At 42.9% G+C, this 69,725-nt stretch overlaps 2 protein-coding genes across 2 annotated transcripts; both read left to right on the top strand.

Moving 5' to 3' along the window:
- The first annotated feature begins 16,712 nt into the window (after positions 1 to 16,712).
- Positions 16,713 to 32,987, top strand: LOC131200896 (fetuin-B-like). Its single transcript, XM_058188279.1, has 7 exons — positions 16,713 to 16,970; positions 17,965 to 18,075; positions 20,110 to 20,197; positions 26,545 to 26,711; positions 27,603 to 27,716; positions 30,983 to 31,072; positions 32,704 to 32,987. Exons 1-7 carry the CDS (start codon positions 16,764 to 16,766, stop codon positions 32,854 to 32,856), a joined length of 930 nt encoding a protein of 309 aa, XP_058044262.1. The 5' UTR covers positions 16,713 to 16,763; the 3' UTR covers positions 32,857 to 32,987.
- Positions 32,988 to 37,495: 4,508 nt separating this feature from the next.
- LOC131201334 (uncharacterized) lies at positions 37,496 to 68,530 on the top strand. The gene is made up of 14 exons (XM_058189154.1): positions 37,496 to 37,742; positions 39,882 to 39,989; positions 44,275 to 44,362; positions 46,157 to 46,311; positions 46,788 to 46,901; positions 50,136 to 50,225; positions 51,076 to 51,403; positions 58,237 to 58,484; positions 59,340 to 59,450; positions 61,101 to 61,188; positions 63,759 to 63,913; positions 64,944 to 65,057; positions 66,347 to 66,436; positions 68,088 to 68,530. The coding sequence occupies exons 1-14, from the start codon at positions 37,536 to 37,538 to the stop codon at positions 68,388 to 68,390; spliced, it is 2,199 nt and encodes a 732-aa protein (XP_058045137.1). The 5' UTR covers positions 37,496 to 37,535; the 3' UTR covers positions 68,391 to 68,530.
- Positions 68,531 to 69,725: the final 1,195 nt, after the last annotated feature.

The following is a 69,725-nucleotide window of genomic DNA, read 5'->3' as shown; positions in this document are numbered from 1 at the left end:
CTGTTCCGAACCAATAGCGAAGGTAAATGGAACCAAGTACTGGTATAAATGACAGCCAAATTATTTATTTATTTATTTATTTATTTATTTATTTATTTTATTATTTATTTATTTATTTATTTTGTCACAAAAATATATGTAGGTATCATACAAAAAGATTATATAGTAAATAAACATATATATATATGGGTAAATATAAAGAGGTATAAGCATATATATAGGAAGGAGAAAAGAAAAAACAATAGGACAGGAATGGTAGGCACGTTTGTGCACTTATGCACGCCCCTTATGGTCTTCTTAGGAATGGAGTGAGGTCAATAGTAGAAAGTTTTTGGATAAAACTTTTAGGATTATGGGAAGAGACCACAGAGTCAGGTAAAGTATTCCAAGCACTGATGATTCTGTTACAGAAGTCATATTTTCTGCAATCTAGATTAAAGCGGTTGACATTAAGTTTAAATCTATTAGTTGCTCTAGTATTATTGCAATTAAAGCTGAAGTAGTCTTTAACAGGAAGGACATTACAATAGATGATTCTGTGAGTTAAGCTTAGGTCTTGTCGAAGGCGACGGAGTTCCAAGTTTTCTAAGCCTAGGATTTCAAGTCTGGTGGGATAGGGTATTTTATTGTTTTCAGAGGAATGGAGAACTCTTCTTGTAAAATATTTCTGGACACGTTCAATTGTATTGATGTCAGAGATGTGGTGAGGGTTCCAAACTGGCGAGCTGTATTCTAGAATTGGTCTTGCAAATGTTTTATATGCTCTGGTTAGTAGTGTGGTGTTTTCGGAAAAGAAGCTATGCAAAATTAGGTTTACAACTCTTAGAGTTTTTTTTGCTATGTAGTTGCAGTGGGCTTTGGCACTTAGATCATTTGACATGAAAATTCCAAGGTCTTTGACTTCATTCATTCATTCTCCCATATTTCTGTAATTATGGAATTGGACGAGAGAGAGACAGAGAGAGAGAGGGAGGGAGGGAGGGGGAGAGAGAGAGAGAGAGAGGGTTCAGAATCAGTATTTCTTTTTGAAACAGAACTCACATTAAAACTGGAATTGTTCCTGAAAACCTGTTACCCTGTTGCATTTTCCAGAGCAAAGTTCTTCATTTTTCCATGGAAGAAGTGGCATGATGAAAGAGATTGAGTGGCAGCAAACATTGCAATTGGCATAACTGATAGACTTTTCAAATATTCCTGCAAAACATTCAAACCCCTCTTGTGACATTGTGTGTATTTAAAAGGGATCACGTGTAAAATTCAACAAATTCTGTTGCATTTATAGATCTTTATTCCAGTGGTGGGTTGTTACCGGTTCGCCCCGGGTCAGGAGAACCAGTAGCGGCGGCAGCAGGAGGCTTCGCCCACCTGCCCGGACATCTCTGCACATGCGCAGCAGTGGTGGGTTTCAAAATTTTGTACTACCAGTTCTGTGGGTGTGGCTTGGTGGGTGTGGCAGGGGAAAGATACTGTAAAATCTTCATTCCCACCCCACTCCAGGGGAAGGTTACTGCAAAATCCCCATTTCCTCCCGATCAGCTGGGACTTGGGAGGCAGAGAATAGATGGGGGAGGGGCCAGTCAGAATTTTTACTATCGGTTCTCTGAACTACTCAAAATTTCCACTACCGGTTCTCCAGAACTGGTCAGAACCTGCTGAAACCTACCTCAGATGCGCAGATGCTCCTGTGCATGCACAGAAGCATCACATGAGCGCGTGAGCACCCACTAGCAAACCGCAAGCAATGGGATTTGAAACCCAATGACTACTTCAGCTTCAACCACAACAATACACGAGCACACAATAGATTCAAACTTAAAGTGAACTGCACCAAACTTGATTGCAGAAAATATGACTTCAGCAACAGAGTGGTCAATGCAGGGGTGGGTTCTACATTTTTTTACTACCGGTTCTGTGGGCGTGGCTTATTTTGTGGGCGTGGCTTGATGGTCATATGACTGGGCAGGCGTGGCCAACTCAATGTCTCTCATGTCAAGGGGTACCTCGCCTGGCCCCTCCCCTCCCAGCCATTCCTTGTCACACCCAGCCTCAACGTATCTATAGTTCTGCAAAAATGTTGTTCACCTTTTTGCAACTTTATCATCTACATACTATAGATCAGGGGTCTCCAAACTTGGCCACTTTAAGACTTATGGACTTCAACTCCCAGAATTCCTCAGCCAGCTTTGCTGTCTTAAGTCTTAAAGTGGCCAAGGTTAGAGACCTCTGCTATAGATGCTCTTTCATGGACCACTGAAAGGAGGAAATGGCTCACATGCTTTGCCTAAGAGTGTGATAGGCAACAGTCTTTTAAGGGGCTGCTAGAAAGAAGGGGGGGGAAGTATTTTCCAAAGCACCAGAAGGCAAAACAAGAAGCAATGGATGGAAACTCAACAAAGAGAGAAGCAACCTAAAACTAAAACTAACTAAAGCGAGCTGATCAGTTGGGAGGCTTCTTGGCTTCTCAATTTAAAGGGACGGTGTCTTGTTGTTGTTGTTTTCTCTTCTACGACAAGTGAGTCTTGATTTTTTCCTTCTAGCTGATCAGCTGGGAGCCGGGAGGCAGCAAGAGATTGGGGGCGGGGCCAGGCAGAATTTTTACTACCGGTTCTCCGAACTACTCAAAATGTTTACTACCAGTTCTTGCGAACTGGGGAGAACCGGTAGTAACCCACTACTGGGTCAATGCCTGGAATGCACTACTTGACTCTGTGGTTTCATCCCAAAATCTACAAAATTTTAACCTTAGACCTGCTACTTCATAAGAGCACCAGCATGCCTACCGTCCCTGTCCTAATGTTCCCTTTAATTGTATTAATTTTATGTATTCAATTCATGCTTATACTTATATATATTAACTAATACATACTCGACAAATAAATAAATAAAAATAAGTAGAGTTGGAAATGGGGGAAATCTCCATTCCCTCCCCACTCCTGGGGGAAGGATACTGCAAAATCTCCATTCCCACCCCACTCTGGGGCCAGCCAGAGGTGGTATTTGCCGGTTTTCTGAACTACTCAAAATTTCCGCTACCGGTTCTCCAGAACTTGTCAGAACCAGTGATGGGATTCAGCCAGTTCGCACCACTTCGGGAGAACCAGTTGTTAACTTCCTGAGCAGTTTGATGAACTGGTTGTTGGAAGAAATAACTAGAGCAGAGAACCAGTTGTTAAATTATTTGAATCCCACCACTGGTCAGAACCTACTGGATTTTACCCCTGAGCTGCTTTCTAAACTTCTTTCTCTCCCTGATATACCTCTGAAAGGCTCCTCCCTTTTTATCTGATTGTTCCTTAGGCAGCATCTCTTCCCTTCAACTCCTAAGGTAATTGCCACATAACATGACATCTATTTTTCGGGCCATCTCTCCCTTGCAAGGTATTCCCACAGCATGGTTTGCACGGTGTCGTGTCCCACTCCTCCGCTGACGGCTGGGTCCGGGAAATCCGAATCAGGCGTGCCTCTGCAGCTCTGCCCAAAGTCCTAGCAAAGTCCTCAGAGCAGGCAGGAGACCAGTAAGTGACTTCAGCAAGATAAGTTTGACTTTTGCCTGACTCAGAGACTGCCAGAAAGTAGATCCTTTATATAGGCCATGGGGTGTGGCTCCATGACTCAGCACTCATTAAGGCCTGCCCCTCCCTTCCCTCTGTAGCCTCCGCCTCTCCAATCTTCTGATGCGAGGGTCACACCAATCAGCTGTTGGTAATAAACCCTCCTCAGGCTCACCTGCTGTGGAGGAGGGGGAGGGGTCTAGCTGCTCCGTTTGCCTGGGCATGGAGTCAGGGCTGGGGCAGGGAGATTCTCCTTCTGCAGTTTGTGTGGGCATGGAGCCAGGACTGGGACCGGGAGGCATACATTCCTCAGTGTGCGGGAGCAGGTAAGAAGGCCCCGGCTGCTCTGAGGGCGGGCAAGACACAACACATGGTGCAGACTTCGCTTCTCCTCTGAAGTTCCAGCTTTCCTGGCATTGGCTTCTCCTCCAGGGTGGCACCACCCAAGCCAGCACTACAGAAGAGCAACCGTGCCAGTTCTGTGCCATCTCGCCCTACAAAGCATCGTCTCGTCTCACAGAGCCTTAGTAAGACCACACTTGGAATACTGTGTCCAGTTCTGGTCACCACAATATAAAAAAAGATATTGAGACTCAAGAAAGAGTGCAGAAAAGGGCAACACAGATGATTAGGGGGCTGGAGGATAAAACATACAAAGAGCAATTACGGGAATTGGGTTGTCAAAGGCCTTCTGAGGGTCTAGAAACGTCAAGGCCATTTGTTCCTCTGGACGCACTTCATACTATTCCAGGATAGGATTGGAGCAAAATTGGTTGCCTCCCCATTTTATTCTTCAGCAAAACCCACTTTATCTGATCCTCTGTGTCAATGCGGGATGGATCACAAGACTAGGGGGGAAAAAACTACTCGGCAGGGAAATGACTGTAGATGAAAATTTCCCTGCCAAGTTATACATTTCTAATCATTGCCTCACAGGTTGAAGTTTGAAGGTGAGGGCTGCCGTGCACTAGAAGAATAAATATCAGCTGTTGGTTTCAAAGTACATATAGATCGACAAAGCTCTATCAGAACCCGGCTCTCTCAGCATAGCTTGCTATCTTCTCTGATTCTGAAAACATTTCCAAAATGATCCTTTTAATTTCATTCTTAATAGGGATACAGACGGTTTGGCTGCCTCTCCACCTCTCCGGGTTTTTTGCCCGTCATGACCTCTATTAACATTGGAGGCATTGTTTTATATCAGCTTCGATGCTGCGTTTATATTCCACCCTTTCACAGAGACACCCCCAAAGGAGAAGGAAAACAGTGGGACAGGTGAGCGCTGATCATCCTTTGTGCAAACATGCCTTTTTGGATGTTCAGGAGCCTGAGCAGGAAGCCAATCCTCACTCAGCCAAGTCATATGCTCTTGAGAATAGAGTAGAATAGAATAGAATAGAATAGAATTCTTTATTGGCCAAGTGTGATTGGACACACAAGGAATTTGTCTTTGGTGCATACGCTCTCAGTGTACATAAAAGAAAAAAATATGTTCATCAAGAATCATAAGGTACAAGACTTAATGATAGTCATAGGGTACAAATAAGCGATCAGGAAACAATTAATATCAGTATAAATCATAAGGATACAAACAACAAAGTTACAGTCATACAGTCATAGTGGAAGGAGATGGGTGGTGGGAACAATGAGGAGATTAACAGTTGGGCACACTTAGTAAATAGTTTCAGTGTTCAGAATTAGCTCAAGCAATGTGCAGTACACATCAAAGGCCTTCAACAGCCTTTGGAAAGAAGGAAGAAGGGAGCTGTTTGCAAAGGAGGGCTGCTTCCCATGTCGTTAAACAAATGCTTTGTGTTTGTAAACTTCTACTGACTTCCTCCTCAAAACAAACAGTGATATTTCAGATTGTTCCATACTATAATAAAGTATTCCCTAGATTACTTTATGGTTACTTAAGGTGTTTCCTTTGGACCATAAGAAAGGCTGAGCGCCAAAGAATTGAGGCCTTTGAACTATGGTGCTGGAGAAGACTCTTGCGAGTCCCTTGGACTGCAAGGCAATCCAACCGGTCAGTCCTAGAGGAGATCGACCCTGACTGCTCTTTAGAAGGCCAGATCCTGAAGATGAAACTCAAATACTTTGGCCACCTAATGAGAAGGAAGGACTCACTGGAGAAGAGCCTAATGCTGGGAAAGATTGAGGGCAAAAGAAGAAAGAGACAGCAGAGAATGAGGTGGCTGGATGGAGTCACTGAAGCAGTCGGTGTGAGCTTAAATGGACTCCAGAGGATGGTAGAGGATAGGAAGGCCTGGAGGAACATTGTCCATGGGGTCACGATGGGTCGGACACGACTTCGCAACTAACAACAACAACAAAGGTGTTCCTTAGATAAGTTGGACTTTGATTCCCAGAACTCTTTTTTTTTTTATTCAAAAAGTTTTACAGAAAAATTTTTCCCCCTTTCCGCCCCCCTCCCCTCCTTCACAACCCCTCCCCGACTTCCCGGAACGAGCACAAGGTATAGTTAAAAATAAAACAAACATATGCTAAAAATTTCGTCCCAACTTAATTATACCCTACAATCATCAATTCCTAACTTCCCCCGAAAACAATCAAAAATAATACATCATAATCATTCAAAAACAGTCTGATAACTCTTAGTCTGATATCTACGTTGAATATAGTCAATCCATTTTTTCCATTCCTTTAAGTATCTTTCTTGCGTATTGTCTTTCAAAAAGGCTGATATCTTCGCCATCTCAGCCAAATTGGCAACTTTCAATATCCATTCTTCTATTGTAGGTACTTCTTTTTTCTTCCAGTATTGTCCTATTAGTAATCTTGCTGCTGTTATTAAATTTAAAATCAATTTAGTCTCAATTACTGTAGAGTCCGTAATAATTCCCAACAGAAAAAATTGCGGCAGGAACATTATCTTCTTTTTCAAAACATTTTGTAAAATCCACCAAATTTTTATCCAAAAGGCCTTTATATCCTTACAAGTCCATCAAATGTGAAAATATGTAGCGTCATCACAATTACATCTCCAACATTTTGCTTGCATATCTGGATACATTCACGATAATTTTTTAGGATCTAAATGCCATCTATAAAACATTTTATAAAAGTTTTCCCTCAGATTCTGTGCCTGCGTGAATTTAACATTTCTAACCCAAATTTTTTCCCAAGTTTCCAATAATATTGGCTCCTGAAAATTTTGTGCCCACTTTATCATACAATCCTTTACCAAATCCCTTTCAGAATCTATTTCAAGTAACACATTATACAATCTCTTTATATGCTCCTGAGACTGATTTCTAATTTGCTTTACCAAATTTCCCTCGTTCTGCTCTATACCAATTTTCTGATCTTCCTTCCATCTAGCACGTAGTTGCTCATATTCATTCCCAGAACTCTTAGCTGGGTTGACAGGAATAAAAATGTAAATAGTTGATAAAATTAAACATATATTTGCATGTTAGTATTAATAAAAAATGCAGCAACATGTTATCAATATGTTGCTGTATTGATATGATACAAAGTGCATTGAAGGGTTAACATACACAGATTAGTATGGGGCCCCTATGCGCGTGGGTCCATGGGCAAGTGCCCATCAAGCCCATGCGTTAAGACAGCCTTGGTTGAAAGCCATTCAAATCAATCACATCATCATGATTTGTGGTTGGGAATCCAGAGAGTGAATTCCGCACTGTTACACGAGCCAAAAGCCTGTGATTTCCATAAGGTTTAACTTTTAGTTCAAACAATTGACAAAGCAGCTTTAACCAACTATCTACTATTGACCTCACCCCATTCCTAAGAGGTCTGTCAGGGGTGTGCATAAGAGCACCAATGTGCCTACCGTACCTGTCCTAACGTTCCCTTTGATAGTATCCAATTTCATATAGTTATTACATACTTATGAATATATATATGCTTTATATAGTATAGTTTTTCATGCTTATGCTTATATATACTGTTGTGACAAATAAAATATATAAAGAAAGAAAGAAAGAAAGAAAGAAAGAAAGAAAGAAAGAAAGAAAGAAAGAAAGAAAGAAAGAAAGAAATCTTGAAGAACATTCCCAGATGTTTTTTTGGTCCCAGATACTGTACATATTCAGTATCTTCACCACAAGGTGGAGTTGTGTGATTAACCTACATCTCCAATATTTAACACAATTCTACGGTGCTTAAAAGACTTTAATATTAGACTTCTTCAGATTTCTACAAAACTCCCCTCCCCCCCCAAAAAAATCCATGAATCTGACCTTTTGTTTTCATTCACCAATGATTCTATAGGTAGCTGCTGCACCATATTTGATTGTCTTTTTAGTTTACTGATGCTATCTTAACCAATAGTGCTGTCCCAATTACAGCTAAAGGTTCCCCTCGCACATACGTGCTAGTTGTTCCCGACTCTAGTAAGTAAGCTTCAAATAAAGACAGGAGGTTCTTTACTCCAGATGGTTTGTTATGTGTGGCAAAACATTAATTTTAATCCTAGCAAGGGTGAATATCTATTATCATGAAATCTGATCTCAAATGATTATCTTAGAATGTTTTGGACCGATATTACACTGTCCCATTTAAAAAAGGGGGATGGGAATGACCAGTGATAACAAGATCTCCCACTAAATAGGTAAATAGGTAAAGGTTCCCCTCGCACATATGTCCTAGTTGTTCCCGACTCAAGGGGGCGGTGCTCATCTCCGTTTCAAAGTTGAAGAGCCAGCGCTGTCCAAAGACATCTCCGTGGTCATGTGGCCGGCATGACTCAACACCAAAGGCTCATGGAACACTGTTACATTTCCACCAAAGGTGGTCCCTATTTTTCTACTTGCATTTTTTACGTGCTTTCGAACTGCTAGGTTGGCAGAAGCTGGGACAAGTAACGGGAGCTTACCCCGTTACGCGGCACTACGGATTCGAACTGCTGAACTGCCAACCTTTCGATCGACAAGCTCAGTGTCTTATCCATTAAGCCACTGTGTCCCTTGATTATAGGTAGTCCTTGATTTTACGACTGTAACTGAGCCTGCAATTACAGTTGTCATTCATGACAATCATCACATGACTGTGCCTGATTTTATGACCTTCTTGTTCACTGAAATCCTACGATGTCACCAAGCTGGGTAATGAAACATCGGTAATGAAACATCTGTAAGAACATCTGTAAGAAGCCAAGCTCAGAGCGCGCTACAAATTCTACAGGTGAATCCCAAGCTACAAATATTCTCTCCTTTTTAAACAAAAACGAAAACCCAGGTTTGGTCAGTCTCCTTTATCTAACCTTCCAGATTTCAGTCTCACTATGTCTTACTGTTTGCAGTTTTAGTTCTCTGCTCCCTACTGCATAAGGATTTTTTCTCAGTTCTGCCATGTTTCAAAGTCCCATTACATTCAAATGGCATGTAAGGCTCAAATTAATTCACTCCAAAATTTTGGAGTCCCAGGTAAGTTTTTCAAAAAAGCATGCATTTTTCTCAGAACTTCGCCCCCTTGCTGCAACCTTTCAGGATATTTTTTTTCTTTTTTTAAAAAATAATATTTATTGAATTTCCAAAATGTAAAATACACAATAAACAAAAAAACCACAATACACACACACAAAAAACGCACAAAGACAAAGGCATCAAAATTACATTACTCATAACAGCTTTTCCTACATCTCTTATCCTATTTAACCCCTATATACAGATTCTACTTCTAAGTATCTCTATAAACCAACATTCTTATTTACATTATGTTAACCTCTATTCAGAATTCAGTCTCATGACAAAAATCTCCCTTAAGTTTTATGCTTACTCTCCAGCCAGGAATACCATCTATTCCATATTCGATAGTACTCAGTATCTTCCCTCTCCTTCATTTCCATCGATAATCTATCCATTTCTCCACATTCATATATATATATTTATTATAATTTGATCCGGTGGGATATTTGGATGTTTCCAATTCTGTGCTATCACAATTCTACATGCCGTCAACATGTGTAATGTGATATATTGTATATTTTTTTCCATTTTCCCTTCCAGAATGCCCAATAGGAATAGTTCTGGTTTTTTCCCCTATTTTCTGCCCTGTTATTTCATCCAGCCAGTTTTTTAATCTTCCCCCAAAATTTCTTAATCCTAGGGCAGGTCCACCACATGTGGATATTATGGGATCCTCAAGAAGGTTGTTGAGTAACTGCACAGAATGCCTTCTCTCCAAAAACAATAAAACAGTTGAAAACATCTTGCTGTATGTCCCCTTCCTTCCTTCCTTCCTTCCTTCCTTCCTTCCTTCCTTCCTTCCTTCCTTCCTTCCTTCCTTCCTTCCTTCCTTCCACATGGCTGACATTCAGACCTTTTGGTTATGTTAAGTTCTGCTTCGTTATTAAATCAGTTAGTCCTCCACTTATTGCTAGTCATTGTGATCTTTTGAAGTTAGGCTGGATCTACCAGGGGGGTAACTTATGACCAGATTCAAAGTTCCAATGGTCATTTCCCCTCCCCCAGGTCATGTGACTAAACTTTTGGCACTTGTCAACCAGGCCACTTTTACGGCCATTTGCCGCACCCTATGGTCAGGCAACCATGTTTTACAATGATTTTTCCAAAAACAAAGAGACATTTATCAGTACTTCCAGTTTTCAGCCAAACCACACTGATAGGATACCAATGGTTCACTCGGGGACCTAATAATAATAATAATATCAGAGTTGGAAGGGACCTTGGAGGTCTTCTAGTCCAACCCCCTGCCGAGGCAGGAAACCCTACACCATTTCAGACAAATGGCTATCCAACATTTTCTTAAAAATTTCCAGTGTTGGAGCATTTACAACTTCTGCAGGCAAGTTGTTCCACTGATTGATTGTCAGGAAATTTCTCCTTAGTTCTAAGTTGCTTCTCTCCTTGATTAGTTTCCACCCATTGCTTCTTGTTCTACCCTCAGGTGCTTAGGAGAATAGCTTGACTCCCTCTTCTTTGTGGTAACCCCTGAGATATTGGAACACTGCTATCACGTCTCCCCAGTCCTTCTTTTCATTAAACTAGACATACCCAATTCCTGCAACCGTTCTTCATGTGTTTTAGCCTCCAGTCCCCTAATCACCTTTGTTGCTCTGATTCTGATTCCTCAAACATTTTGAAAATGTTTGCAAGCCAGCATTAAGAGGGGAAAAAATTAAAAATTATATACAGGCAATAGCCCATCTTCCTGTCAACGAAACTACATGGATGTGTCCATGAAATGGCCAACAGTTGAATTTGAGTTTGCCTCCAAAAAGATAAGATTCATAGCCACATTTTCCTGATTTTAAGAATACTCCCATCTGAAGTATCAATGTTTTACCTCCCAATGTTTCACCTTTAAGCCCCTGTGGGTAAATATTAAGACTTATTGTCTAACGTTTTGTTAATTATTTGAGGTTAGGAGTTTAACATTTAAACAAATGCTTTGCATTTGTACTCTTCTACTAACACCCTCCCTAAAGCAAACACGGATATTTCAATCTGGGCACATATAACAATTAAGTATTCCCTAGAAGCGGTTCTCTACAATACCTGATGGTTACTTAAGGTGTTCTCTTAATTAATTGGACTTTGATTCCCAGAACTCTTAGCCGGGTTGACTAAGGGTCACATCCTGCAGGGAATAACATCTTCTGTAACTCAGCTATGACTTTTTCACAGTGGATTGTTGGTCTTTTCAACTTTGTCTCTATCAAAGAGACCCCTTCTCCCAAAATCCAGGTGATGTCTGCCATCAATAAGTGTCTTCTGCTCCAATATTGCATTGAGTATTCAGGCATCTTATAACAAGTATGTCATTGAAGTCAAGTACATTTTTCTCCAGAATCAACTAAAATGGAATTGAATAGTTTGGGAGAAGCCAGCTCTTATCTTATTGTTATGTAAACCAAGCCATCACCTTATGCCACAATAAAGCACAATAGTTTGGAGTATATAAGTGTAGGAACTGGTCTTTGTTAGTCTAGGTTTAGGATTTGACACGTTGTAGGAACCAAGCCATTTTAAATGACGGACAGCTACTTTATATTACTAATATAGCTCTAATAAATCTTTTTTGAAAAGAAATGAAAGGAACAGAAATAATTCCACAATGAATCAGCAGAAGTGGTTAAATCTAAAATTACTTTCTGAACAGGCAAACTACATAGCATTTTTTAAATTATTATTATTATTTTTCATTTATATCCCGCCCTTCTCCGAAGACTCAGGGCGGCTTACACTATGTTAGCAATAGTCTTCATCCATTGGTATATTATATACAAAGTCAACTTATTGCCCCCAACAATCTGGGTCCTCATTTTACCTACCTTATAAAGGATGGAAGGCTGAGTCAACCTTGGGCCTGGTGGGACTTGAACCTGCAGTAATTGCAAGCAGCTGTGTTAATAACAGACTGTCTTAGCAGTCTGAGCCACCAGAGGCCCTAAGCAATTGCACTTAGACTTATATACCGCTTCACAGTGCTTGTACTGTGAACTCTCTAAGCAGTTTACCGATTCATCATATTTGCCCCCAACAATCTGGATCCTCATTTTACCGTAAGAGCCGTGGTGGCACACAGTCATTAGAAATGCTGTACTGCAGGCTACTTCTGCTGATTGCCAGCTGTCAGCAGTTCGGCAGTTCGAGTCTCACCGGCTCAAGGTTGACTCGGCCTTCCATCCTTCCAAGGTCAGTAAAAAACACCTTTGGGACAACCATTGCCTGGATGGCTGAGAATCTCTACAGACTTTCAGATTGTTGGGGGCAAGATGCTGACTCTGTAAACCACTTAGAGAGGGCTGTAAAGCGCTATAAAGCGGTATATAAGTCTAAGTGCTACAGAGGTGGGTTTCAGCAGGATCTGACCAGTTCTGGAGAACCGGTAGAGACTTTTTGAGTAGTTTGGAGAACCGGTGGTAAAAATTCTGACTGGCCCCGCCCCCATCTATTCTCTGCTTCCTGAATCCCAGCTGATCAGGAGGAAATGGGGATTTTGCAATAACCTTCCCCTGGATTGGGGAGGGAATGGAGATTTTGCAGTATTCTTCCCCTGGAATGAGGTGGGAATGGAGATTTTACAGTATCCTTCCCATGCCACGTCCACCGAGCCACACCCACCAAGCTATGCCACGCCCACCAAGCCACACCCACAGAACCGGTAGTAAAAAAATTTGAAACCCACCACTGAAGTGCTATTGCTACCAACCTCAGAAGGATGGAAGGCTGAGTCAGCCTTGAGCTGGTGAGAATCAAACTGCTGGCAGTCAGCAAAATTAGCCTGCAATATTGTCTTCTAACCACTGCACTATCACTGCTCCTGATGGTAGTGTCTATATCGCCATCTTGTAGAAGTGGACAGGAACCATACAGATATACGGTTGGAACCCTCTGCACAGGAATTCTCACATCATCCAAGAAGCCTAGTGCTCCAACCTTTGCTTGAGAACCTCCAATGGTGCAATTCACATAACTCCAGAATTCAGGCTGTTCCAGTTGAATAAAAACCTATACAGTATAATTTAGCATTTTCTAGGCCAACCTATGAATCCTAATGTTAATTATAATTTTCCAAAATTTCACAGTGCATGTCCTCATGAATCAAAATTATATACCAATAGGAATACATTAATTAACATAATATGTTGACCTCTGGGACACTGAAAATACCTCCTTCTTCCAGGAAACTATTCACCCACCTCTAGAACAGCTGCATCAGTGCAGCCTGAAAGAGAAAAACAATCGTTGGTGCTCTGAAGGAGAGCTGTTAGAAATTAACATCAATTTCTTTCGTTTTTATACAGTAGATGCAGGGGTGAGATACTGGGGGTTCAGCAGGGTTTAGGCGATCCTCTGGCCAAGGATCGCCAGGGTTCAGCGAACCCCCAAATGCCACCCCTAGCTGGCAATGCCCATCCCTCCCCTCCAGGGGTGAAATGCTCCCAGTTCGCACCGGCTCCCCCAATTAGGTAGCAATGGCAGCTGCTGGTTCGGAGGACCGGTAGCAAAAATTCCTGGCCCCGCCCCCCCTGCCTCTGCTGAGCCGCACCATCAGCAGAGTTTTTTCTTTACTTTTAAAAGTTTTTCTTCAGCCGAAACATGCCTTTAAAAGTAAAAAAACAAAACCTCTGATGATCGTGGGGCTGAGCAGAGATCATCAAAACCCTTTAAAAAAATTTTTTTAAAAACCCTCTTCAGCCGAAGGGAAAAAAAACAAGAAAAAAACCGAGGTTTTAAAAGCTTCCTCTGGCAATCCCAGAGGAGTTTCCTGATCCTCACAGGCTTTTAAACTCACTTTTTAACAGCCCCCACTTACAAGAGCCCCCACCCATGCCCAGCCAATTCCTCCTCCTCCCTTACCTATAATTACTGCTCTTTCAGGCTGGTAACACCATGCTTTCTTCAGCTACTGAAGAAAAAAAAAAGCTTGCTTTGACTTCCTGCTTTGCTGGCTGAGGAACTCTGGGATTTGAAGTCCACAATAAAATAAAATAAAATAAAATAATAAAATAAAATATTTGTGCAGCTGAGATTTGGTGTGTTTCTGTAGTGTTTCACTCTAACTACACAAACACACAAAATCTCAGAAAGCTGTATGTGGCATTTGTGTGTGTGTGTGTGTGTGTGAGTTGTGTATGTGTAAAGTGTGAAAGTTGGTTTTTGAGCTTTTTATGGCTGTGTGAAGTGTGAAGTGCAGCTGCTTTTACATTGTGTGTGAGTCAGTTGTGTTGTGTTGTGTTGTGTTGTGTGTGTGTAAAGTGTGAAAGTTGGTTTTTGATACCTCCTATTGTTGTTTTTTTTTTTTGTTTTGTTTTTTTTTACATTTATACCCCGCCCTTCTCCGAAGACTCAGGGCGGCTTACAATGTATAGGGCAATAGTCTCATTCTATTTGTATATATTTACAAAGTCAACTTATTGCCCCCCCAACAATCTGGGTCCTCATTTTACCTACCTTATAAAGGATGGAAGGCTGAGTCAACCTTGGGCCGGGCTCGAACCTGCAGTAATTGCAGGCTTTGTGTTCTTAATAACAGGCCTTACCAGGCAGAGCTAAACCGGCCCTTACCTCCTATTGTTTTTTATACTTTGTTTATTATTTTTATTATTTATTGTTATTGGCCACGCCCACCCAGTCATCTGACCACCAAGCCACACCCACCAATTAAGCCACACCCACAGAACCGGTAGGGAAAATTTTTAGATTTCACCCCTGCTCCGCTCCCATCCCAGGAGTCTTGATGTGGCCCATTCATCATTCCAGGTAAGTGCAGGGGCCACACGAAGGGTCTGGGAGGGCAAAAAATAGGCCTGTTTCCAACCTCCGGAGAGCCTCCGGACCCCAGGGGAAGCTGTTTTCTCCCTCACAAAGGTTCGAGGAAAGCCTCTGGAGCCTGGGGAAGGTGAAAAATGGGCCTCCCAGAAGTCTGGAAACAGGCCTGTTTCCGGCCTCCGGAGGGCCTCCAGTCTCCAGGGGGAGCAGTTTTCACCCTCCCGTATTCTTGAGGAAAGCCTCCAGAGCCTGGGGAGGGTGAAAAATGCACCTCCTGGAAGTTCTGTTAGTCCAAAAACGGGCCTGTTTCTGGCCTCCAGAGGGCCTCCAGACCCCAGGGGAAGCAATTTTCACCCTCCCGGAGGCTCAAGGAAAGCCTCCAGAGCCTGGGGAGGGCAAAAAACAGGGGCAGCTAACCCGTTGCTAAAGGATCTGAAGCCCCACCCACAAATAGATACCAATGTGGTTGTCTCCAAATGATAATTTTTAAAATCTGGTAAAGGAGAACTTTCCACGGTGTCCTAGAAGGATTAAGTAATCCAAGAATGACCCAGATGGAAGTTGATCTTAGTAACCATTCAAAATTACGATGGTTTCCGACAAAAAAAAAATGCATAGGAGGTATAATGGCGTCACTTAAAGACCACAGCATTTGCTTAATGACTGGTTGCAAAAAAAAAAAGGTTGCAAAATCAGACCTGATCACATGGTGTCCCCCTTAATAACTACAGTAACTTATGAAAGTAATTTCAGGCTCCATTACGGTTGTAAGTCAAGGACTCTTTAACGTTGTAAGCATTGTTTTTCTGCAACCTTTATATTACATTCATATCCCACCCTTTCCCTATCACTGTCATTAAGACCCCTCCACCTGAATTTTCACCCTAAATTTAAACAACAACCTGTGATATAAACTGAGTTGAGAAATAATGACAGGCCCCAAGTCATCCACAGCCTCTCAGCAATTCAGTACCACAAACTGTTCAGTACCACAAACTGGATGCTACTAATTTATAATGAGCTAGTAATCAGGGAAAATAGACAACATTAGGGGGAGAGGAAGGGGGAGAGAGAGAGAAAGACACATTCCCAGTTAGTCTACACATCAATGCATGTCTGGATGGGGAGGAACAGGCTCCAGCTCAACCCCTCCAAGACAGAGTGGCTGTGGGTACTGGCGTCCCTGTACAGTCAGCTTACGCCATCACTGACTGTTGGGGGTGAATTATTGGCCCCCAGGGGGAGGGTGCGCAACTTGGGCGTTCTCCTGGACAATTGGCTGTCCTTAGAGGAACATCTGATGGCCGTCGCCAGGGGAGCATTTTATCAGGTTCGCCTGATTCGCCAGTTGCGTCCCTTCCTAGACCGGGACTCCTTACGCACGGTCACTCATGCCCTCGTCACTTCCCGTCTGGACTATTACAATGCTCTCTACATGGGGCTCCCCTTGAAGAGCACCAGGAGGCTCCAGCTAGTCCAGAATGCGGCTGCGCGGGTAATTGTGGGAGCATCACGTTGCTCCCATATAACACCTATCCTGCGCAGCCTGCACTGGCTGCCGGTAGCCTTCCGGGTGCAATTCAAGGTGCTGGTCATCACCTTTAAAGCGCTCCATGGCTTAGGACTGGGCTATTTATGAGACCGCCTTCTGCCACCGATAGCCTCCCATCGACCTGTGCACTCCCATCGACCTGTGCCCTCCCACTTTTCCAAGGAAAGAATGAAGGGTTCTTCCTGCAGTGAAACTGGTTTGAATCCAGTAATATGACCGCAGATGAAAATTCCCCTGCCAAGATATACTCACTGAGTCACAGGATGAAGGTGTGGTCCACCATATCTTTATAGTAGAAGAACAAATATTAGCTATTGATTAATATTGAAGTATATATATAGAGAGAGATGGACAAGTCTCTTTTAGAACCTGGCTCTTCTCAGCATAGTTCCAGTTTCTGATTTCTCCGATTCTGCACAAATTTCCAAAATGGTTCTTCTTATTTCATTCTTAATTGGGATACAGATAGTTCATACATTGGCTGCCTCGACGGCTCCTTCCTTTGTTTACCCGTCATGCAATTCTTTGGTGGTAAAGGATGCTGCAGAAGTGGCCCTCAACAAAGTCAATTCCAATCGGAAACAAGGCTATGTTCTTGGCCTCCAGCGTATTTTTGATGTCCATGAACTACCCCAGGTAAGATGATGATGATGATAATAATAACAACAACAACAACAACAGAGTTGGAAGGGACCTTGGAGGTCTTCTAGTCCAACCCCCTGCCCAGGCAGGAAACCCTACACCATTTCAGACAAATGGTTATCCAACATTTTCTTTAAAATTTCCAGTGTTGGAGCATTCACAACTTCTGCAGGCAAGTTTTTCCACTGATTAATTGTTCTAACTGTCAGGAAATTTCTCCTCAGTTCTAAGTTGCTTCTCTCCTTGATTAGTTTCCACCCATTGCTTATTGTTCTACCCTCAGGTGCTTTGGAGAATAATTTGACTCCCTCTTCTTTGTGGCAACCCCTGAGACATTGGAACACTGCTATCATGTCTCCCCTAGTACTTCTTTTCATTAAATTAGACATAGCCAATTCCTGCAACCGTTCTTCGTATGTTTTAGCCTCCAGTCCCCTAATCCTCTTTGTTGCTCTTCTCTGCACTCTTTCTAGAGTCTCAACATCTTTTTTAGATTGTGGCGACCAAAACTGAATGCAGTATTCCAAGTGTGGCCTTACCAAGGCATTATAAAGTGGTATTAACACTTCATGTGATCTTGATTCTATCCCTCTGTTTATGCAGCCCAGAACTGTGTTGGCTTTTTTGGCAGCTGCTGCACACTGCTGGCTCCTATTTAAATGGTTGTCCATTAGGACTCCAAGATCCCTCTCACAGTTACTACTATTGAACAAGGTACCAAATATCCGGTACCTGTGCATTTTGAAAGGAAAAACTCAGCAGAAGATCTCCACCTTCTGCTGAGTTTTTCCTTTCCTTCCATTCAACACCAGCTATTCTGCTGTCAAATTATGGAAGCAAGAGAGATCAGAAGAAGGATGGATAGAGAACGGGGAGGGAGGGAGGGAGGGAGGAAAAGGGAGGAAAGAAGACAGGACAGGACATTGTGCTTAAGGTGACTGACATTCTGATTCGCCTTTTCAGGGAGTTTTTCTTTGTCTGTCCATAGAAAAATGGTAATTCTCTTTTCTACCTCACCTTGGACGTGTTAGAAACCGAATGCCCTATCCAGAGTGGGAAAAAGTGGAAAGAATGCAAGTTTAGAAGTGAACAGGGAACAGTAAGTAATCGGTATATTATTTTACTTAATATATTAATTTACTTAAAGAACTACCGACGGGGTTTGGAAGGAAGTCGAATCTGGATTTTGAACCGGTTTACAAAAGAGGCGGAAGGAGTCACTCTACTCACTTGCCCTGTTGCAACAAATCTCTCTCTTCAGAATATCCCTCACCACTTCTCCCATCTTGCCACCGGTTCCTTGGCATGTCTGTGTTTGAGGATAATTCCCTGCACTGAAGTGCTATTTCAGTTCAGTGGCATTGTAGAAAATATGACTTCGGTCACAGAGTTGTTAATGCCTGGAATGCACTACCTGACTCCGTTGTCTCTTCCCAAAATCCCCAAAGCTCTAACCAAAAATTATCTACTGTTCACCTCACCCCATTCCTAAGAGGTCTGTAAGGGGTGTGCATAAGAGCACCAGCATGCCTACCGTTCCTGTCCTAGTGTTCTCTTTGGTTGTATCCAATTCGTATGGTTATTTCATGCTTATACTTATATATATTGTTGTGTTTGACAAATAAATAAATAAAAATTGTACTCATGAAACATAGCATTGGAAGTGAGGGAGACGAATGGAATCCAACTTCCGCTCACTATAGGAACTCAAGGGAAAGCCTTTCTGACTGAGGGCTCTCAGAGCACCTGGTGGTAAGGGACTGCGAGATCTCATAATTTATCTTGCCTGTCCTGCTGTCCCCCTGGCTCTTACACATGGGGAGGTTCCCTGAATAATCAATCTGAATCTCCCTCTTGCAACGTAAACTGGTGTTTTGGTCCGCCAGCAGCCTGCGGAACTGGCAATGGATTCAGACAGTGATGAGGCTGAGGAAGAACATGGGCCAGTCCTGGAGGCTGGGGAAGGTCTGGATGAGGGCTCTGTGTCGGAGGCAGAGGTGGGGCCAAGGCCATCAGGGAGTGATGTGCAGACTCCGGAGACTCCAGAGTCTAACAGTAGTGAGGCAGAGGAACAGGAGGTGTCCGTTCCTAATGCATGCATGAGAAGAGCTGCCAGAAGACAAGAGCAGCTCAAGCAAAGAGGACGACTCGGGAGTATGGCCAAGAGATGATTGGCCCCCTCCCACAAGCTTAAAAGACCAGCAACAGAGTTTGGACTCTTTGCTGGAAAACAACGTTGATAGCTTTGTCTTGCTGCATTTGTTTCTTATCGGCGTCTTCTGAACTTTTGCCAAGAAAGGCCTTTGGCAGTTTGCCTAATTAGACCAAGGCTGGTGATAAGACTGAGGAATGTGTTGGGAAGAATTTGCTTTGATTTAGTTTGGACTACGCTGAGAATGAGTTAATTCTCAGCTGTTCTACTAAAGTTTGTTTGTTTTTAATCTGACTGAGTTTCCTACTACCTACTTGGGTCTGGGTCACAACAACTGGTTCTTCCATGTCTGCACCCTGAAAGGAAAGGAAGCCATTCCCGCCTATCTTCTAAGTCAGTGATGGCTAACCTTTTCTGGACCGAGTGCCCAAAGTGTGTGCGCACGCTGGAACCCCCCAAAATGCAATTTGCATGTGGCCCCCGCGCATGTGCCCCCGCATGTGCCCCCGCATGTGCCCAACCCCCTGTGCATGCGTCCCATCCCCACATAAACATGCAGCTTTCCCCACGCACCACACCCCTACACATGCACACGTGGCCCCTGCACATGTGCCCCAACCCCCCCCATGCATGCACCCATGGGCCCCCAGCACTCATCTCACCCCCCACGCATGCACAGCAGAGACCCGAAGACCAGCTGGCCGGCAGGAGATGCACACATATGTGCAGCAGAGCTGAACTGGGGCAACGGCTCGTATGCCATCAGAGAGGGTGCTGCATGCCACCTCTAGCACGCGTGCCATAGTGTCGCCATCGCAGTTCTAAGCAATCACATTTTTGGTATTGAAGGTGGCCCTTCCCCCTCCCCCCTCAGTCCATTATCAAACAAAATATTCGCATCTCCTTCAAGGTCTGTTTCAGATGTTTTCACCATTGGGAAAATAACTGGATGGCTTTAACACGAACTTTCTCTTGCTCCAGGTCTATGGCCAATGCAAAGCAGTAATTCAGTACAACGGGAAGTCAAAGAGATCGTTCGTTTACAGACATGGCTGCGTTTTACGCCCTTGTATGTATCTTCCATGTTTGCATGCATTAACAAGCAATATCGATCCGAGCACGTATATCTCCCAATCACGGTTTTACTGATTTCCCTACAGAAATCAAATAGATGCAAAAGCTCCAAAATTGTATTTGAGAAATGAGGAGAAATTGCTACTTTCTATATATCCTTGTTGCTTAGTTAGATTAAAAAACAGTTACTACAGGTAGTCCTCGACTTACTACAGTTCATTTATTCAAAGTTACAACAGCACTGAAAAGAGTGACTTATGATCATTTTTCAGAGTCGCGACTTTTGCAGCATTCCCATGGTCATGTGGTCAGAATTCAGGTGCTTGGGAACTGGTTCATACTTATGGCTGTGTGATTCCCTTTTGCGACCTTCTGACAAGCAAAGTCAACGGGGAAGACAGATTCACTTAACAACCCTGTTACTAATTAACTAACTAACTAACCAGGTTACTGACTTATCAACTTCAGTGAGTCACTTAACAATTGTGGCAAGAAAGGTCGTAAAATAGGACAAAATTCACTTAACCTGTAGTTTGTGCCTGAGCCTATTCTGCAAAACAGCCCACTTGATTCAGTAATGAAAACGTTGGCAGGCAATTAGTGGATGGTTCAGGCTTTACCAACATGGGTGACTGTGCCAGCTAGAGCAGGGGTCACCAATCTTTCGGACCTCAGGGACCACTAAATTCATAATTTTAAATCCTGCGGACCACTAATATGATCTACCTAATGACCGGCTGTGTGGGCGTGGCTAGATGAGCATGTGACTGGGTGGGTGTGGCCAACTCGATGTCACTCACATCGAGGGGCGCCTAGACAGACTCTACTGCCCCCCCCCCCGGCTACTCCTCGCTTCCCTGCCCGAGCTCCTTAGGGCCCCAAAAGGAAGCAGTTGTTGGAGCTAAACAGCCACCACGAGAAAGAGTTGGCAAAACAGTTCAGTTCAAATTGGATCTGACTGAGAAGGAGGCTCAGTAGAAGCACCTCACTGAGGACTACGAGCATAGGCTTTCCAAGCAGAGGGAAGACCTGTGGGAGTGCAAGGCCAGGTATCAACACCTGGAGGCTCAGAGGGCTGAGATGGTCAGCCAGTTCTAGGCCATGAGGTAGTTGTTAAGTTCGGGAAGTAACGAGGCTGGAGACCAGGGTAGTGACAACAGCTCTTTAATATATGGTGAACCCAGCAACCAGGCTGGGGAAAAACCTCTCCTTATATACAGTCTAAACGGCGGCTTCAACCAATCAGCAACGTGCTTGTTTCCCGCCAAAATATTTAAAGATACATTACACTCCTTCCCTCCCAGAAAACACTTTACCCCTATTTACATGATATTTACATATTATTTTTCAACGTAATCACGCAAATAGACTGGGCGTCTCCTGACTCTTTCGGACCTGCGCAGTTCATTCCCTGGGAGTGGGTTGAGCTGACCGGAGGGGCTGTTTGCTCCTCTCAGCTCCTCCTCTAGGCCATCCGGCCCTGGATTATTTGCAGAGTCGTCCCTGCTGTTTTCTATTGGAACCTGTTGGCGTCGCTGGACCTCCGGGAACTCAGATAAGTCCTGCGATTTTCCCGGGTTTGAGTCAGCTGTGGATTCAAACATTGTATAGTCAGGGCCTGTTTCGTCTAGTTCGGATTGGTCTGCTATGCGTCAGTATTTGGTCTATGTGGCGCCTCCATACTCGGCCGTCTTTTAACTCCACCAAGTATGATTTTGGACCTGTTGTGTTTAGGATTTGTCCTGCTACCCAGATTGGGCCTTCACCATAGTTGTGTGCCCACACTCGGTCGCCTATTTCCATCCCTCTTGTTTTTTCAAGTCCCCCCTTGTAACCCTCCGGTGTATAGTTTGGATTTAAACGGTCTAGGGGGCACCTGAGCTTTCGGCCCATTAATAATTCTGCTGGGCTTCTGCCGGTTGTGACACAGGGGGTCCTATGTTGGACGGCCAGGAAAACATCGATTTTTGTTTGCCAGTCGCCTGGCTTGATTCTGGACAATGCCTTTTTTGCGCTTCGGACGAAACGCTCTGCAAGGCCATTCGTCGCAGGGTGGAAAGGCGCCGAGAGGGCATGTCGGATGCCCTCTTCTGCCAAGTACTCCTCAAACTGGGTTGCCGTGAATTGCGGGCCGTTGTCGGAAACTAGTGTGTCGGGCAACCCATGGGTTACAAATAGGTGCCGCAAGACTGAGATCACGGCCTCGGCTGTCATGGATCTCATGAGAATGATTTCCAGCCATTTGGAGTAGGCATCGACTACTACCAGGAAGGTTTGGCCGTGGAAGGGGCCGGCAAAATCAATGTGGATTCTCGACCAGGGCCCTTGGGGTCTCTCCCATTCCCGAACTGGGGCTGTTGGGGGTAGCGGTCTGGACTCTTGGCAGGCCTGGCATTTCCCTACCCTTTCAGCAATTTCCGAGTCCATTAAGGGCCACCACACATAGCTTCTCGCTAGACCCTTCATCCTTACGATCCCTGGGTGACCCTCGTGGAGGAGATCCAACACCCTTTTCCTCAATTTCTCTGGGATCACCACTCGATCCCCCATAGCAGGCACCCCTTGAGCCGACAGTTCCCACGCTTTTTACAAACTCTTTAAAACGCTCGCCCGGCGCAGCGGGCCACCCTCTTTGTACCCAACCAAGTACAGTTCTCAAAATAATGTCCCGGTATGACGCCCGAGCCACCTCCTTCGATGTGACTGGGCCAGAGTCCAGAGAGTCAATTAACAGTATGGGCGTCCCCGGAGTGGGGTCCTCGATCGCCCCTGGTAGTGGGCATCTGCTTAATGCGTCCGCATGCCCCAACTCTTTTCCTGGTCGATGCCGCAGTTTGTAGGAGTAGGCGGCCAAAAAGATAGTCCATCGGGTCAATCGGGGCGAAAGTGCCACAGGCGTTGGGCGGTCGCCAGCCAGTAACCCTAACAGTGGTCTATGGTCTGTAACAATTTCAAAGTCTCTACCAAAAACGTATTCGTGAAACTTTTTTACCCCTGACACTATAGCTAGAGCTTCCTTATCTAACTGACTATAGTTCCTCTCTGTCGAGGACATCGTTCTGGAGTAGAAGGCTATTGGGGCTTCTGTGCCATTTGGGAGCCTGTGGCTGAGCACAGCCCCCACTCCGTAAGGGGAAGCATCGCAAACTAATACCAATGGCATTTTGCTATGATACTGAATCAGTAAGCTATCGCTCGAGAGTAGGTTTTTTACTGCTTCGAAAGCCCTAGCTTCCGACTTTCCCCAAGACCAAGCAGTATTCTTTCCCAGTAACTTATGTAGCGGCTCGGCAACGGTTGCCTTATTTTTCAAAAAGACCGCGTAAAAGTTCACTAGACCCAGGAATGCCTGTAGCTCTGTTTTGTTTTTGGGCGCTGGAGCCTTTCTTATTGCCTTGACCTTGCTCTCAGTGGGGTGGATTCCCTCCTTGTCTATTCTGTAGCCCAAGAACTCTACGGATTCTACCCCTATTTGGCATTTGTTCACTTTAACCTTTAGACCGGCTGACCGGAAAATGCCCAGAACTTTTCTCAAACGTTCCCCCAATTCTTCTAAATTTTCGGCTGATACTAATACATCATCGAAATAGGGGACTACCCCCGGGAGCCCTTGCAGAAGTTGCTCCATTAAATTTTGAAATAGACCAGGAGCCACACTCACCCCAAACTGTAACTGGGTACACTTGAAAGCACCTCTGTGAGTCACAATTGTCTGGGCTTCGGCTGTGTCGGCGTCTACGGGTAGTTGTTGATAGGCTTGGGCCAAATCTAATTTGGCAAAAACGTGCCCTTGCCCCAGCGAGTGCAGCAAGTGTTGCACCACGGGGACCGGGTAAGCGCTTTTTTGCAAGGCTTTGTTTAACGTTGCCTTGTAATCAGCGCAGATTCTAACTGACCCATCTGGTTTCACTGGGGTGACGATTGGCGTCTCCCACTTTGCATGATCGACTGGCACCAGTATCCCCTGACTGATGAGCTTGTCTATCTCCCTATCAATCTTGGGTTTAAGGGCAAAAGGGACCCTCCTTGCTTTTAACCGTATGGGGGCTACCTGGGGGTCTAGATTGAAAGAAATGGGGGTCCCCTTGTACTTGCCCAGGCAGTCCTTGAACACATCTTCGAATTCGTCCATGAGTGCGTCTTTTAGGTTAACGTCACTTCTGTAGATGCCAGTCACTCCCATGCCCAATGCACGGAACCAGTCTAGTCCCAACAAACTTGGCAGGGTCCCTTCGACTATCGTGATGGGCAGGGTCTTCTTGTGTGGTCCGTACTCGACGCGGACGGAGGTGGTCCCTCGAACAGGGATGCGATTCCCTTGGTAGTCGTGAACTCTCAGCTGCTGTGTTTGCAGTTTGCGTTTGGCGATTTTCGGCAAAGCTTTCGCAAAAGTGTCCCAGGACATGATTGTGATCGCTGACCCTGTGTCCACTTCTAGTCGGCACGGCACTCCTTCGATTTTCGGTTTCGTGAAGATTTTCTTCTCGACGCGGGTTGCTGCACGGCCTATTATCACGGTCGTTCGATTGGAATTCGCGCCCTTTTTGTTTTGACCAATCGCGGGTCGCCTTGCCGATCCCGCGCTCTGATTGGTTGGTTTGAATTTTCGGCGGGAAGGTTGGGGTGCTCGACAGACTTGAGCCAGGTGCCCCTTCTTCTCGCACCGCCGACATGTAGCGTCCTTGAACTTGCATCGTTGACGCTGGTGTTGCCCTCCGCAACTTCCGCATTCATCCCGGTCTTCTTTGCCCCTTCTCTCGGTGAGGCAAACTCCTTCCTCATCCTCGCCGTCTGATTCGGTCTGGATTTCTTCGTTGTGGACCGGGGTTGATTTCGCGCTCGCCGTTGGCGTGAGTGGCTTCTGTAAGGTTTCCGCCGCTTGGGTGGACATCTCATGAGCTCTGGCTTCGTCCAGAGCGTTTGCCAGCATTAGATTGCTTTTTGATAGCAGCCGCCTCCGCAAACGAATGTCTCTGACCCCACGGATGAGTTGCTCTAACAGCTCCTCATCCAAGTCTCGATACCCACAGTCCTTGGAGGCTTTTCTCAGGTCGGCCATGTAATCGCTGATGGATTCGCCCTCTTGCTGTCTGCGCTCTCCAAATTCAAAACGCTGTACATATTTGGACGGTGTTGGCACGAAATGGTTCTTCAATAGATTTTGCAGAGTTTGCCATGATACCGATTGTACCGGCGTTGGCTCTGCCAGGGCTTCCGCGATGTCGATGACCTCGGGACCGCAGTGGCTCAGGAAATACACCCTTTTGCGGTTGTCTGGAACTCCTTGCAGTTCGTTTGCCTCGAGGAAGCTCTCGAAACAGGTCATGTACGTTCCCCATTTCTCCCTGGATGGGTCAAACAGTGCGGGCGGAGTGTAGCTGGCCATCGCTGCATTTTCTGCCCTGAATTTGCTGGGTTCGGTTCTTTCGCGTGTTCAGCTCGTTCCTGGTGCTCTTAGCCTCGAGATCCCACCTTCGTCGCCAGTGTTAAGTTCGGGAAGTAACGAGGCTGGAGACCAGGGTAGTGACAACAGCTCTTTAATATATGGTGAACCCAGCAACCAGGCTGGGGAAAAACCTCTCCTTATATACAGTCTAAACGGCGGCTTCAACCAATCAGCAACGTGCTTGTTTCTCGCCAAAATATTTAAAGATACATTACAGTAGTCCCACTGGAACTCGGTACCTCCGGCTCTTCACCACCAGCGGCGCTCCCCTCCAGCCTTCACCCAAAGCCCCACACCAGGAGTCTGAAGCAGACCTTTGGATCTATTCCCTCTCACTTCGCTGGTTCCCTGCTGTTGACTGTTGTGTGTCAGGTTGCTAAACAACAATGATCCTCACTAGATACAGGTTTGAGAGAGATGGCTTATTTTCAGGCTGATCCAAGGTTTCTGTATTTTGCTTCGTTTAAATGTACAAGCTCAAAGTCAAATGTACTGTCTCACCATTTTAAATAATACTTCTTTGCTTTATCGAATTATAGATGCCAACTTTTTGGAGATATATATAACAGTTATGGGAAAAATACATTTACTCACATATTTGATGGCTCTCCACGCATGTAAATCAGGAAGTGACCCTATTGGTTGAGATCATGCATTTTAATTATAGGAATGGTATTATACACGATTGATGTCAGTAGTATTTTAATTTTAAGTTACATAACAGATAACTGGATTTTATCATAGATTTTATCTGTTATGTATTATTTTATTCTTGAATTTTTAATTGTATATTTACTGAGTGTTTTTTTATTTGTTCTGGCCTATGGCTGTAATAAACTGAAACTGTAACTGTATTGTCTCACCATTTTAAATAATACTTCTTTGCTTTTCTCAAGTTTCTAGTTCTGTTATTACACGTCTTTGCCCTGACTGCCCACGACCCGGAAATCCTTCTGAAGACAATTTTCAGAAGATAGCAAGAAAGACCCTGGCGAAATTCAATGCTGAAAGTGGCCGCAATCGTTATTTTGGCCTTGTCATTGTCACCAAAGGAAAGTTACAGGTAAAGTTGAAGTGGAGTATTTTTGAGCAAAAACTTGATCCCGTAGCTTTGATTTGTATGGGAATTGCTACATGTCAAATGTAGAATTATTAAAAATGATAATAGAAATAATCCCAGTGGTGGGATTCAAATTTTTTTACTACCGGTTCTGTGGGCGTGGCTTGATGGGTGTGGCTAGGGGGTGTGACAGGCAGCACTCAGCCTCCTGCACCCCCCCTGAGAGCAAAAATGGGCTGGAGGGGGTGCACTGCACACACACCCCGCACCCCATTTTGGGCCTAAGAAGGCCCCCTGAAGCCTCCTTGGAGCGAAAATGGGCCATGGGAGGAGGCACACCATCTCCCCACCCCGTGACCCATTTTGGGCCTGGGAGACCTCCCTGCACTCACCTGGGAGCCAAAATCGGGCACATGGGGACTCCTGGAAGGGGCGGGGCAGGAAGGGGTGGGGCCAGCCAGCAATTTAACTACCGGTTTGCCCAAACTGGTCCGAACCGGCTGAATCTCACCACTGCAGAAGAGGATAATTTATGTCTATGTTATTCCCAAAGAAAGTGCATAGACAGGTTCACAAAAGTCTGCAGGAATCTGATGCAAAGATTATTTTAATTTTTATCTGCCAGAGAGCTTCTCGGGGGCATCCATTTTCCCATATGCATGGGCCTCTGATCTTTGGACAATGTTCCATTCAATTTGATTACTAAATATTAATATTCTTTTATTAGTAAGGACACTTAACAATGTCCTACCAATTCTCCAGGACATAGTGCTGAGAATTATGTGAACTATTCTGGAGGGCATCAGGCTGATAAAGATTGGCATGGCACCTAAATTATGAGGGCACTTCCTGCCGAGAATGTGACCCGCTCTAACAGTTTATGACTTTCTACAGTGGGTTGATGGTCCTTCCTACTACGTAGAGTACACCATCCAGGAGACTACCTGTCGCAAAAGTTCACCTATGTCTGACATCAATCAATGCCCTCTCGTCCCAACTGAAGCTGCAGTAAGTATTCACAATCTTGCATAAAACCTAGCTCATGTCTTCTGAAGAATCAAATTTTTCACTGCTCCTATAGTGTTCTTTATTCATCAATGCCTGCCAGACTCAATGGCTGCATTTATAGAACATTTAAATTTGACAGAAATGAGATTGGACAGTCTGTGGGAACACCGAAATTATCTTCATTTGCTGTATAAATCAAGCCACCCCATTATGTCATGCTATAAGGTTATTAGTTTGGCTATTGTATTCTGGAAGGCTGAATGCTTATTTTCTTTTCTCGTATAAACAAGAGGTAAATTTATTACACAAGCAATACATCCCTAATATATTAAGTGCACTCTATGCAAATTCATATGCCTATTAATATTCTATTATATTAATAAGTGACATACTATTTACAGTACTCAATAAGGTTGCAAATTTCCCTTTTTCCATTGTGTTCTTAACCACCCACCTTCCTTAGCAGGTAACACAGCTCGCTCGCTTTCTCTCTCTCTCTCTCTGTCTGTCTGTCTCTCTCTTTCTCTCTCGCTCTGTCTCTCTGTCTCTCTCTGTGTCTTTCTCTCTTTCTCTCCATCTCTGTCTCTCTCTCTCTGTCTCTCTCTCTTTCTTTCTTTCTCTCTCTCTCCCTCCCTCCCTCCCTCTCTCCCTGCCTCTCTCTCCCAATATTCATCTTCTGTACCTTCATCATTTCTCTTTTTCTCTCTCTGCACAACAGTTGTAGAGCTCTTATGCTCTTAAAAGTCCCAAGGGACGCAAAAGGATAAGAAAGGAAAACTCACACAAAAGCTCATTAGTTTGGACATAAATTCTTAAGTGAACACAGGAGTTGGGTTTTGCTTGCCTGTTTAGCATTCTATTTATTTATTTTTATTTTATTTGTCAAGCATGTATAAGGTAACAGATATAAGTATAAACATGATTATGAATACAGAAAATGGGTACGAATAAATGGGGTACAGTAGGACAGGGATGGTAGACAAGTTGGTGCTCTTATGTATGCCCCTTACAGACCTTTTAGGAATGGGGTGAGGTCAAAAGTAGACAGCCTAAGGTTAAAGTTTTGAGGGTTTGGGGAAGAAACCACAGAGTCAGGTAGCGCATTCCAGGCATTGACTACTCTATTCCTGAAGTTGTATTTTCTGCAATTGAGTTTGGAGCAGTTTACCTTAAGTTTGTATCTATTGTGTACTCTTGTATTGTTGCGCTTGAACAAAGCCATCTTTATAAATCAAGAACAACTGGGAGACAGATGCTAATATCAGCTATAATAAATAGATCTAGAAACAAATAGGAGTCATAAGTAATAACCAATGGTGGTTGACTGAGGGAGAGGCGAAAGTCCACCACTTACTATTTTACTTTTATTTCATTGCTGCAGATTTTGATTTTACGGTTTTCAAAGTTTTATACTTACATTTTCATTCTGTTTTAAGCCGCCAGATTTTCTCAGGTCTCTGAGATGGGCAGAATATAAATTTAATAAATAAATGAATGCATAGTAATCACCCCACCTCAAAGCAGCAGAAAAGGTTAATATGTAAATCTACTTCCAGAACAACGCTTTTATCATTCAACCTGAGGACATAATCTAAAACAGGGGTAGTCAACCTGGTCCCTACCGCCCACCAGTGGGCGTTCCAGATTTCATGGTGGGCGGTAGGGGTTTTGTCCGATATTGAAGCACTTTCCTTTTTTTTTTAATGTAATTGATTTTTAAAAAAAAATTCATAGCATTATTTAAAAACATTTTCATTAGGTTTTCATAAAATTCCCTGTGACAATTTAAATTTCTGAAAATATACTATTTGTATCGCCCGTACATAAGTTTAGTTCGCGTTACGTAAGTGAAACTAAATAGCGCTATAGTGCGACCACAAATAAAAGAGCCTCGTCCCAGAATAGCTCGCGCATCTCCCCCCACATCAACTCCATTAACCAAAACAAGATGTAGCAACACAGCCAACCAATCAGCTTGCAGCAGCTAGGCCAGCATTTCAAAAAATTCCATTAACCAATCAAAATGTAGCAACATAGCCAACCAATCAGCTTGCAACAGCTAGGCCAGCATTTCAAAAAACACCCCCCCACCAATATTTATAGAGAAACAGCAATTATAACCACACTTTACTCACATAAGAACAAAGCCCAAAATTCCAGCCTGAAGATGACGAGTGAGACCTTGTCGAAACGTTGCCTAAATACTCTCAACCTTACACGGGAAAAGACCCGAAAATGTCAAGACCTACATACATATATGTATTTTCATAGGTTTTCACGGGTATAGGTATGTAGGTCTTGGCATATTCGGGTCTTTTCCCATGTAAGGTTGAGGGTATCTTGGCGACGTTTCGACGAGGTCTCACTCATCATCTTCAGGCTGGTGCCTTCGGCTTCATGCCTGTGTGAGCAAACCTTTGTGCCCGTGTGAGCAAACAAAAAAAACCTTTGCTCACACGGGCATGAAACCAAAAGCACCAGCCTGAAGATGATGAGTGAGACCTCATCGAAACGTCGCCAAGATACCCTCAACCTTACATGGAAAAGACCCGAAAATGTCAAGACCTACATACATATATGTATTTTCATAGGTTTTCACGGGTATAGGTATGTAGGTCTTGGCATATTCGGGTATTTTCCCATGTAAGGTTGAGGGTATCTTGGCGACGTTCGACGAGGTCTCACTCATCATCTCCAGGCTGGTCCCTTCGGCTCCATGCCTGTGTGAGCAAACCTTTGTGCCCGTGTGAGCAAACAAAAAAAACCTTTGCTCACACGGGCATGAAACCAAAAGCACCAGCCTGAAGATGATGAGTGAGACCTCATCGAAACGTCGCCAAGATACCCTCAACCTTACATGGGAAAAGACCCGAATATGCCAAGACATACATACATACATACATACATACATACATACATACATACATATCTAGACATACATATACATATACATACACATATACATACAGATCACTGAACCTAAGCCACGTACAGGCTCCGAGCCGTCTTGGTCACCAAACAGTCCCCATTGGCTGATCTTCTTACCATGTCTATTCCAATTCATGAACTCTCACACACTGAGAAGAAGCCATCATTTTTAGGAGGAGAATTGTCATGCCAACCACAGGGGGAAATGGAGAATTCCCTTTGATACAGGACGTGTAAACAACCACATCTACTGCTATCCAACTGCATACCAGTATTTCAAATCTTGGCAGATTAAATTTCTTGGTTGTTGTTGATGAAAACTTTCTCTTTTGCTCTAGGAGAGAGGCCAATGCAAAGCCTCTGTGATTAACCAAGGGATGCAATCTCAGGAAATTGTTGAAGTAAAATGCAATTTATTCCCATGTCCGGTAAGTTCCTCAGATAGCTATGATCTGCAGAAAATATTCACTCCTGGGTGGTTGAGCATAGTTTACATTTTAAAACACATTGACCGGGTTTCCTCCAACAAACCAACAGATTTTTTCAGTCAAATAGTAACTCATTAAATCATTGGTTAAGATGTGGTTTGATTAATGAGGCAGACAAAGTTGTGCTGAATAAGTTTGTTGTGAGTTAGGAATAGAATAGAATAGAATAGAATAGAATAGAATAGAATAGAATAGAATAGAATAGAATAGAATAGAATAGAATAGACTTCTTTATTGGCCAAGTGTAATTGGACACACAAGGAATTTGTCTTTGGCGCATATGCTCTAAGTGTACATAAAAAGAAAAGATACATTTTTTAAGAATCATAAGGTACAACACTTAATGATAATCATAGACTACAAGTAAGTAATCAAATCATTCTAAAAAATAATCACTATAAATCGTAAGGATACAGCAACAAGTTACAGTCATACAGTCATAAGTGGGAGGAGATGGGTGATAGGAATGATGAGAAGATTAATAGAAATATGAATGCAGATAAATAGTTTGATTTATTTGTTTAGCAGAGTGATAGCATTCGGGGGGGAAACTTTATTATATTACAATTTTAGATTCTGTCTAAAGCCCCTGGAGTGAGGCAGCTTATAACTCTTAAAATACAGTAATGAAATGACATAAATTGAACAACATCCCCCCCCCCCACAATTAAATAGGTAGAGAAAGATATTCAGAGATAATTGTAATGTTATATGGGAAAGACCTTGGGAGATGGCGCAAAGAGATGCTTCTTAAAGAACAGATAGCCAGCAGCTGCATAATGGATGGAGAAAGAGGTTTAGAAGGAACCCTCCCTAGTTTCTTGAGCTGTAAAATATATTTTAGAGATTTGGGAGATATGTATTTTCAGATTAGCACATTTACCGTATTTTTCGGTATATAAAATACAGTAAATATTCGGTAAATATTCGGAGTATAAGACCTACCTTTTTTCCCCAAAAAAGAGGGTGAAAATCAAGGCGCGTCTTAAACTCCAAATGTAGACCCATCCAGCTTCTCAAACGGAGGTTTCAGAGGCTGAAAAAAGCATCAGAAACGAAGCTTCAAAAAAGAAGCTTCAGAAAAGAAGCCCCCAAACAGAGCTTCAGAGGCTTTCTTTCTGAAGCTGTTTCGGAGGCTTTCAGAGGCTGGAAAAAAAGGCAGGCACAGAGCTTACAACCAATGAATGTTGCTAAAATTCTCTGAGAACAGCTGATTGGGGGTATTGCGGAAAGCCGATCCACCTGCCAATCAGATTTTTTCTTCTTTTCCTCCCCAAAAACTAAGGTGTGTCTTATACTCCAAAAAATATGGTATCTTAATGTAGCCTTAGAGCAAAGTAGAATTAGCTCATCTGGACGTTTTTACTTTCCATCCACCTGGTAAGACTGACAATAACTAAGATCCTACCTATGAGGAAGTACAGTTGGAAAGGCCTACCCTTGTTGCATCCGGAGAGCAGAAGTTATGATGACCAGCTACCTTGAACATTTCATGAAATAAGTAAGCATAACCTATAATCCAGTTATGGTCAACCGCCTAAGCCACTTTTCTGTATCTTTTGTTTTATTAGAAACCCCAGGCTCCTTCCTCATTCAGGGAAATCGTGCAAACCATCCCCCCTTTCCCCAAAGGGTTTTCAAGATCATCTAAATGCCCAGGGGATGTTGCAATAGATGTCCAAGGCCTTCAACTACCCTCCCCACCAAAGGATAAAACTTCTTGAACAAAGAGTTCGGAAGCTTAATTCAGAGGAAACCTCTCCCTCCCTCCCTCCCTCCCTCCTTGCATCAGAAATCACAAAGAACAGCAACTGCTTTTCTGCTCAAGAAAATATTAAAAATATTCAATAAAAGAAACTATCTTTGCAGTGGTTATTTCAGAAAACACAGGTTTTTCTTTTTTTCATTTTCACTTTTGAAGCAGAGGTACAGCCTGTTGTGACCCAGGCCCAAGTAGGTAGTAATAAACTTAGTCTGTGGAAAAGACAAACTTTATTCAAACAGCTGAGAATTACTTCATTCCCAGCGTCAACTCAAAGTAAAAGAAATGCCTCCCAACACAAATTCCTCCATTATCTCACAAACGTTGGTCCAATTAGGCAAACTGCCAAAGGCCCTTCCTGGCAAACGTCCAGAAGCCACAAAAATAAAAATGTACATGAAGCAGAGTACGAAGCAAAAGACGCAGCTACAACGTTGTTTTCCGGCAAGCTGAAACACCGGTATTGGTCTGTTTTAAGCCTTATGGGAGGGGCCAGTCATCTCTTGGCCCTACTCCCGAGTCATCCTCTCTATTTGAGATGCTCTGCTTGAGCTGCCCTCCCTCTTTCCTTCCTCCCTTCCCTCCCTCCCTCCCTTCCTCCCTTCCTCCCTCCTTTCCCTCCCTCCCGTCTCTCCCTCCCTCCCCTCTCTCCCCTTCTCTCCCTTCTCTCCCTCCCGCCCTTCCTTCCTCCCTCCCTCCTCCTTCTTCCCTCCTTCCTTCCTCCCTCCTTCCTCCCTCTCTTCTTCCTCCCTTCCTCCTCCCTCCCTTCTTCCCTCCCTCCTTCTCTCCCTTCCTCCCTTCTTCCTCCCTTCCTTCCTCCTCCTTCTTCCCTCCTCCTTCCTCCCTCCTTCCTCCCTCCTGTCTCTCCGTCTCTCCTCCCTCTCCCTCCTCCCTCTCTCCCTTCTCTCCCTTCTCCTTCCTTCCTCCTCCCTCCCTCCTCCCTCCTCCTCTTCCTCCCTCCTTCCTTCCTTCCTCCCTCCTTCCTTCCTCCCTCCCTCCTCCCTTCCTTCCTCCTCCTTCCTGTCTTCCCTCCTTCCTTCCTCCTCCTCCCTCCTCCCTCCCTTACTTCCTTCCTCCTCCCTCCTCCTCCTTCCTCTCTCCTCCTCCTCCCTCCCTCCTCCCTTCCCTTCCTTCCCTCCGTTCTCTCCCTCCCTCCCTTCCTTCCTCCCTCCCTTCCTCCCTCCCTCCCCTCCTTTCTCTACCTCCCTCCCCTCCCTTCTCTCCCTCCCTTCCTTCCTTCCTCCCTCCCTCTTTCCCTCCCTCCCTCCCTCCCAGCAACTACTTTTCTGCTCAAGGAAATATAAAAAGCATTCAATAAAAGAAACCATGTAGCATGACAGTCTTCGTAGTGATTATTTCAAAAATCATATTTGTTCATTTTTTCCATTTATTCTTTTGAAACAAACACACAGCCTATGCATCCTATGAGAAGGTCAGGCATTTCTCAAGCTGTAAGGAGAAAGAAGGAAGGAAGGAAGGAAGGAAGACACAAAACTTAATTTTCACTATGTAAGCTTAATCATAACACTTCTAGTTTAAAGGGAAGGATTCAGTCATCGCTTGATTTAATCAGCTCTTTTTCCAGGTTAATAAGAACGCTAAAAAAAAGGACCCGCCATGATAGGCCAAGCACTTACAAGAGGCAGCAAGAAGTTTGTTCTCTCATAATTGCAAGTTTCTATAAATGTAGCCTTACTGTAACATATCTGACTTTTGGAGGGAACTTTTGGAGGGAAAATACTCGTTAATGATTGGCTGGTGCCTCAGCCAGAATAGTATATAAGGAGAGCTTTTCCTGGAGTTCTTTTGTGGGTTCACACCATACAATAAAGAACTGTTGTTACAAATGACCTGTCTCCTGCCTCCTCAATCCGCTTGGTTCGCCAGTTGCGTCCCTTCCTTGACTGGGATGCCTTATGCACAGTCACTCACGCTCTGGTCACGTCTCGGTTGGATTACTGCAATGCTCTCTACATGGGGCTGCCCTTGAGGTGCACCCAGAGGCTGCAGTTAGTCCAGAATGCAGCTGCGCGAGTAGTAACGGGAGCCGCTCGTGGCTCCCACGTAACATCACTGCTGCGTAGTCTGCACTGGCTTCCTGTGGTCTTTCGGGTGCACTTCAAGATTTTGGTTACCAACTTTAAAGCGCTCCATGGCTTAGGACCCGGGTACTTACGAGACCGCCTGCCGTTACCTTATGCCTCCCACCGACCCGTGCGCTCTCACAGAAAAGGTCTGCTCAGGGCGCCGTCTGCCAAACAGTGTCGGCTGGCGGCCCCCAGGGGTAGGGCCTTCTCTGTTGGAGCATCGACGCTCTGGAACGAACTTCCCCCTGGCCTACGCCAAGTGCCTGATCTTCGGACCTTTCGTCGTGAGCTAAAAACACACTTATTTATTCAAGCGGGACTGGCATAATAGTTTTAATATTTTAAACTGGGGTTTTTACTGTTTTGGGGTTTTAAATTTCTAAATTTTAAATTTAAATTTTTAATTACCGGCCTTTTTTGTAATTTGCTTTGTTTTAAATTCTGGTTTTAATTTTATATATATTGAGTTTTATCCTGGCTGTACACCGCCCTGAGTCCTTTGGGAGAAGGGCGGTATAAAAATTTAATAAATAAATAAATAAATAAATAAAATCGCCCAACTTAACATTTACTGTTAAATTCTGGGCGATGAATGGAGGCGAGGCCTGAGTGACTTCTAACAGCTCTTTATTTACTGCCTGTGAGGTAACTGAACCCTCTGGCTGACACAGCTCCTTTTATTTATTTTTATTTTATTTTTATTTATTTAATTTTGTCAAAACAATATACACAAGCATAACACAAAAAGATTATATAATATATAAACATATATATGAGGAGAAACAAGGAAGTATAAGCATATATATATATAGGGAAAGAAACAATAGGACAGAAACGGTAGGCACGTTTGTGCTCTTATGCACGCCCCTTAAAGTCCTTTTATAGTCAACTGCTCAGCCGAACAACCAATCAGGAGAGAGTATTTTCCCGCTCCAACAGAGGACCAGACTGAAAACTTGATTGACACTTTCCCAATTTGTCTTTTCATCTATGGATGCTTAGCAAACAGCCATACCTCCAATGGCGGCCATTTTTTAGCAAATGTACCCATGGAATCAGCCATTTTCTGACTAATGAGCCTCACAACCCTCTGTAACTGAAAAGAATGTAGTCTGATCTCTGCCCATTTGTAGCAGGGATGAGAAGCCTTCATTTCTTTTTAAAACATCAGAATTCAGTGTATTGAGATCCACCCTTAAATTTATGCAAAATGTCCCTTTCTACCTGTCATTACCCTTTGCGATGTTGGGAGTTTCACCCTATTTTACCCCTTGATTCAGATTTGAGTTCCTCATTTTGGATCATCTTTCTCACCTATTTTCTCCATTAATCATTCATTTTCTATTTATTTTTCCTTACCAGAAATCAAGACAACTGATTCAAAATCCCAGACCTACAACAAAACAAATATTCCTTTGAACTTCTGGAATTTACTTTTTATATCAGAGGATCTGTAGTTGCACAAACCCTGTCAGCAATCTGTTTATTGTGCCATGGACCAAGCCAAGGCATGATAGTCCCTAAAGATTGCAACAATACAAGAATAGAGGAAGAATCAATCTAATTAATAAACATCGCAAAGCAGGCTACATTTTTCCCTGTACGTGTTGCTGAGTCTCATGTGCAACAGTTGTTTGTTTAGTGACTGTTCAAAGTTACAACGGGAATGAAAAAAAAGTAACTTATGACCCTTTTTCACAAGATTATTGAAGCATCCCCATGGCCACGTGAACAAAATGTGGATGCTTTGTCCATATTTATAACGGTTGCAGTCTCCTGGGGTCATGTGATCACCTTTTGTGACCTTCTCATAAGCAAAGTCAATGGAGATGCGAGATTCACTTAACAACCATGTTCCTAACTTAAGAACTGCCACGGTTCACTTAACAAGTGTGGCAATAAAGGTCGTAAAATGAGGGAAAGCTCACTTCACAAATGTCTCACTTAGCAACGGAAAGTATCGTCAACTTTACTGGGTCCTATGTCTCTCAAAATTAAACAAAGGGAGGGAAGGAGGGAGGGAGGAAAGAAAGAAAGAAGGGGCCTCTGGTGGCTCAACGGACTAAGTCTGTCTGTTATTAACACAGCTGCTTGCAATTACTGCAAGTTCAAGTCCCACCAGGCCCAAGGTTGACTCAGCCTTCCATCCTTTATAAGGTAGGTAAAATGAGGACCCAGATTGTTGGGGGCAATAAAAGTTGACTTTGTATATAATATACAAATGGATGAAGACTATTGCTTAACACAATGTAAGCCGCCCTGAGTCTTCGGAGAAGGACGGGATATAAATTCAAATAAAAAAAAAGAGAGAGGAAGGCACAGTGAAACTTGTTTAAATTCAAGGATATGACCATTGGTAAGAATTAATCTGCCAAGATATGCACATCTAATCATTGCCTCACAGGTTGAAGCTTAAAGGTGAGGGACACCGCATGCAGAAGAATAAATATTAGCTATTGATTTCAAAGTATATATAGACTAAGCTCTGTCAGAACCTTGCTCTCTCAGTACAACTCTAGTTGCTGTCTTCTTTGATTCCCCAAAAATTTCCAAAATGGCCCTTTTAATTTCATTCTTAATTGGGATACAGCTGTTTCATGCAGTGTTTTCCGTTCCACTTCCTCTCTTCCTTTCCCCATCATGCAACTCTTTGGAGGTAAGGACTGCTGCAGAAGTGGCCCTCAACAAACTCAATGCAAATCGGAGAGAAGGCTACGTTCTTGGTCTCCAGCGCATTTTTGATGCCCAAGAAGTTACCGAGGTAAGACCTCCTTCTGCTAATTTTTTTTCCTTTCTTTCCACTGAGCAGCAGCCATTCTGGTGTCCAATCACGGTAGCTTTAATGTATTTGAGCAGGAATGAATCTACAAAATCATTTGATGGTACCCAAGAGATGTGGTCTAGATTTGGTAGTCCTAATAAAAGACATACTCAAAGTAGGGACAGTTTTACCATTAGACTGAGTCAAGCAACTAATATATATTTCTTGTTATTGCTGGTCATTTCCACCCTCTTTTCTAAAATGGGACAGTGTACTATCTGTCCAAGACATTCTAAATTAATGATTTGAGATCAGGTTCCATAATATATTCACCATTGCTAGGTTTAAAAATAAATGTTTTGCCACATGTAACAATCCATCTGGAGTAAACCGTGATTCTGTGGACACGGGTTCTGTGATGACCCAGGGCATGGCATGAAAGCAACACAGCCAGAGAACAGGTCTAACTCCCCTTTATTGTTCCAACTTTGCCCCCAAACATCCCCACATTTACTACAAGTCCTGGAGCAAAGCTCTCACACGCACCTTCAGCAGCCTCTGGCTGCGAGTAGTCCAGTAAGCCAGGTTAGCCAAACAGTAACCGGAGCAAGAAGTTCGGCAAAGCAGGCAAATCGGGCAAGCCCCACAGTAATCTCCAGGCATTGGCAAGTGCACACAAGGCTCCACAGATTCAACGCTTGTTCCTGACAAATGCCCCTCCCGCCAGCACCTCCTTACATCTTAGTCCCCAGGTGTGCCTTGTGAAGGGGAGGCGGGGCACTCTCCTCCCTCGTAGCTGGCTCAGTCTGCATTGTTCTTGCCTTCTCTCTTCTCTTCGTGCTCTAGGATCAGGAGGGGGTGATCCTTGCTCTTCGCCTGAGCTCTGACTCTCCTGTTCTGCCCTGACTGCAAGCCTTTCTAATCCTGAAAAGCCTTGCCCGGACTGACTCTGCCCTTCCCCAATTTCTTCCAAAGCCAACGGAGATGCCTTCTCAATCTCTGTCGGCTTTTGTGCCAGCTCACCTTCCCCTGCAGATTCAGACTCCGATGGGGGCATGACAGGTTCCCTCCAGGGGTGAAATGCTCCCAGTTCGGACCAGATCACCCGATCCAGTAGTGATGGCAGTGGGTGGTTTGGAGAACCGGTAGCAAAAATCCCTGCCCCCCCTTCCCCCATATGCCCAGCTGAAAAATGCTTTTAAAAGTTTTAAAAAAAGCCTCCGATGATCGCGCAGCTCAGCTGGGATTGTTGGAACCTTTTCAAAGCATTTTTTCTACAACCTCTTCGGCCAAAGAGGCTGTAAAAAAAACTTTTAAAAGGTTCTGGTGATCCCAGCTGTGTTGCCTGATCATCAGAGGCTTTTAAAAGCATATTTTTTTTTTTACAATCTCTTCGGCTGAAGGGGTTGTAGAAAAAATGCTTTGAAAAGTTAAAAAAAAAAAGTTGGCCATGCCTATCCAGTCACATTATGCCCTCCCCCCCACCCACCAAGCCATCCCCACAGAACCAATAGTAACAAATTTTACATTTTACTCCTGGTTCCATCTAAATTTCTTGGCATACAAAGTTCCAATATGCTACGGTCTTTTGCTGCCTAAGTCCCCAACAGAACTGGTCCCGTGTCATTTAAGCTTCTCAAAGAAGTAGATGATTGCTGTTTCAAATGCAGGGAAGGGAATTTAAAGAAGGAAGAAAAGAGTTTAACCCATTTCCCAAGATGCATTGCAGATGCAGTGATCCATAGAACATTAAAATATTGAGAGATTCATCTAGTATCTGCCCCCGTTCATCGGAGACTAAGAAGCAGCATTGCAGTATCCTACCAGAGCTGCAAACCTTTTTGGCATGTGTGCAATATCGACAAGCTGGTAAAAAAGATATTAGTCTTGTATCACAAGACAAACACAACTATGCCTGATGGCATATAATTTACATTAATTGGACATCCTTGCCCAGTTCAAGGAAGTTTCTGGATATATTTGAGAATGGAGTTCGTTTCTTGACATCAAGTGAAAATCAGATGATTTCCTGTCTTTTTCTGAATTTCGATTTGAAGGTTAATTCATTGTCATCTAACATGTTCAAGTTGATTCACAACCTGTCTTGCCTTTTCAAGAGTTTTCCTTTGTCCATAACAGGGTGACGAGTCTGTTTTCAACCTTGTTTTGGATGTGCTCGAAACCAAATGCCATGTCCGGAGCGGGAAATCCTGGAAAGAGTGTGAGTTTAGAGAGCCACACAATACAGTAAGTAATCAATGTACTTATTTTTTTTAAAAAAACAAAACTCCCAATGGGGTTTAGAAAGAAGTAAAAACTGGTTTGCAAAGTTTGGCTGAGGGAGTTACTCCACCCACTTGCCATGCGGTAACAAAACCGTTTTTACACAATAGCCTTCATCATTTCTCCCATCTTACTACTGGTTCCTTGACATCTCTGAGTTCGTCATAATTCCGGGCACCAAGGTGCCATTTCAAGTCAATGGGATTGTACACGTGAATCATACCTAAACTCCACTCGGTGCAGGAACTCAAGAAATAGCTCATACTGGACTTCCGGGTGGCTCCGCTGCGCTAAATGGCGGGCAATCTCAGTCCGCCCGTTCTTTGTGATTCTGTGAGAACTGTTTAGACAGCGTTAATCTGCAGTCAACAGCTCGTAAATCTCTACCCTCGGGCAAGGAGGGGGATGATGAGCATTTGAGCTGAAGTTGAGCCCCCAAGAAAAGCCCCAGAATGATTTCTGGTGGTTTGATGGGAACGCTCCTGCTATAGCTCAAAAAAAGCTCCAGAATCCAGAACGCCTCTGCAGAAGCAGAGCAAAACGCAGCGTCCATCTCTGTGACTGAAGAGGATTATTGATAAATTGTCAACACGGAAAGAGCCGAAAGCAGGAGGGCTGGCATTTGTTTGTAAGATGATTTTAACTCCCTGACAGAGAAGTTATTTGTATTTAAGAGTGGAGTGGAGATGAAGAAAGATGGCGTTTTGTGTTTTGAAAGTGAAAGCTAAGGAAATGCTGATTACAATTGCTGGCGTGGAACCTTTAAGAAAAAATAACAAGATTTTTTTTTTAATGGAATTCTTTTTTTAAAAATCTATTCTTTTTTTTATTATCTTTTTCTTACAGTGTTTAAGAAGAAAAATTTATTGGTTTTTTTTTCTTTTTATTCCCCCCCTTTTTTTTCTTTTTTTTTCTTCTTCTTGATATTACTTAGTTTAAAAATGGCTTTTAAGCAAAGAGATTTAACCACTTCTAAAATATTGGAAATTTCTTCACTTCAGGTACGGAGATTGAGAGAGGATATTAAAGAAAGTCTAAGGAATTTTTTACAGGAGCTTATGGAGGCTCATCTTTCAGAAATAGATCAAACATTTAATGAAATGGAGAAAGAAATACTGGATTTTAAAGATTTGGTGGAAGAGCAGAGTAGGGAGATGAAAAAATTAAAGGAATCAATTACCCCATTATTGTTATCTAGTACACAGACAGAAGAAAGACTGAATGAATTTAACCAAATTAATTCAGATTTGCAAAGGAAAATAGATGAAGTTCAAATTAATTTGAATTTAGAAAATAAAATAGATGATATTCAGGTTAAGGCTGATAAGGCAGAGGAAGAAAGGGTTATATTACAATATAAATTAATGGAATATGCTATAAGGGTGAGAGGAATAAGAGAGTGTAAGGAAGCAAATTTGAAACAGATTTTTATTCAGCCCTTTGCTCAGATAGAGGAGTGGAACCAGAAGATTTTGAAGTTAATATTGAAAAATTTATCGTGTTAATTCTTGGTGGGCAAGGCAGAAGTGTTTACCGAGAGATGTGGTTATTTATTTTACAAATAAGAGGATTAGGTATGGAATTTTGCAAGCATTTTATAAAAATAAATTTCAAATATTAGGACAAGATATAATAATGATGAAGGAAATTCCTCCTAAAATGTTAAGAAAGAGAAAAGAATTTGCCTTTCTGGTGGATGAGCTTAAGAAACATCAGATATATTTTAGATGGGAGGTTCCAGCTGGTTTAACACTGAATTATAAAGGAAGAAAGTATTTTCTCAACACAATTTGTAAAGCACGAGATTTTTATACTAATGTATTAAAGATTGGGAATTCTTTGTTAACAGATGTTAAGTTGAATGGTGAATAGATGGTGAAAATGTGTAAGACAGAAGAAGGGAGGAGAATGTTTAACTTTATTATATATGATTATGGTTAATTTTGTAATTGATTTATTGTGGATATAAATGTGTAATTTTAGGGGTACTATTTGATATATTTAAGGTATAAAGGAATAGGAAGATGGAATATTGTTTAATTTTGGAGGATAGATAGTAAAATTTAGGAATTTGGATTAAATATTATATTTAAGAGATGGATGTAATGTTAATTAGAATGTACTTGTTATAATAGATATATTTTGGATAAGTTATAGGTGTAATTTTAATAATGTTATTTGATATAAGTAAGGTAAAGTGAAGATTTTAATTACTACAATTGATACTTTGGATATTTGTAATATTATTTGTGTATATAAATGTTAAAGATGTGAAAAGATGGACTATTGCTTACCCTTGAAGGTTGGACAGAAAAATTAAAGAAACTAAGTTGGAAATATGAACTATTTTTGAGAGACTGCTTAGGAAGAAAGACATTTTAGAAGAACCTTGGTGAATATTGGAAGATGGAACGTTGTTTTGATATTGATTGATGAAGGTTGGATATTAAAACTATGTACTTTATTCAAGAATAAACACTAACTCAATCGGAAACTTCTGAGAACTCTAGGAGTGGAATGGTCTGATATATAATGGATTGGAAGAAAGTATCTTCTTTGTCTTTGGAAGGAGTGGAGGTTTTAAGGAATGACTATGGATTATGATTTGTGCTAGATTTTAATTTTGTTGTTAGTTTTATACCCTGTATTCGGTTCTCGGAAGTCCTGGGGGGTGGGGGGAGGAAGGGGAAGGGAGGGGGAGGGGGCAGAAAATGGATTGATAGTTAATGTACAAAGATGATTGAAGATGTATAATTAATGTAAGATCGGACCTGCCTGGCTACTATTTTAGAATGATGGGAAAGAAGGAAGTAGAAGAGAGAAGGAGGAAAGAGAAGAGGAGGAGGAGGAAAGGAAGGAAGAGGGGAAGAGGGAGAAGAAAGGAGTAGGGAGAGAGGAGAGGATGTAGATAAGAGAGGGGGAGGATGGTTATTTATTTATTTATTTATTTATTTATTTATTTATTTATTTATTTATTTTTCAGATTTATATACCGCCCTATCTCCCTAAGGACTCAGGGCGGTTCACAGGCAATTAAAAGCAAACATATAAATACAATTTAAAATAACACATAAAAAACTTATTAAATAGCCAAATTATTAAAACAATATAAATACTAAAAACCCCATTAAAACCAATAAATTTAAAAAACTAACCCAGCCCCGCGCAAATAAATAGGTGTGTTTTGAGCTCGTGACGAAAGGTTCGGAGGTCCGGAAGTTGACGAAGTCCTGAGGAGTTCGTTCCAGAGGTGGGAGCCCCACAGAGAAGGCCCTTCCCCTGGGCGTCGCCAGACGGCACTGCCTAGCCGACGGCACCCTGAGGAGTCCCTCTCTGTGGGAGCGGACGGTGAGAGGTATTCGGTAGCAGCAGGCGGTCCCGTAAGTAACCCGGCCCTATGCCATGGAGCGGTTATGGAAAGTAGAAGAAGGTAGAGAAGGAGAGTAAAAGGAAAAGGGTGGTGACCGGGCAGATCCGATTAATTGTATATGATGGTACATTAAATATGTTATTCGATATGTTATTGGATAAGAATGTCAAAATAAAACTTTTTTGAACAACAACAAAAAAAAGAAATAGCTCATACTTTCTCTTGGCTGGCCAGTCCCACTGTTCCATAGCTCGTACACTTGGGAAAGATTTCCTAACATTCAATCCAAAATCTGCTCCTGCAACCTAAACGGGTTCTTCCATGTCTACACCATGGCAGGAAAGGAACCAATTCTTGACCTTCTTCTAAATGTCCCCCTTTTGGGTACCAAAGTGATCCTTGCCCCCTCCTCCCCTCCATTTCCTTGTCAAACAAAACATTCACATCACCTTCAATCTCTTAATTTAGCACTCTCTTTGTCCCTCTCTCTCTCTCTCTCTCTCTCTCTCTCTCTCTCTGAATCCTCCTAAAAGTATACTAATTTTCTGATACTTTTGGCCTTTGGCCTTTCAAGTTTGCTCTAAAGCAGGAAGTAGATCAGGGGGAATTGAGATCATGTCTGCTGGATCGATCACCTGTGCTGCACGAATGAGCGTTTCCTAGTAACCCCTAATATATTCTGCAGTGCAATAAAACAGACATTGGGGTCATACAAAATCACAGGAAGAAATGTAGGTGCTGTAGAGATGTGGAAAACATTATGGAAGGAAAGTAATCCTGAGTCTAAGGTATGGGAAAGATCCAGCTTTTGATTATGTGTCATGGAATCATTGGTAAAAGAAATGGGTAGCACTAACACACTATTTTCTTTTGTTCCAGGTTTTTGGCTATTGTGAAATAATACTTAGATTCAACAGGAAAACAGATGATTCGTTCTTGCACAGAAGTGACTGCATTTTACGCCCTCGTATGTATTTTCCACGTTTGCTGCATGGAGGCTTGCCAAAAATATCTATCCGAGCACATGTATCTTGCAATTTTTACAGATATCCCCAATGAAATTTTAAAAGTAGATTCAGAAGCCCCAAAATTAAATTTTAAAGCCTTGTTCCATTGCTCCAGGTATCTTAGGCTACACCAGCGGTGAAATCCACTTACTTTTGCTAACGGTTCAGGAAAGGTATTCATTTTCTGCCAGCATTTTTACTACTACAAGATGTTATCTTCTACTAACTACATCTGCATTTCCGTGCTGGTTTTTGAATTGCACTATCAAATTAAAATAAAAACAACTCCTATTCAGACCCAAATCACCTTTTTCAGCCAGTTTATGATGCATTGTGTGATTGTCAGCATAGAAGAGGTACAGCCTCTGCTGACATCAAAAATCTAATAAAAACTGTTGTCGAAAGGTATATTAACTTGGACAAATTGTTTCTCATTCCTGTCTTGCATCATACTGTAGCTTCCTAAAACTGACCCTCCATGATAAAGTTATGAGTATGAATGTTTGAAAGAAACACAGTACAAACCTTGGGAAATGAGGAAAAATTGCTAGGAAACCTTTGTTGCTTCATTAGATTAAAGAATAGTTTGTGCCTCAGTCTGTTCTGCAAAACGGCCCACTTGATTCGTTTGCAGTTTAGTACATGTGAACCTCAGCAGGCATTTAGTGGATGATTCAAGCTTTGCCAACATGGCTGACTGTGCCAGCTAGAGAGTGACTTGTGTGAACTAGAAGTTGTAGCAAATGTGGTTTGAACTTTAGATAGAGGCATTTCCTTCATCGGGTGTTAATGGATGATGGATAATGACAATTGCAGGGACTTATCCAGGCAGCCTCCAGGAATCAGACACAATTAAACAGAAGAAAAAAAAACTAATTGAGTTTGTTTTGGGGTGCTCCAGTCTGTTGCTGGCTGGTACAAGAAAGCATAGAAGGTCATGGGTAACGAAACATCTACAAGCAAAACCAACAAGCTGAGAAAGCACCACAATCAGGGGTGAGATTCAGCCGGTTCGGACCAGTTCAGGCGAACCGGATGTTAATTGTACATCCGGTTCATCGAACCGGTAGTTACAAGGACTGGATGACCCCGCCCACCCAGCCCTGCCCCTCCCAGGAGTCTCTATGTGGCCCATTTTGGATGCGAGGTAAGTGCACGGAGACTCTGGGAGGGGGAAAATGGGCCTCCCACAAGTCTGGAAATGGGCCCGTTTCTGACCTCTGGAGGGCCTCCAGAGCCCAGTGGAGCACATTTTCACCCTCCTGGAAACTTCAGGAAAGCCTCCGGAGCCTGGGGAGGACAAAAAATGGGCCTAGCAGAAGTACCGGACATCCGGAAACGGGCCCATTTCTGGCATCTGAGAGCCTCCGGAAGCCCTTTTCACCCTCCCGGAGGCTCAAGAAAACCCTCCAGAGCCTGGGGAGGGTGAAAAGCCGCCACCTCACCATGGTGTCGGAAATCAAGTAGGTGGCCATGCCCATCCACCCCTGACCACAATCCAACCCTGAGCTGTAAGATATTCTTTTCTTGTTGGTTCCTGCCTTCAGATTTGTTCCCGCTCACAATGACAGGCTTCACTGGCTCTGTGCTGCTGAGGGTTTGTCAGGTTGCTAAACAACTATGACCCTGATGAGCTACAGGTTTGATAGGGAAGCTTAATTTTCAAGCTGATCGAAGCTTTTTGATTTAAATGTAGAAGCTCATATTCAAACGCCTTGCCTCACCTTTGGAAATGATATTTTTCCCCCCTAAAGATTCTGTATTTGGTTGTCCTGACTGTCCACAGCGTAGAAACACTTCGGAAGACAGTTTTCAGGAAGCAGCCAGAGAGAGCCTGGCCAAATTCAATGCTGAAAATAACCACAAACATTATTTTGCCGTTCTTGATGTCACCAAAGCAAGTTCACAGGTAAAGCTGAAACAGAGTATTTTTGAGCAAGAAAGTTGATGCTGTATGCTTGATTTATATAGAAAGTACTGCAAAGACCAGGGTTGATGGGAAATGTAGAAATTGAAAATAATAACAGAAATAATTCCAGAAGAGGGTAGCTGATTTCTACCTCATTGCCAAAGGAAGTGTTGGGAATGATGCTCAAAGTCTGCAGAAATCTGACTTAAAGAAGATTTTAATTTTTTTTTTGCCAGTGATCTTCCTGGAAACATCTAGTTTCCCACATGGGTTTGACTGATCTTTCTACAACGTTACTTTTAATTTGCTTACTGAATATTTTAGTGTCCCCTTGTTGATAATAGCTGACAGTGTTCTATCAGTTCTCCTGGTAATAAGAATTATGGGGACTCTTTGGAGGGCTTCGAGTTATTAAAGATTATGGGGAACATTTCCTGCAGAGAATGTAACTCACTCTAGTTTATGACTTTCTACAGTGGGTTTTTGGTCCTTCGTCCTTCGTAGAATACACCATCCAGGAGACTTCCTGTCCCAAAAGTACACCTGTGCCAGACATCAATCAATGCTGTCTCCTCCCAACTGAAACTGCAGTAAGTAATCACAATCTTGCATAAAACCTTGTTCATGTCTTCTGAAGGATCAAATTTTTCACTGCTCATATCGTGTTCTTTATTCATCAATGTCTGCCAGACTCAATGGCTGCATTTATAGAACATTTAAAGGTAAAGGTTCCCCTCGCACATATGTGCTAGTCGTTCCCGACTCTAGGGGGCAGTGCTCTTCTCCATTTCAAAGCCCAAGAGCCAGCGCTGTCTGAAGACGTCTCCGTCTTCGGTCATGTGGCCGGCATGACTCAACGCCAAAGGCGCATGGAACGCTGTTACCTTCCCACCAAAGGTGGTCCCTATTTTTCTGCTTGCATTTTTTTGCATGCTTTCGAACTGCTAGGTTGGCAGAAGCTGGGACAAGTAATGGGAGCTCACCCCGTTACGCGGGAGTAGGGATAGAACATTTAGACTGGCCTAAAATGGAATGCGATAATCTGTGGGAATCCAGCCCTTCTCTTAGTTTGTTTCATAAATTATATGTATATAATTATAGTATATAGCTGGATACCCATGCTTTACTATGAAACTATGTGATGGGGCTTTATAAATCTACCCTTATAGCATGAAAATTAATGAGTAGTTACAATCGGCCTTTCCTCTCCCCTTCTCTCCCTCAGCCTTGCCCCACACAAACATCTCCTATCCAATCCCCCTTCTCTTCTTCAGGCTGGCCCCACAAAAGTCTCTCCTCTCCTCTCTCCTTCTCTCCCTCAGGCTGGCCCCATAGATCCTCTCCTATCCTCTCCTCTCTCCCTTAGGCTGGCCCCATAGATCCTCTCCTCTCCCCTTCGCTCCTTCAGGCTGGCCCCATAGTTCCTCTCCTCTCCCCTTTGCTCCCTCAGGCTGGCCCCATAGATACTCTCCTATCCCCTTCTCTCTCCCTCAGGCTGGCCCCATAGATACTCTCCTCTCCCCTTCGCTCCCTCAGGCTGGTCCCATAGATCCTCTCCTCTCCCCTTCTCTCTCCCTCAGGCTGGCCCCATAGATCCTCTCCTCTCCCCTTCTCTCCCTCAGGCTGGTCCCATAGATCCTCTCCTCTCCCCTTCTCTCCCTCAGGCTGCCCCATAGATCCTCTCCTCTCCCCTTCTCTCCCTCAGGCTGGCCCCATAGATCCTCTCCTCTCCCCTTCTCTCCCTCAGGCTGGTCCCATAGATCCTCTCCTCTCCCCTTCTCTCTCCCTCAGGCTGGCCCCATAAACCCTCTCCTCTCCCCTTCTCTCCCTCAGGCTGGCCCCATAGATCCTCTCCTCTCCCCTTCTCTCCCTCAGGCTGGCCCCATAGATCCTCTCCTCTCCCCTTCTCTCCCTCAGGCTGGCCCCATAGATCCTCTCCTCTCTCCCTCAGGCTGGCCCCATAGATCCTCTCCTCTCCCCTTCTCTCCCTCAGGCTTGCCCCACAAAAGCTTCTCCTCTCTATCTCCTTTTCTCCCTCAGGTTTTCCCCATAGATCCTCTCCTAAGTCCCTTCTCTCCTTCAAGCTGGCCCCATAGATCCTCTCCTCTCTATCTCCTTCTCTCCCTCAGGTTTGCCCCATAGATCCTCTCCTAAATCTCCCTCAGGCTGGCCCCATAGATCCTCTCCCCTTCTCTCCCTCAGGCTGGCCCCATAGATCTCTCCTCTCCCTTCTCTCCTCAGGCTGGCCCCATAGATCCTCTCCTCTCCCTTCTCTCCTCAGGCTGGCCCCATAGATCCTCTCCTCTCCCTTCTCTCCTCAGGCTGGCCCCATAGATCCTCTCCTCTCCCCTTCTCTCCCTCAGGCTGGCCCCATAGATCCTCTCCTCTCCCCTTCTCTCCCTCAGGCTGGTCCCATAGATCCTCTCCTCTCCCCTTCTCTCTCCCTCAGGCTGGCCCCCTAGATCCTCTCCTCTCCCCTTCGCTCCCTCAGGCTGGCCCCATAGATCCTCTCTCCCCTTCTCTCCCTCAGGCTGGCCCCATAGATCCTCTCCGCTCCCCTTCTCTCCCTCAGGCTGGCCCCATAGATCCTCTCCTCTCCCCTTCTCTCCCTCAGGCTGGCCCCATAGATCCTCTCCCCTTCTCTCCCTCAGGCTGGCCCCATAGATCCTCTCCTCTCCCCTTCTCTCCCTCAGGCTGGTCCCATAGATCCTCTCCTCTCCCCTTCTCTCTCCCTCAGGCTGGCCCCATAGATCCTCTCCTCTCCCCTTCGCTCCCTCAGGCTGGCCCCATAGATCCTCTCCTCTCCCCTTCTCTCCCTCAGGCTGGCCCCATAGATCCTCTCCTCTCCCCTTCTCTCCCTCAGGCTGGCCCCATAGCTCCTCTCCTCTCCCCCTCAGACTTGCCCCACAGAAATGTCTTCTATCCTATATCCTTCTCTTCCTCAGGCTTTCTAGCCCCTTCTCTCCATGAGGCTGGTCCCAAAAAAACCTGTCCTATGCTATCCCATTCCCTCCAGAGTTATTTTCAAGTTGTGAGGGGTAGTAGAACGCCTAACTAATTTGTATCAGAGCCTGTTAATAATAATATAGGAAATACTAATTCTCTGATGGTAATTTCAAAAAATCCTTTCTTAGTGAGCACCTAGAAGCCAAGAGGAACATACGTGGCAAATTTCAAGTTTGTAGGCTTTACGGTACTGGAGATTTCTTGATTAATGTGTGAGGTGTTTTCGCTTTTATATATATATATATAGATAATTATAGGAATTAATTATCATTAAGATACCAAAATTAATACCTGGAACACCAAAACGCATTTCCTAATTTGGAAAATTTGCTTCAAGAAATCCACAGAACGATTTTTTATTATTATTATTATTTTATTATTTGCATTTATATCCCGCCCTTCTCCGGAGACTCAGGGCGGCTAACACTATGTTAGCAATAGTCTTCATTCTATTTGTATATTTATATACAAAGTCAACTTATTGCTCCCAACAATCTGGGTCCTCATTTTACCTACCTTATAAAGGATGGAAGGCTGAGTTGGTTGGATGACTGTGAAAAGAAAGAATTTAACATTCTAAGAAGCATAGCAGAAGAATTCAGCTTTCCCCTGGAGGCTCCATCCGCTTTAATGGGACCACAGAAACTGCCATTCTGAGGAGGAGAAATGGCTTGCCAGCCACAGGGAGCAATGGAGAAGGCCCTTTGATACGGAACTTCTGATCGACAGCGTCCACTGCTATCCCACTGCATATTCAAAATTCTGAGCAGGTTGAACTTTTTGTTTTTTGTTGATGCAACCTTTCTCTTTTGCTCTAGGAGGCAGGCCTATGCAAAGGGTCTGTGAGCAGCAGATCGCTACAATTTGAAAAAATTGTCACTGTCGAATGCGATTTCTTCCCGCCTCCAGTAAGTTTCTCAGGCAGCTATCGTCTGCAGAAAATATTTATTCCTGGGTTGTTGAGTTTAGTTTACTTTTTAAAACACATTGACTGTATTTCACCCAGCAAAACAACACATTTTTTTCCCCGTTAAATAATAATTCAATAAATCACTAGTTAAGACCTGGCTTGATTACGCAGGCAGAAGAAGATCTGCTTAATAACATTTTTTATGAGTTAATATTATTTTAAGAATGATCTTTATTAAATTTCAGTTTTGAATTCTGCCTAAAGTCTTTGGAGTGAGGCACTTTATAACTTTTAAAATACAATAATGTAATGAAATGATTAGCAACAATCGAATGACATCCCTCTCACAATTAAATAATTAGAGAAGGGATGAGTCAACCTTTAGCCCCGTCAGAATTGATCTCCAAGCTGAGGGCAGAATTTGCCTACAATTCTGCACTTTAACCACTGCACCAGCAGGACTGCTTCTTAGGGAAGAAGAGATACTTCTTAGCTGTATAATGAATGGAGAAAGAGGCTCAAAAGGGACCCTCCCTAGTTTCTTGGGATGTAAAGGAGTGGGGCTATTGTACCTTCAGATTTGCAAGGTTCTGTTAAAGTATCCATAAAGAAATTAAAATTGATCTCATCTGGACATGCTTCCAGTCCATCCATTTAGCAAGACTGACAATGATTAAGATCTACCTCTGAGGAACTATACAGTTTGAAAGGTATCTCCTTGTTACATCCAGAGAACAGATTGTATGAACATCAACTGTCTTGAACATTTCACAAAATAACTAAGCACAATTTACAGGCCCCATATGGACAATTCCCTAAGTCGCTTTATCTCTCTTCTGTCTTATTAGCCATCAGTTAAAAATGGACAGACTTCACAATCCGTGTCCGAAAACCAAGAGCTACACCATCCTCATGTTACTGTCACAGAAACGCCACCAAAGCAGAAGGAAGCAGAAGTCCAGGTGATCGAGTATCATTCTTTGAGCAACCATGACGTGCCAAAAGTTAGCTCCACTTCGGCTTCTCCACAACAGGAAGTCAAGCCAACCATTCCTCCTTACCCCAAGGGGCTTTCCGAATCAGCTGAATGCCCAGGAACGGTTGCAAAAGAGATCTACGGCCTTCTTCTGCCTTTACGGCAACGGGCTGAAACTTCCCAGACGAAGAGTGATGTATAACACTGAAAGATTAATTCAGAGGAAACCTCCCTCCCTTCTTCTTTCACTCACTCACTCACTCTCTTACTTATCACAAGAACAGCAACTATTTTTCTGCTCAAGAAAATATTAAAAACATTCAATAAAAGAACCCATGTAGCATGACAGTTTTTGTAGTGGTTATTTCAAAAAAAAATAATCCCATTTATTCTTTTGAAACAAACACACAGGCTATGCAGAAGACCCTGGGAGAATGCCAGGTATTTTCCCTGTTGTAAGAAGCAACACCTGATTTTTTTCCCTGGATGTTTCAGAGCTTGGGGAAAATGCTCTTTGAAATTGGGCAGTAAAAGTTATTTGATGAATAGAAATCCAAACATTCCTTTATTTCTCATAAGATACCTTTAAAAAACCCAGCAAAGTAAACAATATTACAAAGTGTTAAGAGGATATTTAGACCAGGTTTTGGCATGTTGGGCAGGGGAATTCTGAGCATTGAAGTCCACACATCCAATTAAGGTTGAAAAACATTGAATGAGACCACTGGTCCATTTCATGTCTTGGTGTAGGAATCCCATTTAAGGCATTCCAGAAAAAAAATCCTCTAAATTCTTCTTGAATATATGTATTGAACGAGACCCAAAATCTTGCAGGACCATTGGTTCCCTAACTATGTCACAAGCAGGCTCCATAAACGGTTAATTTGCAAATGTGAACTTTGAATTCTTAGGCATCAACGCAATTTCATTAATACATTAATTAATCGAATATATATCCCTCCACCACAGACATTCTCAGGACCCCAGAATATAAGAATATAAAAAAATAAAACATACCTGCAATCCTGTATACACCTCCATTGAACCCAATGGACTTGTCATAGGAGGCCATTTTGAATCCACTGAACTTCCTGTGGGAGGCCATTTTGCAGGGCCAGCCCAATGACTGAAAAACATGGTCTCTGGGTTTCAAACCGCCTCTCCTCCTGAGAATGTTCTCCCATCTCAATCAAAGTGGTTAGGAGAAATGCACTCCACAGCTCACCCAGTGCCAAGTTCAAAGCATTTTCTCACCACTGCTGCCTTGCAATGGAGGCTGTCTTAAGAAAGGATGTCAGGTCCAAATTCATCCAGTGACTCACCCCAGTTCAGATCCAGCACCACTAACTGCACTATGTTGATTGAAGATGTTCTGTTGTGACCCAGGCCCAAGTAGGTAGTAATAAACTTAGTCCGTGGAAAAACAAACTTTATTCGAACATGTTATGTCCTGCACCGGCAGTGGCGGCCCCTAGTGGTGGAGATGGTTTCTTGTTCTGTTCTGATTGGCTCCCGCTTTTGGAGCTGAATATAAAGAGGGCTGTCAAAGCAGGCCTGGTCTGCTGGTTGTTGCTGGTCTCTGTGAGTTAAAATAAACGTTATGTGTGAACATCTGTGGAGCCTCAATTATTACGGAACCCACAGAATATAATACTGGCGACGAGGATGGGATGATTGGGTTGGGCTACCTCCTGGCTCTTCCTGAGTGCCCCACTCTGGCAGCTGCCCATCCCCAACCTGACGCCGGGCCCTGAGCTGGTCACAATGTCTGCGCCACACTCTACCCTCATCTAACTCGACCCTGTATGAGCACGGGCCGGTGATTCCCACGATCTTTCCTGGGAACCATAGGGGGTGGCCGCTGTAATTCCGGGCACTTCACCGGGGTCACCCGGGCATTGTTAGGATGAAGGCCCTGGGTAGGAGCTACCTGTGGTGGCCAGGACTAGATAAAGACATAGAGGCCTGTGTGTCGGCCTGTCACCGGTGTCAGGAGACAAGACCGCTGCCGTCTAAGTCTCCCCCTAGAGAGTGGGAGGAGCCTAGGGGTCCTTGGTCCCGCATCCATATAGATTTTGCGGGGCCGTACCAGGGGCAAGTATTCTTAGTGGTCGTCGATGCTTTCTCGAAGTGGGTGGAAATCGCACTAATGCATTCCACCACTTCAGAAGCCGTCATTAGAACTTTGCGACGGTTGTTTGTAACCCATGGGTTACCCGACCTTGTGGTCTCGGACAACGGGCCACAGCTAACGTCCGCCCACTTTGAGTCATTCTTAGCGGGCCTAGGAATACGCCATGCTCTCATTTCCCCGTTTCATCCGGCCAGTAATGGCGGGCAAACAACAGTCCGGTCAGTGAAAGAGGCATTGGCCAGGTCGGGCCCAGGGGGCTGGCAGGAGAGGTTGGATGAGTACCTCCTGGGGCAGCATTCCACACCGTGCCCACTTACGAATAAGAGCCCAGCAGAGTTACTCATGGGCAGGCGTTTGAGGACCACACTTGATAGATTGCACCCCCAATACTCACCTAGTCAGCCATTGGACTCCATGGGGGCAAACAGGAGATTTGATTTGGGGAGGCGGTGTATGCCGAATTACAGCTGCCACCCCTATGGTTCCCAGGAAAGATCGTGGGAATCACCGGCCCGTGCCCATAGAGGGTCGAGTTAGATGGGGGTAGAGTGTGGCGCAGACATTGTGACCAGCTCAGGGCCCGGCGTCGGGTTGGGGATGGGCAGCTGCCAGAGTGGGGCACTCAGGAAGAGCCAGGAGGTAGCCCAACCCAATCATCCCGGGCAGAGGAGCTAAGCTACAAGGGAATAAGACGCCCAGCCCTGTACCTGATAACCGAGAGGAAGCCTTGTCTGCTCTGCCGGTGGAGGGGCTAGGGGTCCCTGGGCCGGAGACGTCCCCCACAGAAGAGGCTGAGGAGTTGGGTCAGCCAGTGACCATGGCTACAACGGAGCCACGAAGGTCCAGCCGAATCAAGTGGCGCCCAGCGTATCTCCAGGATTACGATTGTGCAAGCTAGGGGGAAAGAAGTGTTATGTCCTGCACCGGCAGTGGCGGCCCCTAGTGGTGGAGATGGTTTCTTGTTCTGTTCTGATTGGCTCCCGCTTTTGGAGCTGAATATAAAGAGGGCTGTCAAAGCAGGCCTGGTCTGCTGGTTGTTGCTGGTCTCTGTGAGTTAAAATAAACGTTATGTGTGAACATCTGTGGAGCCTCAATTATTACGGAACCCACAGAATATAATAGAACACCTGGGAATTACTTCATTCCCAGCCTCGTTCAACTCAAAGTCAAACAAATGCCTCCCAACACAAATTCCTCAAACCTTAGTCCAATTAGGCAAACTCCCAAAGTCCCTTCCTGGCAAATGTCCAGAAGCCACAAAAACAAAAAGCTATATGAAGCAGAAGATGAAGCAGAAGATGCAGCTACAACATTGTTTTCCAGCAAAGCTGAAACGCCAGTGCTGGTCTGTTTTAAGCCTTATGGGAGGGGCCAATCATCTCTTGGCCCTACTCCCGAGTTGTCTTCTCTGCTTGAGCTGCTCTTGCCTTCTGGAAGCTCTTCTCATGCGTGCATTAGAAACAGGCTCCTCCTGTTCCTCTGCCTCGCTACTATCAGTCTCTGGAGGCTCTGGAGTCCACACCTCACTTCCCGATGGCCCTGGCCTCACCTCAGCCTCATCGCTGTCCGACTCCATTGCCAGCTCCGTAGGCTGCTGATGGACCACAATATGTGCTAATAAAGTAGGAAAATAGAGAAATGGAAAGAGGCATGTGTGTATGAGCGTGCGTGCATGCTCTCTGCAGCTAACTACGTAACATCTTTACTTTCTGATATCAGAGAATCTGTCCATTGCACAGGCCATGTCAGCACTCTGTTTATTGTGGCGTGTACCAAGCCAAGGCAAGATAGTCCCTGAAGATTGGAACAACGCAAGAATAGAGGAGGATGAGGGAGCGGCACTCAATCTAATCAATAAACTTTGCAAAGTTTGCAATGTTTCCTGTTGCTGATTCTCATGTGCAACCGCTGTTCATTTAGTGACTGTTCAAAGTTACAACGGCACTGGGGGAAAAAAGTGACTTATGACCATTTTTCACAAGATTATTGCAGCATCCCCATGGTTACATAATCAGAATTCAGATCCTTGGCCACCGACTCATATTAATGACGGTTGCAGTGTGCTGGGGTCATGTGGTCACCTTTTGTGACCTTCTCATAAGCGAAGTCAATGGAGAAGCCAGATTCACTTAACAAGCATGTTCCTAACTTAAGAACTGTCATGATTCACTTAACCAGAGTGGCCATAAAGGCCGTAAAATGGGGCAAAACTCACTTAACAAATGACTCATTTAGCAACAAAAAGTTTGGCCTCAATTGTGGACGTAAGTCAAGGACTACCTGTACTCTGGTTTAATGCAATCCCCAGATAGTTTAGAATAGAATGAGCTGGAGGTCTTCTAGTCCAGCGGTCACCAACTGGTGGTTCGTGGACCACTGGTGGTCCGCGAGAAAATTTTGGTGATCCGTGGAGAAATCTTCGTATTTTTGCTAGTGCACCCCGGTGAAGGAGCTGCTCCAGGATGACCAATGGGCCAGTCCTGTGAGTGTGACTACTACAGCTCTGGAATATGGGACCAGTCATGGCGGGGCTGGAAATCTCTGCATTGGGGTGGCACGTACAATGCACAACTTTGCAGGTGGTGCAATACGCAAAAAGGAGCGCTCCCCCTCCGGAATGAAATAATGGCGCTGTTCCTGCGGCAGGGGAGGGGGCGGCACAAGCGGGCCAAAGCAATGATTGCTATGGCTGGAAGTTGCGGGAGCAAAGCACTACTTGCACTTGTGTGGCATCAGCATTCCTCCTCGGTATATTTGCGCCAGCTGGTGGCGCAAAGCAGCCCTCATCTCCTGCCACTTGGGAACCGGAGCGGTAAATGGCGACAGGTCCGGGGAGCAGCTGGATTTTGCTCTCCATTGCAGATGCCAGATCGGCCCCCTGCAAGCTCTCGTCTCTCAAGGAGCCGGCCAAAATTTCCGATGCCACTTCAGCAAGCATTCCTCGGGAGACGCATCCTTCTTTCCTTCCTTCTTTCCTTCTTTCCTTCCATCCTTCGTTCCTTCCTTTCTTCCTCCCTCCCTCCCTCCCTCACTCATTCATTCATTCATTCATAAAAGAAAATAAACTTTGCCATAAATTTTATATCTACTGTTTTCAGGTTCGGTGTTTTATTGGAACGGTTTTATTAAACTATTTATATTATTTCCTCAAAGTGGTAATTTGAAAGACTTAGTAAGGAAAAAGATACTTTTCCCGGGGTCATAGAAGGATGAAGTGTCCTAAGAATTATCCAGAAGGAAGTTGAGCTTAGAACGGTTCAAAATTACGTTGAAGCCCCAAATCTACCTTACTTATGGCCTGATTCCGAGGTTTACAGACTTTGCATCATCCCACACTCATGTGACCACAATTTTTGATGTTTTTTTACCATTTTTCTGCATTTCTGGTCAAAAAAATGCATCTGGGGTATAATGGATTCATTTATGGACACTATACAATGTACAATTGTACAATGTATAGTAAGAACATATGCACCAAAGACAAATTTCTTGTGTGTCCAATCACACTTGGCCAATAAAAAATTCTATTCTATTCTATTCTATTCTATTCTGTTCTGTTCTGTTCTATTCTATTCTACTCTACTCTACTCTACTCTATTCTATTAATACAGCATTTGCTTAATGACTACCACAAAAAGGTCATAAAATCAGGTCTAGTCACATGATGATTCGCTTTAATGATTCAACAATTTACAACCATAACTCCTGGTTCAATTATGATTCTAAGCTGAGGACTAACCATGGTAACTTTGGAGGCATTGTTTTTCACCAACCTTGATATTGCATTTGTATCCAACCCTTTCCCTCTGAGAACTCATCACTGTCCATAAGGCACCCCCTAATTTTAACCTAAATTTAAACAACACAGTGAACATAGATTGAATTGAGAAATCATGGCAGGACCAGAGTCATCCATTGCCTCTCAATTCAGTACCACAAACTGCATTGTACTAGTTCATGATAAGCTAGCCATCTGGAAAAATACAGAACTTGGGTGTTTGTGAGGGAAGAAATAAAGACACATGTCTAGTTTGCCTTTCTATCTATGGATATCTTGTGATTGGCCACATTCACAGTCTCAAACATTTTGCAGTGAACATATCAACCATTTTCTGATCAGTTACAACCACAGTGTCCTTTTATTGCTAATAATATGCACTATAGTATCAAAAAATATGTTCTGGTCATACGGTCAAGTAAGCATACTTCAGCTCTTTCAATATTTTGCTAATATTTATGGTCAGCCTAGGAACATCATCCAGAGCAGGGGTCTCCAACTTTGGCAACTTTAAGACTTGTGGACTTCAAACCCCAGAGTTTGGGATTTGCTGGCTGAGGAATTCTGGAAGTTGAAGTCCACAAGTCTTAAAGTTGCCAAGGTTGGAGACCCCTGATCCAGAGTCCACTTGAGTAATGCAGTCAATACATTTAAATATATATATGTTTACCTTATAAATGTTGTACCTTGATGAACGTATCTTTTCTTTTATGTACACTGAGAGCATATGCACCAAGACAAATTCCTTGTGTGTCCAATCACACTTGGCCAATAAAATTCTATTCTAATATATATATATATATATATTGATTAAATCAAAGTGCATCCATTTAGATATAAAGTTGATGGGAATGTCTACTTTTATAGAAAGAAGGAAAGGAGGAACTTTTCTGGGAGGGAGGGAGGTCTTTTTCTGCAGTGAAACATACATAAAATCAAAAACTAGATGAACTTTAGATGAATATTCCCCTGCCAAGCTATATATTATGCAATCATTGCCTCACAGGTTGAAGTTTAAAAGTGAGGGACACCATGCAGTAGAAGAACAAATATTAGCTATTGATTTCAAAGTATATATAGAACGACAAAGCTCTACCAGAACCTTGCTCTCTAAAGTCTAGCTGTAATTGCTGTCTTCTTTGATTCTGCAAAAATTTCCAAAATGGCTCTTTTAATTTCATTCTTAATTGGGATACAGCTGTTTCACGCAGTGGCTTCCGTTCCACTTCCTCAATTTCTTCACCCATCTTGCAACTCTTTGGAGGTAAAGACTGCTGCAGAACTGGCCCTCAACAAGCACAACGCATATAAGACAGAAGGCTACGTTCTTGGCCTGCAACGCATTTCTGATGCCGAGCAAGTATCTGAGGTAAGATCTCCTCCTTCTATTGCCTTTTTTCTTTCCTTGCATTTAGCACCAGCCATTCTGGTGTCCAGTCACTAATATATTTGAGCAGGGAACAAAATCTACAAAATCACTTGATGGCACCCAAGAGACGTTGCCTAGACATGGTAGCCCTAATTAAAAGACATACTCGAAGTAGGTCCAGACTGAGTCAAGCAACTAATACCTGTATATATTTAGTAGCGCGGGGACGCGGTGGCTCAATGGCTAAGATGCTGAGCTTGTCAGTCGAAAGGTCGGCAGTTCAGCAGTTCGAATCCCTAGTGCCATGTAATGGGGTGAGCTCCCGTTACTTGTCTCAGCTTCTGCCAACCTAGCAGTTCGAAAGCATGTAAAAATGCAAGTAGAAAAAATAGCGACCACCTTTGGTGGGAAGGTAACAGTGCCTTTGGCATTTAGTCATGCCGGCCACATGACCACAGAGACGTCTTCAGACAGCACTGGTTCTTTGGCTTAGAAACAGAGATAAGCACCATCCCTAGAGTCGGGAACGACTAGCACATATGTGCAAGAGGAACCGTTATCTTTACCTATTTAGTGGCAGATCTTGTTATCACTGGTCATTCCTGTTCCCTTTTTTTAAATGAGACAGCGTAATAATGGTCCAAAACATTCTAAGATAATCATTTGAGATCAGGTTTCATGATAATAGATATTCACCCTTGCTAGGATTAAAATTAATGTTTTGCCGCACATAACAAACCATCTGGAGTAAAGAAGCTCCTGTCTTTATTTGAAGCTTACTTTATTTTCATCTAATGTGCTGAAAGTGATTAACTTTAAGCCTTGCCTTTTCAAGAGGTTTTTTTTTGTCCGTAGCAGGATGGCGATTCTGTTTTCTTCCTCATTTTGGATGTGCTAGAAACCAAATGCCATGTCTTGAGTAAGAAATTGTGGAAAGAGTGCGAGTTTAGACGCCCACACGAGACAGTAAGTAATCAATCTCCTCATTTAAAGAACTATCAGCAGGGTTTGAAAAGAAGTAAAATCTGGGTTTTGAAACTTGTTTGCAAAGGAGGCTGAGGGAGTCACTCCACCCACTTGCCATGTGGTAACAAACATCTCTTCTCAGAATACTTTCACCATTTCTCCCTTGGCATCTTTGTGTTCCCTGCACTTAGTTGCCATTTTAAATCAATGGAATTGTACACGTGAATAATAGCACTGGAAGGGAGAGAGACGAAGGGGTCCAACCCCAACTCACTGCCGGAACTCAAAAAATACCGTATTTTTTGGAGTATAAGACACACTGGAGTATAAGACGCACCTTAGTTTTTGGGTAGGAAAATAGGGGAAAAAAATCTGCCTACCAAATATTCATCTGGCTAGTGTCCTTAGTCTGGTCAGCTTCAGCACATTAGTTTGCTATGAGCGTGGGCATACCGGGTTGGGGATAAAAAACAGCTTCTAAAGCACAGCTGATCTTCAGAGAAAGAAGCAATTGGAAAAGCAGGTGAAGCATGGAAGATTGCTTCACTTGCTAGTGCCTCATTAGGGATAAAGAAACAGCTTCTAAAGCACAGCTGATCTTCAGAGAGAGAAGCAATGAGAAAAGCAGACGAAGCCCGGAAGATCATTTCATTCACTAGCGCCTCATTAGGGATAAAAAAAAGTAGCTTCAAAAGCACAGCTGATCCTCAGAGAGAGAAAGAATGAGAAAAGCAGGTGAAGCATGGAAGATAGCTTTACTCACTAGCACCTCATTAGGATAAAAAAACAGCTTCTAAAGCACAGCTGATCTTCGAAGAGAGAAGCAATGAGAAAAGCAGACGAAGCCCGGAAGATCGCTCCACTTGCTAGCACCTTGTTAGTGCTGAAAAAAAAACTTCGAAAAAACTACATTCGGAGTATAAGACACACCCAAATTTTCAGCCTCTTTTGGAGGTGGGGGAGTGCATCTTATACTCCAAAAAATACCGATAGCTCATAATTTCTCTTGGCAGGCCAGTCCCACTGTCCCACAGCTCTTACACTTGGGAAAGGTTCTCTGAATACTTTATTCTGCAACTTAAACTGGTTCTTCCATGTGTGCACCCTGAATGGAGAGGAAGCAGTTCTTGGACTACTTCTTAATGACCCCCTTTTTGGTACCACGGGTGGTCCCCTCTTCTCCCCCCTTCCCCTCCCAGTCCTTTGTCAAACAAAGCATTCACATCACCTTTAAGGTTTTAATCTCAGGATCCGTGGTTATTTTTCTTCTCCTTTTCTGATACTTTGCCATCTCTCTGAATCCTCCTAAAAGTACACCAATTGCCCAAGAGAATACTTTTAGCCTTTGGCCTTTCAAGTTTGGTCTCAAGCAGGAAGCAGATCAGGTGGAATTGAGATCATCTACGCTGCACGAATGAGCGCTTCCTCGTAACTCCTAATACATTCTGCAATGCAATAAAACGGACAGTGTGGTTGTACAAAATCAAAGGAAGAAATGTAGGAGCTGTAGATGTGTAGAAAACATTATGGAAGGATAATGTAATTCTGAATCTAAAATGTGGAATAGGTACACCTTTTGATTACGTGTAAATGGAATCATTGGTAAAAGAAATGGGTAGCACTAATGAAAGCTACTTTCTCTTGTTTTAGGTCTTTGGCCAATGCAAAGTAATAATTAAAGTCAACAGGAATTCAAATGATACGTTTTTATACAGAAATGACTGCATTTTACGCCCCCGTATGTATTTTCCATGTTTGCTGCATGTAAATTTGCAAAAAATATCTATCCGAGCATATATATCTTGCAATTGCGGTTTTACTGATATCCCCAATGAAGTTTAAAAAGTAGATTCAGAAGCCCCAAAATTAAATTTTACAGCCTTGTTTCATTCATGGGTTATCTTAGGCTACATCTGTAATTTCATTTTATTCCGTTTCTCAACCACAGATACGGTTTGGCCCAATTTCCTTTTCTATATATTTTTTTCCAAAACTATGCATTTTTCACACACTTTTTTCTGTGTGCAATTTCTCCCAGCATTTTTTCTTAGTATAAGGTATAAGATATTATTTTCTAAAACTTAACAAGGGCTGTTGTTGAAAGACACATTAACTTTGACAAGTTATTTCTCACTATAGATTATTTTACTTTCTTGTGTCATATTGCAACTTTCTAAAACCACCCTTCCATAATAAATTTAGGTGTACAAATGTTTGGAAGAAGCATGAACTTTGAAAAATGAGCAGAAATTGCTAAGCAACTACTTATATATTCTAGTTTCTTAGTTAGGTTTAAAAATGGTTACTTGATTAGGTCTCAGTCTGTTTTGCAAAATAACCTGCTTTGATTCATTTGCAGTTCAGTACCTGAGAACCTTGGCAATTAATGCACGATTCAAATTTTACCAACATGGCTTTGTCAGCGAGAAAGTGAATTGTGTGAACTAGAAGTTGTTGCAAATATATTCTGAACTTTAGATAAACTTTAGATAAAGAGGTATCTCCTTCATCAGGAGTTTATCGATCATGGAATAACAGTTGCTTTAGTTTTCGCATATTCATTATCAAATGTTATTATGTTTTAAGAATCTCATTATATCATAAGAGAAAAAAGTGTTCCAGATTGACAGCCAATTTACTGTGGTGATTATGGCATCCAGCTAGAAACTGGGAGAACGGGAATTCTAGTCCCACCTTGCCCATGAAGCCAGCAGTGACCTTGGATCAGTCACTTTCTCTCAGCCCTAGGAAGGAGATAATGGGAAGTCACTTCTGAAAAGCCTTTGACAAGAAAAGTGTAGGGTCTTATCCAGAAAGTCTCCAGGAATCAGACTAGGGGTGAAATGCTCCCGGTTCAGAACGGATTGCCCGATCCGGTTGCGATGGTGGCGGGTGATTCAGAGAACTGATAGCAAAAATCCCTGGGGCCCCTATGCCCAGCTGAGCCGTGCGATCATCAGAGGGTTTTTTTTTTACTTTTAAAAGCATTTTTTCTTCAGCCGAAAAAATGCTTTTAAAAGTAAAAAAAAAACCTCTGATGATCACGCAGCTCATCTGGGATCGTCAGAACCCTTTAAAAGAATTGTTTTTACAAGCTCTTCAGCCGAAGAGGTTGTAAAAAAAATGGTTTTAAAAGGTTCTGGCGATCAGGCAACTCAGATGGGATCATCAAAATCCTTTAAAAGTTTTTTTTTTCCCCTCTGGTGATCCCGGCTGAGTTGCCTGGTCTTCAGAGGCTCTCGGCTGAAGAGGTGGTAGAAAAAATGCTTTTAAAAGTTAAAAAAAATAAAAAGTTGGCCACGCCCACCCAGTCACATTACCCCCCCACCAAGCCACGCCCACAGAACCGGTAGTAACAAATTTTATATTTCATCCCTGAATCAGACACCATTAAACAGAAGGGCTGGTGGCGGGGAATCTGAACAGAGTTTGCTTTTGGAGGTTCCGGTCTGAAACTGATTGGCACAAGGAGGCAGAAATGGTCTTAGGTAACAAATCATTTACAAGCAATGCCACCAAGCTGAAAGAGCACCAAGAATCCCAGAGTCCAGCTCTGAGCTACAGATATTCTCTTCTATCGGTTCCTGCCTTCAGATTTGTACCAGTGGTGGAATTCAATTTTTTTTTTACTATCGGTTCTGTGGGGGTGGCTGGGTGGGCGTGGCAGGGGAAGGATACTACAAAATCCCCATTCCCACCCCACTCGTGGGGAAGGATACTACAAAATCCTCATTCCCTCCCTGCTCCTGGGGGAAGGTACTACAAAATCCCCATTCCCACCCCACTCCAAAGGAAGGATACTGCAAAATCCCCATACCCTCCCCACTCTAGGGGAAAGATACTACAAAATCCCCATTCCCTCCCCACTCCAAAGGAAGGATACTGCAAAATCCCCATTCCCACCCCACTCCAGTGGAAGGATACTGCAAAATCTCCATTCTCACCCCACTCCAGGGGAAGGATACTGCAAAATCCCCATTCCCACCCCACTCTGGGGCCAGCCAGAGGTGATATTTGCCGGTTCTCTGAATTATTCAAAATTTCCACTACTGGTTCTTCAGAACCTGTCAGAACCTGCTGGATTTCACCCCTGATTTGTAACCTTCCCGAAGACAGCTTTCACTGGTTCTGTACTGTTGTGTCAGGTTGCAAAAGATCTATGGCCCTGACTATATACACCATGGAGGGAGATGCTTAATTTTCAAGCTGATAGAAGCTTTCGGATTTCAGGTCATTTAAACATACACTCATTATTTCAAATGCCTTTTTCTCAACGTTTTAATTGATACTTTTTTCCCCCCCCTAAAGATTCTTCTCCTGTTTGCCCTGGCTGTCCAATTCGTCAAAATCCTTCTGAAGAGAGATTTCAGGAAATAGCAAAAGAAAGCCTGGCCAAATTCAATGCTGAAAATGGCCACCATCGTTACTTTGCCCTTGGAAAGGTCACCAAAGCAACTTCGCAGGTAAAGTTGAGGTGAAGTATTTTTGAGCAAGAAAGTTGATGCTGTATCCTTGATTTGTATAGAGACGGCTATAGGACCCAGGGTTTCTGTGACACGTAGAATTGAAAAATAATAGAAACAATTCCAGCAGAGGGCAGCGGATTTCTACATTATTGCCAAAGGAAGTGAATAGACAAGATTTTCAAAGTCTGCAGAAATCTGACTTTTCTTTTAAAAATCTGCCAGTGGATGAGACTCTGATCTTTCTACAATGTTACATTCCATTTGATTACTGAATGTGTCTCTGCCCTCTTCTTGATAACAATAGAATAGAATAGAATTCTTTATTGGCCAAGTGTGATTGGACACACAAGGAATTTGTCTGGGTGCATATGCTCTCAGTGTACATAAAAGAAAAGATACCTTCGTCAAGGTACAACACTTACAACACTTAATGATAGTCATAGGGTACAAATTTAACACTTAATGATACAACACTTAATGATAGTCATAGGCTACAATTAAGCAATCAGGAAACAATATCAGTATAAATCATAAGGATACAAGCAACAAAGTTACAGTCATGCAGTCATAAGTGGAAGGAGATGGGTGATGGGAACGATGAGAAGATTAATAGTAGTGCAGATTTAGTGAATAGTTTGACAGTGTTGAGGGAATTATCTGTTGAGCAGAGTGATGGCATTCAGGAAGAAACTGTTCTTGTGTCTAGTTGTTCTGATGCGCGGTGCTCTATAGCGTCGTTTTGAGGGTAGGAGTTGAAACAGTTTATGTCCAGGATGCGAGGGATCTGTAAATATTTTCACAGCCCTCTTTTTGACTCGTGCAGTATACAGGTCCTCAATGGAAGGCAGGTTGGTAGCCATTGTTTTTTCTGCAACATTTGACATCCTACCAGTTCTCCTAGTGCTAAGAATTATGGGGGCTCTCCGTAAGACTTCAGGTTAATAAAGATTGAGAGGGCAACCAAGATTATGAGGAACATTTCCTGCAGACAATGTGACCTCCTCTAAATGTTTATGGCTTTCTATAGGTGGTTCATGGTATTTTGGACGCTATAGAATTCACCATCCAGGAGACGTCCTGTCATAAAAGTACACCTGTGTCTGACCTCACTCAGTGCACCCTCCTTCCAAGTGAGACTGCAGTAAGTATTCACAAACTTGCATAAAACCTAGCTTGACATCATGGTTCAATACATGTCTTCTAAAGAACCAAATTTTACACTGCTCAGAACAGAACAGAACAGAACAGAATAACCATTCCAGAAAAATGATTGTCCAATCTTTTAAAAACCTCCTGTGGTGGAGAACCCATAATTTCTGGAAAAAGTTGTTCTACTGATTAATTGTTCTAATTGTCAGGAAATTTCTCCTTCATTCTAGGTTGCTTCTCTCCTTCAGTAGTTTCTTTAATTCTTTTATTCATCATATGTGTTAAAGCAGGTTAGCAAATGAAGAACAACTGGGAGGCAGATGCTCGTATTAGCTATAATAAATCTAAACATAGAAAAAATAAATATGGGAGCAATGGAAGTTGATTGAATGAGATACAAAAGTCCAGCCCTGTACCATTGGTGCTCTTGGTTTAACTCTTATTTCATTGTTACTGATCTTGATTTTAATGTTTTTAGTCCTATGTTTTAATTCTATTGTAAGCCACCACAGTCACTCAGGACACTGAGATGGGTGACATATAAATTTAATAAAGAAATAAATAATAAATCACATTGAAGCCTCAGAAAGAGGCTAGAAATCTAAACCTACTTTCTGACCTACCATTCAACCTAAGACATATTCTATATATACCACTTCTAGAAATGGTGAGCAGGAATTAAAGTCATGTTGGAATGGACATTGGTTGTGTTCTGATCTAAACAAATTCCATTCCTAGTTGGAATAATTTTATCATCCCAAAAAATTGGCTCTCCAACCTTAAATAAGCTCTTAACAAATGAAGGAAGAATTCTGTTCCAGTTAGTTCGCCTCTGAATTCAGTAATTCATTATTTTCCAAGCCAACCCATGAACCATAAAGTTAGTTATCAATTTCTAAAATTTTGCAGGAGAATTGCACAACAATCAAAGAGTATATATAATTATAGCCATATAATTATTAAAATACCAAAATTAATATCCAGAACAATATTCTGGAAAATTGACTTCAAGAAATCCATAGAATGGCTCGATGACTATGCTAAGAAAGATTTTAAAATCCTAAAAAGCATAGCAGAAGAATTCAGCTTTCCCTTCTAATGGGACAACAGAAATGGTCATTCTGATGAGAAATGGCATGTCAATCAGAGGGAGAAATGGAGAAGCCCCTTGATGCAAAACATCTGATCAACCACATCCAGTGCTATCCCACTGCATATTAGAAATTGTGGCAGATTAAATTTCTTGAATTTTGTTGATGAAAACTTTCTCCTTTGTTCTAGGAGAAAGGCCTATGCAAAGGCTCTGTGATAGGCAGAGGGGATGAAACTCCCAAAACTGTCACTGCAAATTGTGAAATATTTCCACATCGGGTAAGTTCCTCGGACAGCTATCATCTGCAGAAAATATTTAATCCTGAGTTGTTAAGCATTGTTTATTTTTAAAAACACATTGACTGGACTTCAACCCAGCAAACCAACAGATTTCTCAGTTAAATAATAACTCAATAAATCACTTCTTAAGACCTGACTTTATTAAGCAGGCGGATGAAAATCTGCTGATAAGATTTTTTGTGAGATGCCATTATTTTAATAACGATCCTTATGATATTTCGATCTCAAATTCTGCCTAAAGCCGTTGGAGTGAGGAAGTTTATAACACCTAAAATACAGAAATGCAATGAAATGATTAGCAACAATTGGATGACATCCCTCTCTCAATTAAATAAGTAGAGAAAGAAGTTTATAGGTAATTTTAAATGTATGTGGAAAGAGATGGTACAAAGAGAGTGATAGCAATAGCATTTAGGCTTATTTATTTATTTATTTATTTTATTTGTCAACAAATACTAGAAAGCAAGTAACAGAGTAGACACAGATATGGACACATGAAAAAATTTTGGCACAAAAAAAGGATATAAATTGGCAAAACATAGCCATAACCACATAGAATGAGTACATATAAATGGGAACAGTAGGACAGGGACGGTAGGCACGCTAGTGCTCTTATGCACGGCCCCTTAGGGACCTCTTAAGAAACATGAAAGGTCCAAGGTAGACAGTTTAAGGGAAAAGGTATGGGGATTAGAGAGACTAACAACAGGATCAGGTAGATTGTTCCAGACATTTACTACTCTATTGCAAAAGTCATATTTCCTGCAATTAAGATTAGAGCGAATTACATTGAGTTTAAATCTATTGATGGCCCTTGTATTATTATGGTTGAAATTAAAGTATTCATTTACAGGTAGAACATTTTGGTAAATAATCTTATAAACTGAGCATAGGTCGGAATGTAGACGATGTAGTTCGAGGCTTTCTAGACCTAAGATTTCAACCCTGGTGGTATAGGGTATTTTATTTCGAGCAGAAGATTTGAGAACTCTCCTAGTAAAATATCTCTAGACCCTCTCTAATGTAATGATGTCTGAAATACAGTGAGGGTTATATCGTCCCATAGTTCTTTATAGCACCCTCTTAGCGGTTTATAATATAAACATTATTTCCATATTGCACCCAACAATCTGGATCCTCATTTTACCAACCTCTGAAAGATTGAAGGCTGAATCAACCTTGAGCCCTGTCAGCATCAAACTCCAGACTTTGGGCAGAATTTGCCTGCAATTCTGTACTTTAACCTGCGCCACTAGAACAGATAGCCAGCAGCTCCATAACGGATGGAGAAAGAAGCTCAGAAGGGACCCTCCCTAGTTTCTTGGGATGTAAAGGAGTGGGGCTATTGTACCTTCAGTTTTGCAAGATTTTCTTAATATATCCACACTACAAAGTAGAATTGGCTCATCTGGATGTGTTTCCTATCCATCCTCCTAGCAAGACTGACCATAATTAAGGTCTACCTGTGAGGAAGTAGAGCTGGAAAGGTCTCTCTTTGCTACATCTAGAGAGCAGAATTTATGAACCTCAACTGTCTTGAACATTTCACGAAATAAGTTAACAAAATCTATATATGTAGATAATGGTCAACTGCCTGAACCACTTTTCGGTATCTTTTGTCTAATCACAGTCCGGGTCTGAACACCAAGAGCTACACCATCCTGACATTAATGCTACAGAAACGCCATCAAAAGAGAAGGAAGCAGTGGTAGAAGTGATTGATCATCCATCAAGCACCCATGACGTTCCAGAAGTTAGCCCCTCTTCTGCTTCTCCACAAAAGAAAGCCAAGTCAACCATTCCTCCCTTCCCCAAAGGGTTTTCGCAATCGGCTTCATGCCCAGGTGAGGTTGCAATAGAGATCCCTGGTCTTCAACTACCTTCACCACCACAGGCTGAAACTTCCCCAATAGAGAGTGATGTACAGCAATGAAAACTTTATTCAGAGGAAACTTCCCACCCCTCTTCCGTCCATCCGTCCGTCCATCCATCCATCCGTCCCTCACTTACTCCCTTATCACAAGAACAGCAACTATTTTTCTGCTCAAGGAAATATTAAAAACATTCAATAAAAGAAACCGTGCAACATGACTTTGTAGTGATTATTTCAAAAATCAGGATTTTCCCCCCCCATTTATTTCATTTATTCTTTTGAAACAAACTCACATCCTATGTAGAAGACTCTGGGAGAATGTATTTTTCCTGTTGTAAGGAGCAGAAAAATTAAGATCACTAGTAGTTTTCAACATTCTCACAAATATATTTATAGTCGTTATGGACACCTGATTTTCCCGTGGATGTTTCAGAGCTTGGAGAAAATGCTCTTTGAATTTGGGTAGTAGAAGTTACTTGACGTATAGAAATCCAAAACATTTCTTTACTTCTCATAAGATTTTATTTTATTTTATTTTATTTTATTTTATTTTATTTATTTATTTATTTATTTATTTATTTATTTATTTATGTCACAACAGCATATATAAGCATAAGCATGAAAATAACTATATAATATATAAACATATATATGAGCATAAGTATGTGATAACTATATTAATTGGATATAATGAAAGGAAACAATAGGACAGGAACAGTAGGCACGTTTGTGCTCTTATGCACGCCCCTTACAGACCTCTTAGGAATGGGGTGAGGTCAATAGTAGAGAGTTTTTGGTTGAAGATTTTGGGATTTTGAATAGAGACTACGAAGTCAGGTAGTGTGTTCCAAGTATTAATAACTCTGTTAAAGAAGTCATATTTTTTCTGCAATCAAGATGAAGCGGTTTAATTTAATTGAGTTTAAATCTATTGTTTGCTCTTGTATTGTTGTGACTGAAGCTGAAGTAGTCTTCAACAGGAAGGACATTGCAATAGATGATTCTAATAGATGCCTAAAAATACAGCAAAATAGACAATCTTACAAAGTGCTAAGGAGCTATTTAGACCAGGGTTTGCATGTTGACTGGGGAATTCTGAGCATTGAAGTCCACATGTCCAACTAAGGTTGAAAAACACTGATTGAGACCACTGCTCCAACTCATGGCTTAGGGCAGGAATCCCATTTATGGCATCCACCCAAAAAAATTCTCTAGATTTTTCTTGACTATATGCAGTGAAGAAGACCTATGATCTCTCTTGACCATTGGTTGCCTAATATTGTCACAAGTGCCCTTCATGAAGGGTTAATTCTGGAGATTTGGAAGCTTCTGCACCATTCATTCATTCATTCATTCATTCATTCATTGAATATATATCCCTCCATCACGGACATT

The sequence above is a fragment of the Ahaetulla prasina genome, chromosome 6 (genome assembly GCF_028640845.1).
Source record: "Ahaetulla prasina isolate Xishuangbanna chromosome 6, ASM2864084v1, whole genome shotgun sequence".
Taxonomy (NCBI): Eukaryota; Metazoa; Chordata; class Lepidosauria; order Squamata; family Colubridae; genus Ahaetulla; species Ahaetulla prasina.
This window is presented reverse-complemented; position numbering and strand designations above follow the sequence as displayed.

Bases quoted from the DNA above. Each gene is read 5' to 3' on its own strand.
- LOC131200896 (XM_058188279.1), top strand. From the start codon at position 16,764: ATGGTTCTTCTTATTTCATTCTTAATTGGGATACAGATAGTTCATACA. The intron at 18,076-20,109 runs GTAAGTAATCGG...CTCTTGCTCCAG, and splicing joins TTAGAAGTGAACAGGGAACA to GTCTATGGCCAATGCAAAGC. The intron at 31,073-32,703 runs GTAAGTTCCTCA...TTGTTTTATTAG, and splicing joins GCAATTTATTCCCATGTCCG to AAACCCCAGGCTCCTTCCTC.
- LOC131201334 (XM_058189154.1), top strand. From the start codon at position 37,536: ATGGCCCTTTTAATTTCATTCTTAATTGGGATACAGCTGTTTCATGCA. The intron at 39,990-44,274 runs GTAAGTAATCAA...CTTTTGTTCCAG, and splicing joins TTAGAGAGCCACACAATACA to GTTTTTGGCTATTGTGAAAT. The intron at 58,485-59,339 runs GTAAGATCTCCT...TTTTGTCCGTAG, and splicing joins ATGCCGAGCAAGTATCTGAG to CAGGATGGCGATTCTGTTTT.